The sequence below is a fragment of the Neoarius graeffei genome, chromosome 15 (genome assembly GCF_027579695.1).
Source record: "Neoarius graeffei isolate fNeoGra1 chromosome 15, fNeoGra1.pri, whole genome shotgun sequence".
Classification (NCBI taxonomy): Eukaryota; Metazoa; Chordata; class Actinopteri; order Siluriformes; family Ariidae; genus Neoarius; species Neoarius graeffei.
The window spans coordinates 3,535,823-3,594,816 of record NC_083583.1 but is presented as its reverse complement, the minus strand read 5'-3'; the positions used below and the strand labels follow the sequence as shown (position 1 = coordinate 3,594,816).

Sequence of the window (58,994 nt, the reverse complement as noted above, 5' to 3'; positions counted from 1 at the left end):
ACTGATATTGATACTGTAGGCTATATAATAAATGTTCCAAAATGTCTATAATGTGACAAATTTTATCAAAAAGTGTGAAAGAAAAATAAACTATTTCCAAAGTCACACTATTTTTAAAGCTATAGTCTTTGTCAACTTCCTGCTCATCGTCTACGTTATTTCCTTTATGATACTTGGCTACACAGTTTATCTGTGAGTCTCAAGACAAGATGAAATTGTGCGATTGTGAGTTTTAAACAAAGAAAAGCTTGCTCTTTTTTGGACAAAACATATTGACCATGTTTTCCATCTCCATATTTTTCACCTCCAAGAACAAGAATTTTAGAATTAAGAACAAGTTCCTATTAAAGTGGCCAGTGAGTGTATATTGTAGTTATCCAAGTTAATGTCCATTAGGGGAGAGTGGGGAAACTAAGGACGAGTTTTCAGCTTTTGTAGATTGTGTGACATTTTTTGCAGGTAGCATCACATTAATATTGCATTAGAGAGTATTTACTGTACACTCTTAGCACAATGTTAGTTTCTCAGCTTGTGACACATACTGGCCTTCAGGCTTCACTTTTTCTGTCATTTTTTGCAGGGAGACATGGGATATTATGTGGGGAGACATGGAACAAAAATGAAATACCTCGCTTTAATCCTACATGTTTAATTTTTATTTATGATCAAAACTTGAACCATATGAACTGTATGAACACACAATGCTGGCACAGCGATAGAAAAATGTCAGTTTACCCAAAACCTGACTCGACAAAACAGTTCCATTCTCAAGAAAGAATTAAATAAGCTTCATCCTCATGCAGGGACACGCCCATATTTTTAACAACCATTTTTAAACAATTTTATATTTGTAAACCACAAGAACAAACCTGTAACATGATGAACTGTCCCAACTCTCCCCATCTGGATATTTTGAAAAAAAAAATCCTTCAATGTTTTTTTCCCCAGAATTTAAGTTTAATAAAATCATACTATATCTGGTAACTCAAGACTAGACTTTAATTCCTAACAAATCCCCAATTCACCAGCATACATTACACCATAGAATGGAGGTGAAGGAAAAAATACTTTTAAGTTTTGGTTGATAAAATATTGAACTGCACAAACCTTACTGCAGTGTCCAGCTTCAGGTCTGAAGGAAGTCGGTTACTCTCAGGGCCAAAATCGAACTTCTGATCTAACCTAAAACCTGACTGGTCAAAATCAGTTTATGGGAATACTAACGGCCCTCGGTGTCTACTCTCCCCTACTGTTTGGTTGAAAATAAATTATGTGACGTTGAATAAATGGGATGTTATCATTAGTTCAGCTTCATGAAATACTTAAAGTCAGTATTGTGGCTAAGATTATCTTAGCTACATTTCCTTCTCTTGATTTGTTATGCGCTTTACAAATAGTTTGTTGTATCAGTTTGGAAAAAACAACAATAATATTTCTACTTTCATTGCTGATGATCATAAACTTTAAATTTGAGGTTTTTGTTTCTCTACATTGCCGGATAGATGGATGGATAGATAGATAAAGGTAAAATTACATGCAAGTAGGACAATACTAATGTACAATTAAATACATGAAACTAAACCAAGGCTAGCACAACAAAGTGTAAAATACTTATATTCATTGTGGTCCTTAGAAAAGTTTCAGAATGGTGCTATTGACTAGTTAATAACGGAATTAAGTGTATTAACAATACTAAATTCGTATAAATAGCACTGAGTAGAATTTAAAAAAAAAACTTTAACGGCACAAAAAAAACTAAATTAATGACTATGATATTATTTCCTCTTAATGCAAGACAAACACAACACTGACGCGCTAATTATACGAAATCATACTTTTATACACTAGTCATTTAATAATTAAAATTAATCACTTCCTGGTTTGATGACTTCAGCATGCGGACTTTAATTTTGAAAACCACTTCCGCTTATTCTGCAGCTTCCCGTCACTGGACTTTGGTGCTCAAACTGAATATTATTTAGATTTTAAATCCGGATGTAGGATTATATTTTATTTCGTAGAGAAGTCGATACATTAAATTCTCATGCTTATCAACTCTGATTAGCTGTCGTTTTCAAAAAAAAAAAAATATATATATATATATATATATATATATATGGTCAGTGTGTATGGGCGGACCGGAAGTAGGTGCTGGAGTAGTTCCGGTAGAGGGCCGGGTTTGAGGTGAACGATGACGGCGGCGGTGTTTTTCGGCTGTACTTTTATCGCCTTTAGTCCCGCTGTGGCCTTGTTCTTACTCACCATCGCCCGAGATCCTCTGAAGGTTATTTTCCTCATCGCGGGGTGAGTAACTTTAATAACACACCCGCTGTGAAGGTTAGCTAAGATTAGCTAAAAGTCGGGTCGGCTAGCGGCATTAGCTTGACTGATGACGCGGTGTTTGTGAAAGTGCGCGTGACACAGATTTCCGACTTCACGCTCAGTTCAGCTGACATAATTAATTAGTTAATTAACTAACTGATTCTGTGTGGTGTTTAACTGACCACCAACACATTTAGTAAAAATAAGCTTCACTGTATTTGAAATCTGAAACTATTCTGCCATCGCACTTCATACATTTCAATACAAGCTGAAAATCCCAGAGAAACATGCACTCACCAGCCACTTTATTAGGAACACTATTAGTATTTTTGTGTATATATATATATTTATATACATACAAAAATATTATGTACAATTATTTATATATATATATATATATATATATGCATAATTGTATATTATAATATGCATAATTGTATATAATATAGAAGCATAATATGCAGAATTATATGGATGTGTATAGTTATAGGTATGTGTATATGTATGTACTGTATATGTATTGTATTTGTATATATGATTTGATTTTGTCTTATACCATGTTGGTATGGGGGTTTTTTTTTGCTTTCTTTTGTGTGTGTGTGTGTGTGTGTGTGTAAATATATATATATATATATATATATATATATATATATATATATATATATATATATAAAATGAGAGAGAGAGAGTTTATGGTGGAAAGTGATGTTTGATGAGCGGTGGTATAGAGTGGCTACGTTATTGTTTGTTTATGACGATGTTTAGATGATTGCATTTTTTTTATTTTTTGTTTTTTATATTTTCTTTACTGTTTGGAATAAAGCAATCAATTAATCAAAAAAACACCCCTACATCCCCCTGCTCTTTTGTTTTCTGCAGTTGTGTAATCAGCCGATCCCTCGACAGCAGCACGATGCATCAAATCACACAGATACAAATCAGGAGCTTCAGTTAATGTTCACAATGTTCAAACATCAGAATGGGAAACATTGTGATCTCAGAGTGAAGTGTGACTTTCTCTCACTGTGGTATGGGTGTTGGTTTGAGCCAGATGGACTGGTTTGAGTATTTCAGAAACTGCTGCTCTCCTGGGGTTTTCACACACAAGTCTCTAGAGTTTACACAGAATGGTGCAGAAAAACAAAAAAGTGAGTGAGTGAGACAGTTCTGTGGGTGGAAACATAATGCCTTGTTAAGAGCGGGTCAGACAAACATGGGCAGGTTTGAGGTGGCTCGAGCTTTTTTTTTTTTTTTTTGTGCCAGGAAGGCAAATAACTCATATAATCACTCTCTACAACCGTGGTGAGCAGAAAAGCATCTCAGCATGCAACAGTAGAACAACACACTGGGTTCCATTCCTGCAGCTAAGAACAGAGATCTTAGAACCAACAATAATGTTCCTATTAAAGTGGCCAGTGAGTGTATCTGGAACATGCAGTGGTGTTTGAAAGGTTGTGAACTGTTTAGTTTTCTGGGTTTCTGCAAAAATATGATCTAAAACATCATGTAATCAAGGTAAATATTATTTTTATTGTATAATTTCCAAACATGGTGTACCTTTGTAGCAGTTTGTAAGAGGAGGTTTTAAGTTCAGTGTATTTTGCATGAACCATATGCTGGCTATCAAATCATAACTAATATCAAGATACCTTGCAGTTTTTATACAGAATAGTCAGTCATTTTCATCCCACTTCCTCCCTGCGGTGGAAATAATTTTTCTTTATTAAGATTAAAAACCACAAAGTGGTCATTATTCTTCTGTTCCTGGGGTTCAATCAAAGGCAATAAATCACTTAAACAATATCAAATGATATTGTATCAAAAGCAAAAAGGAGAGAAAAGTGCATGGTGGAAATGACGTTAAAAGTATGAGGAAATTTGGACAGGATGAGAAATGAGTACATTAGAGGGGCAGGACATGTAGGACAGCTTGACAGTGTGAGACTGAGATGGTTTGGATGCGTACAGAGGAGAGATCCAGGATATAGTGGGGAAAAGACTAGAATGCTGGAGTTGCAGGTGGAAGGAAAAGAGCAAAGATGAGATGAAGGATGGTTGGTGTGACAGAAGATGTGGAGGACAGGAGGAGGTGTTATACACTGTGGAGATCCCTAATGGGAAGAGCTGAAAGAAATTCTTCGCAAAATACTGTCCACAGTTGAGGCTCAGTTAGAGTTCCTCATGAAAATCTCCCAGTTTCAGCCAGTCTGGTTATGATCTCTCTCAGCAAGGCATTTCCATCTGTAGAATTGATGCACTGGCAGTCGTCACGCTCATCATTGACGAACATAATTCATCACTAACAAAGGGAAAATTATCATCTGTCATCACAGTGACGAATGCATGTGTCAAAATTATCATTAGTCATCTTTTATAGAAATCTCTCTGCAAATCCCTCCATTTGCTGAAATCCAACCCCAGTGAAGAGATGGCAGGAAGCCAGAGTGTAAATAATGAGCATGTGCTTATAACCAATAAAAATCAACTACATGTAATGACAAAATGAGCACAAAGCTTTTGACCGATCGCAGTGCATTTTAATCGGCCTGGTGTGGTGATGTCATTATCTCTGTGTGAACTGAACAATGGCGCAGTCTAAACTGATGAAGTTTTTGAGTGAGCTTCTTGAAGCATTGAAGATGATTTAAGGGCTGAAACAGCCATGGGGGAGGCACACTCAGAATCCCAACCATCCCCGAGCACATCAGACAGTGCTGGGAATACGGGGTCGGTTTAAAAAAAAAAAAGTGAAAGTGCCGTCAGCCAGCAAGCGACTGAAGGGGAGCTCTGTTTGGGGGCTGTGGCCCCTGGGTATTTTCACCCTCAAAAAAAAAGTAAGAGATTAATAGAAAACGACTGAGTTGGATGTCATCTGGGATTTGAATGCTGTAATATAATAACGTAGGCTAGAATTTATGGTCCTAAAGGAGAGAGATGTGAGGAATTATATATTTTTATTAAATTGATGATTAATTTTACTAGTGACATTAAGTCAGTTGACACATGCCTCAGTTTTCTGAGACATTCTGGGTGTTGATGATAAGGGGACAGAAACTGAAGTGAACAGCATGCATTTAGAAAGAGCAGAGCAGGAATCGGTGATAAAGATGTCATAATCTTTGAACGTGTGGGTGATAAATATTACATTGTAAAGTTAGATATAACCTCGCCAACAGGAAACTTGGATTCCTTCAGTGCTGTTTGTTCCCAGATTCTTCTCGACTCTGTTTAATTGTAAATCCAGTGTTGTGTTGAAGTAAAGGCTAAAGGGAGTCCAAATACCTTTTTAGAATAATTCCCTGCTAAAATAATCTTCAGGAAGCTCAAATTAAAGAGGGTTATTTTTAACTTGATGGTGCACAGGGGCCCAAAATCAGGTCTTTCTGATCAGAGTCTGGAGTGGAGCCTAAATTTCAGTCCCCCCAGGATTCCGCGGGCCTTTTTTGAGATTGTTGCGGGCTAAAATGTCTGATGTTGCAGGGTTTTTCCAAGAAATGGCGATGAAAGTTGCGGGTTTTTTTTTTTTTTTTTTTTTTTTTTTTTTTTTAGGTTTTTGTTGCGATTACATTGCGGGAGGAAGTGAAAGTTACGAGAAATTGTTGCGATTTTCTCTTTTTGTGATTAAAATTGAGTGACGTTAAATATGAAGTTATTACTGAAAAACTATTGATTTAAAAAAAAACAGACACTGAGAAATGGTCCTATAAACAACTTTACCAATATAAAAGATTACCAGGACTACAAAAATGCAGAAAAATAGGCTTTACTTATCCAAATGCACCTGTTGGTTCAAAAGTTAAAGTGCAGAGAACCTCATAGCACAACATGAAGTTACCTTAAAATATAATATAAATGCCTCAGCTTTCATGTAAGAGAAAAAAAAACTATTAATACTAGTACTGTGTAGGGATGGCGAAAACTAAAAAAAAAATCTTGACCGACCACCAAGCCTCATTAGCCGGTTAAAGTTGTTTAAACTCATAGGTTAACCAGGGATGCAAATGACACGCCTTTTGGCGGATGCCGCCTTTTTCACGGCTGAATTGTCCAGATCCGATTTTTTTTTTTTTTAGGGGGGCGTTGGAGTGTCTGAATAATTTCAACGGCATTTGCTTATTTAGTAATTTTAATACAGAATTTACTCTGAAATTATTCAGGCGCTCCAACGCCCCCCCCAAAAAAAAAAATCGGATCTGCACGATTGAGCCGTGAAAAAGTCGGCATCTGCGCCTTTAGTTTGTGTGGAGAGATATGATCTGCAATAACATGCATTGTTGGCTACAGACTGAAACATACTTTCAGAATGCACTGGCCAAGGCAGGACTAAACTCCATGTGCCTTCTAATAATAATTAAAAAAAAAAAAAAACAGAATAGTAATTTGTAAGCTAAAAAGCCTGTGTCTACACTTTTCTCTCGCCGAGTGGCAGCTGTCTTCAACTGTACATGACTGAATGGGTGTTTCTGATTTGTCAGCTGTCGTCCTTACACTGCATGGCATGCCCCAAGCGTTTACAACACAGAATTCCAGGTTCTCCGCTCCAAAATCAGCAGCTTCAAAATGATTTTTTTTTTTTACTGACAACCAAAAAAAATTAACCGGTTGACGTTGATTCGGTCAACCACCAGTCAAACGGTCATCGGTTAACATCCCTAGTACTGTGTGCAGGCAGTCTCTCTTGAAGACTAAATTAAACAATTATAAACTAATAAAATAAATGGCTCAGGCTTCATAGAAGAAGAAAAAAAACAATTTGAACAGAATCTCACAGTATGATGCTGAAGCTGCCTAAACAATGGAAAATAAAATACTGTTTTGGCAAAAATTTTGGCATCCATTAATTTCTTGTATTAAGTAAAAAAAAAATAATGTAAAGTGCACACAGTCCTTCACTGTAAACATAACACACTTTCAGTAACAGAATTTAAGCCTATATAAACACTGACTCGCACATGCTGCTTCTCTTGAACGTATACACAGAAGTAAGGCAGAAGGTAGTCAGTGTTGCCAGATTGGGCGGTTTTAAGTGCATTTTGGCGGATTTAAACATGTTTTGGGCTGGAAAACGTCAGCAGTATCTGGCAACACTGAAGGTAGTTTGTCGATGTCACCTCAAGACGACGCCAACGATTGGTCAAATTTGCGGGAAAGTTGCAGTGATTGGATATAATTGCAACACCGCCCTGAATTCACGGGGATTGGTTGAAGTTGCAAATCGCAACATCGCGAAATCCTGGAGGGTCTGAAATTTGATCTGTAATGGAGAGTCCTTGCTGTATCTGAACAAATATCTGAACTGTTCCAGTGTGGTTGGTATTAAACTTGTATTAAGTTCAGTTTGATAAGTCTAAGGGTAAAAATTACAGACTAAGAAAAAGTGAAGAATACTTTTTTGACTTTATTTTTTCAAGGAAAAAAGTGGAGAATATTTTTCAGAACCCAGGGGGAACCCTGTGATTTTTTTTTTTTTTTCTTTATTGTGCTATTGAGTGTGTGAAAATCCCACATCAGCAGCAGTTATAGTCTATAAATACAGTTTTCATACCAACACCCATGCCACGTTTAAAATCACTGCAATCACAATTGTCCTCCGTTCTGATTTTTCATGTGATCATTAACTGAAGCTGTTGACTCTCAACAGGATTTTTTTTTTTTTTTTTGGCAGGGTTTGCATTGCACTGCTGTCACATGATTAATATGTAGATGTACCTAATAAAGTGCTCAGTGAGTGGAGAAGTCATACCTGCTGTGTGTGTGCTTCTCAGAGCGTTTTTCTGGCTCGTGTCTTTGCTGCTGTCGTCGTTGGTGTGGTTCATTGCTGTACAGATCAGTAATAAGGACAGCGGCTCGCAGCAGAAAGGCCTGCTCGTGTTCGGAGTTCTGCTGTCTGTCCTGCTGCAGGAGCTCTTTAGATTTGCCTACTACAAACTCTTAAAGTGAGAATGAACTTAAACTTTTCCACACGTTTATTGCTCATGGTGGTTTAGTCTTTATAACACACACACACACGTTCTGATGTGATTTACAGGAAAGCGAATGAAGGACTGCTGGCCATCAGCCAAGAGGAAACGATGCCCATCTCAGTTCGCCAGCTGGCTTATGGTATTCAACCTCACTGAGTTTTTGTTTGGTAAACATTTTATTTAGAGAATGAGTTGCTTGTTTTGAACTGAACTAAAAAAAAATCTTAATCTCATTATTTTTCTGTGGAATTTAACTCCTGGAGTGTTAATTCTGCAGGGTTTACACAACAGCAGACGAACACTGTGGTTGTTTGTTTATTCACCATGATGCTTTAAACAAACTCCAGAAGTGAATTTTAAAACGATCCCAAATGACCACGTGGAGCAAAAGAGCAAAGAAATTTGTCCAGCTCAAAACGATGTGATAAAACATATGAAACTCTATATACACTGAACGAACATGTCCAGATGCAAAAATGATACAATTTCAGAATAAAATGTAATAAAATGTACTGAGTTATAAATCTACAGATTATTCCTGACAAAAAAATAGCTGTTCAAGAGCCAAAAAAACAACTGAGTCACATTTAATCAGGAATCATACGCATGTGTGTATGTCTTTAGAGTTTTTGAGTTGTTAATACAGTGCTGAGCGTAAGTGAGTGCACCCCCTTTGAAAAGTAACATTTTAAACAATATCTCAATGAACACACACAATTTCCAAAATGTTGACAAGACAAAGTTTAATATAACATCTGTTTAACTTATAACATGAAAGTAAGGTTAATAATATAACTTAGATTACACATTTTTCAGTTTTACTCAAATTAGGGTGGTGTGAAAATGAGTACACCCCACAACAAAAACTACTCCATCTAGTACTTTGTATGGCCTCCATGATTTTTAATGACAGCACCAAGTCTTCTAGGCATGGAATGAACAAGTTGGCGACATTTTGCAGCATCAATCTTTTTCCATTCTTCAACAACGACCTCTTTTAGTGACTGGATGCTGGATGGAGAGCGATGCTGCCGTGTTGGCGCTTTCCGGTTGAAATCACACAAAACTAATTTTCTCAAAACACATCCAATTGACGTGATTGTGATAGCAACTCAACGTATGTACTCCCAATAATGCGAAAATAGACCTAAAAAGCATTTCACTCCGGAGTTTTCCTTTAAGCTTCATCTTGTCAGCATTTTGGAACTTGTTTTAAAATGTTACTTTTCAAAGTGGGTGTACTCATTTACGCTGAGCACTGTATATATTAGACTTTTTTTTTATAAGCATATGCTGCACTGGTAGGATTGCATCCAATTTCGTTATACAGTGTGAATGTGCAATGACAGTGCGTATCCTGGACCAATTTAGTGGGGTTTTTTATATGAAAGAATGTCCCTTTACACCCTCATCCAGAAGGGTAATTTTGCACAAGGCCATCTGTCTACAGCAGAAAAAAATAAAATAACAAAACTCGTCTGGAAAAATCCCAAAGGAGTCTGGAGCCAGATTTGTGACGTCATGTGCAGATCCGCCAGCAGGCTGCGCGAGCTTACATGGGTTCAGTGCACAGCCTGTGTAGACCAAGTTTAGCAGCTAGCGATTTTGCATTGAAATATGGAATTGTCACCTGAGCTTCTAAACCCATGGATTCACGTATCAATGCTCATCTATGTATTGTTACATAAATCATATTTCTTCGAATTACTATTATGTATTTATATATGTCTTCATTTTGAAGATTACTGGCTACTGTAGGCAGGGCTTTGAACCAGAATTTTTTTCCTATCTGTTCGTTCCGAACAGAAACGGAATTTTAACGTTTCCGGTTTTGTATTCCACCATTAAATAGACGTTCCCGAACCGGTTAGAACAAAAAAATTTCGTTCCCGGAACGGTTAATTACGTTCCCGGTCAGCTGTTTAACAAATGGCTATAAAATTATGTCTCTGTCTCATCCAGTTTAAGCCAAATGTAGGCTAATTCTATTACAACCTTCATTAAATAAGACAAGAAATAATTCAAAACAATTATTTCAAATGTTGGCAATTTGGATTCTCAGTACGTCTTCCCATCTACACAAACAGAAAAAGTGCCAAAAATGAAAGATAATTCGTTTAGTGTGTTACCAAAGGCTAGTCAGGCCCTATAGAGGGCTGCCGCATGACGTCACCGCGCCGCGAGATTTTGTTAGGCGCCATATTGGAAGACCAAGTACACATCTATGCAAATACATACATAAAACAAACTACACCTGAAATGTAGCCAGGGCCGGTTCTGCCCTAATCTGGACCCGGGTGCAACATTGCGCAACCACCAGTCTAAATCAGGACAACCATCACATAACTCTAAACATTTTATATCAACTATTTTAACTAAATGGGCTATAATAAATAAGCCTGCAGGCAGCCACGGCGGGCTGCCTCAGAAAAGTAACCATTCAAAGAGACAACTGAAAGCCTGCAGCCACGGCGGGCTGCCTCCCTCAGAAAAGTAACATTTGTCCTACCTTAAAACTCGTTTTGCATTTTCTGCCTCCTTTTTTGTATTTTCGACCCTCCGTTTATTTTCTTTCCTTTTCTGAAAACCCGATTTGTGTCCAGACATTTTGTTCTGCTACCAACGAACTAACTCGTCAGGTCTCGTCTCTCGAGCCCACGATGATTCCCGTGGGAAGGGCAACAATTGATACATTTTTACAAACAGCCAATAGGGAGGTTGCAACGTTCAGGCTCTTCTTTGCTCAGACACTCAGTAATGCACTTACTCACTTATTATCACGTGGAGACGTGATAGTAGTCCACCTTCCCGCTCTCTCCATTCAGTCAGCGAACGTCACACAGGAAGTGAACCCCAGCGGGTCATAGAAACTTGCGCAGGAGAAGAATGACTATTTGTAGGCTACAGAAACTTTGAGGAACGAAATAAAAACCGGTATTAACCGGTTACCATTATTTTTAATAAGCGTTTCTGTTCCGGAACATAAATAATAAAGTTTCTGGTTTCATTTCTGTTCCATGTAAAATAGAAAAAGTTCCCGGTTTTCGTTTTCGTTCCTTGAACTGGTTCAAAGCCCTGACTGTAGGAGAAAGATTTCATAAGCTACACACATGGAATCGGCTAAGCAGGGCTGTATATACATTTAATGTGTTTGACCGGTCCCAAGATCTCAAGCCCTGACACACACATCCCTTGATACATGTGAAGTAAAATGTAAAGAAAATGTGACCTTGGGCGCTGTGAGACTGCTGCCTCTCCTGTAGGTTTTTTTAGCTCTTTAAACCTCTTTTTTTTTTTTTTTTTTTTTTTTCCCCCCCACCTTTTTACTTTTCTGCTCTTCTTACGAAGACGGTGTGTTTTTCTTCATATCCCATGGATATTTTTAACTTTAACATGCAACCAGGAGCCAGTTTTCTCGCTTATTCGAGAGAGGAGCTGCTGGCCCTGAAAACAATGGGACGAGCCGGGATACGACACCCCATCCCAGCCGAGCTGAGGAGGAAACCCAGGGGCTGCCAAGCTAAAGGCTAGGCTAGCGGACAACCGGCGGGGCTACAATCATTCCCTCTGTTATCACGGGGAATGTGAACTCGCTACCGAATAAGGTCGATGAGCTATCCGCACTGAACAACCAGCGGATTTACCGGGAGAGCAGCTTATTTTTCCGGAGACATGGCTAACGCACCTTGTACCGGATGCTAACGTGGACCTGCAGGGATTCACTGCTGTCAGAGCTGACAGACACTAAAGCATGCGGGAAAGGCAAAGGTGGGGGACTCATCATTTACGTGAACAACCGCTGGTGTAACCCGGGCCATTTCTCCGTAAAGAGGCTTATGTTGCCCAGACTTGGAGCTGCTAGCATCACCATCTGTGTTTCCATCCCTCCGAGGGAAGACGCAGCTGCTGCATGTGAGAGGATTCACTCTGTCACAGCAAGGCTGCAGACACAGCACCCTGAGGCATTTATCATCATTTCTGGGGACTTTAATCATGCTACTTTGGACTCTACTTTGGCTGCTTTTTACCAGGCTGTGGACTGTATCTTTTTAATTTCCCTGAGGGAACTCTCCCAAAGGGATCAATAAACTTCTATCTTATCTAAGTAAGTGTATTATCACCCAGCGCTTTCGTGTTTACTTTTGTGTGTGTCAGTAAATAACATTATCCGTGTACCACGCAAACACAGGAACACCTAATTTTGAGTATAGTCTCTCTCTTATTTCTTACTCTGGCAACAGTCAACTTGTGAATCACCAATTTTCTTGGTCTTTTTCTCGGCTCTGCTTGGTCCTCAGCTTCCGGGAGCCTCGCACAAAGCGCTCCCATTTCTCTCTCATTGTCTGGTCTTTTGAGAAACGATGAGTACTAATCCCACCAAGATTGGTGTTGCTACACCCTCCTACGATACATCTGGTAACCATTTTAATAATTACATGATAACGTTGAAGAAATTTGCAGAAAACTACCAGGTCATTTTCTCATAAACAAACCAGCGCTGATGTAAGATTCAGAGGGAGGCGTCCCGCACGCGACGTCACAAAAATCAATGTTTGTCGGGAAATCCAAATGGCAAGTTTTTTCAGAGGCAGACCAATTCGCTTCAAATGGCTTGATTTTTGCACAAGGTAAATAATAATAAGGTAAAAAAAAATTGCGCAAAATGTGATACATTTGACCAAAGTTTAATATAAAATAGGAGAATTACATTGATCTTGCTCCTGAATTTACCCATGATATGCACTTTTAAAGAGAGACACACTATTCTGACAGTGAATCATTTGGACTGACTCATGAGTCAAATTGAATAAAATGCATCATCTGACTCACTGAACAAACAGAATGACACACGAGTCTGATTTGAAAGAGTCGTTTAATGAAACGCTTAGATTCTCTGTCACGACTCTTTAAGCAATAAGAGTTTTGTAAATGATTCAGTTTTAAGGAGCAAAAATTCAAATAACTGAAATTTCCAGACTTTGGATGTGATCAGGAAGCAGTATGGAGAGACAGCTGAGGTCTCATATGAGTAATAATAGTTTATGGAATAACAGCTTTAAAAATGTCAGCTACACAGTAAAGCTGGGGTGCGTTTATTTTATCACAGTGTTGCAGGTTAAACAGCAGCAGGATGAGACGTGACCGTTTGAGGTTTAATTCAAATGGGAAAGTTCACATTTTGGTGTGTGTGTGTGTATTCAGTGTCTGGTCTGGGATTCGGGTTGATGAGCGGAGCGTTCTCGGTGGTGAACATCCTGTCTGACGCTGTGGGTCCGGGTACTGTGGGTATCCATGGAGATTCACAGCATTACTTCATTTCCTCAGGTGACTATCGTGTGTGTGAGAGAGGGGGAGAGAGAGAATATTATACATGCTGTTCTTCACATCTTTGTTGTTTTGTGATTGTCATTTACTTTTTTTCCTTTCCTCTCTGCAGCCTTTATGACTCTCGCCATCATCCTGCTGCACATGTTTTGGGGCATCGTCTTCTTCGAGTCGTGTGAGCGTCGGAGGTGGTGGTCGCTTGCAGCCGTAGTGTGCAGCCACCTGTTCGTGTCGTGCTTGGTAAAAAAAAAAAAACATGCGTATGCACACCAATTCAGTGTAATATCAGTGTAACAGTTCAGGATCTTCACATCACTTTTCCTCCCCAGACGTTTGTGAACCCGAAGTACGAAGGCAGTCTGATCCCCACCTACATGCTCCTGTGCGTGATGGCCGGCTGGGCGTTCTCCTGCGCTGGTGGTTCTCTGAGGAACCTCAGTCTTTGTCTCACCTGCAAGGACAAAGACTTCCTCTTGGTCAATCACAGGCCCAGATAACGGATTGTGTGTGTGTGTGTGTGTGTGTGTGTGTGTGTGTGTGTGTAAAGACTCGAGCTCACTGAATTCATGGATCTTCAAATCCTAGACTCTTAGATCCATGCTGTGGGACGGAGAGGAGTTTCTTTTGTGTATTTGGCACTTTCCTTTTCTGTCTCTGTACCTCAACTCTGTGTGAGAATTGTAAAACAGCTTTTTACTTTGTTTAAAAAAACTTTACAGTGTTGGGTTTGTGGGCATTGGGTCTGTTCTTTATGTATTTTAACAAATCCAAGATGTCCCCAGCCAGACTTGATGATAAACTGGTTCTGAAGACGTGTCTCCATCAGCAAGTCACTGATTGGCTAATACAAAAAAACTACAGCAGCCTGGAGAGGACCTCATGCTCAATCAGTCTGCTGTTCCCAACAGTTTGATTTATTTTTTTGCTTGTTGAAGGAAACCGCATTTTGGTCAAAAACATTAAAATTGTGTGCAATAATCCTTCCCCACATGGTTGAGAATGAATCCCTGCTTTAATTAATGATTATACAACCCCAGTTGGGCGGCACAGTAGTGTAGTAGTTGGCGCTGTCGCCTCACAGCAAGAAGGTCCTGGGTTCGAGCCCCGTGGCCGACGAGGGCCTTTCTGTGCGGAGTTTGCATGTTCTCCCCGTGTCCGCGTGGGTTTCCTCCGGGTGCTCCGGTTTCCCCCACAGTCCAAAGACATGCAGGTTAGGTTAACTGGTGACTCTAAATTGAGCGTAGGTGTGAATGTGAGTGTGAATGGTTGTCTGTGTCTATGTGTCAGCCCTGTGATGACCTGGCGACTTGTCCAGGGTGTACCCCGCCTTTCGCCCGTAGTCAGCTGGGATAGGCTCCAGCTTGCCTGTGACCCTGTAGAACAGGATAAAGCGGCTAGAGATGAGATGAGACAACCCCGGTTTAGCTATGTATTTATTTATAATTTGTATATACTAAATGTGTGAGCTGACCTTGTTTACACTGATCAGGTTTGAGTTTGGTCACAAATCCAACAATCACTTTGAAGAACAGATCTTCTCTAAAAACCGTCCCCTTTATCTTTTGTTGATGCTGGTTACGTTTATGGTTAAGACGGAGTTTGTGAATGTTAATTTTTGTTTGTATATTTTCAGTGAATTTCCTCTAACATGTGACTGCTTATTGAATTATGCTTTTATAGGTGATGTTTCTTCCCTTTCAGAAGATGCTCTGACTAACTTTAGCTGTGTGGCAGAAAAACAATTAATTCTGTCTTGGTGCTCATTTAGTCCCTTTGAGTCTCAAGTGTTGAAAGAAAAACAATTACAATTATAAACAATTTTCACTGCAACTCTTGAATGTCTGAATGTGATGGTTTCTACTTTTTAGCTTTACACAGATCAGCTATAACATTGATTATTTCATTACAGTGGCACCTGGGAAAGGAGTGTGGTTTATTCATCAGCAAGAACAGTCAGTCCTTGAAGTTGATGTGTTGGAAGCAGGAAAAACAGGCGAGTGTAAGGATCTGAGCGAATTTGACAAATTGTGATGGTGAGATGTCTGGGTCTGAACATCTCCAAAACGGTACATCTTGTGGGGTGTTCCCAGTATGCAGTGGTTAGTACCAAACAAAAGTGGTCCAAAGATCCAAAAGACAACTGGTGACCCGGCGACAGGGTCGTGGGTGTCGAAGGCTCATCAATTCACACGGGGCACGAAAGCTAGCCCTTGTGGTCCAATCCCCCAGAAGAGCTACTGTAGTATAAACTGATAACAGGCATGACAACAGCAAATTCTTATTTCAGCTGAAAGTGGGCTGGGGGTCTGATGTGACAAGTACATTATACATTTGATGATAATGTGGTGAAGGTTATTATAATTTTACTGAACCATCACCACTGTTATGAGACGATTAAATTTTGCATCACACCATAGTTCTATTTTACTAAAAGCAAAATGGGGTGGTTGTTGTTGCTGCTATGGAAATGTAAGCGAATTATATCAAAATACTTCACTTATGTCAACTTTCTGTAAAAGTACAAGCAAAGATTATTTGAACACGCCTTGATAATATTTGTATTTCAAAGCCTGAGTTAATATAATGTACTGTATACAGTCAAACCTCGGGTCACGAACATCCCTATTCCCGAACAAATTGGGCTCCGAACACCATTTCCGAACAAATTTCGCTTCGATTTGCGAACGCACAAACTGGCGGCTTCCACAGCACGTGAGGCGCGCGGCAGTATCAGCTGGACTCAAGGTGGCGCTGTGAACATTGTTCGGCACTGCGTTGTGTTGATGCGATTTTCTTTATTTGCATTAAATTAACCCTCATTATCGCTCCCGAGAAAGTGAAAAGTGTTAGTGTTGGTGCTCCTCCTCTCATCCACGTGTGCAAGCAACGATCAGCCACAAAGGTAAAGTGTACTGTACAATTATTGTTTTATTTTAGTATTACTGTATTTTTCTATAATTAAGGTTATCTTTAATTCCTTTCTGTATTTTTGCCACACATTATAATACATAGGGCCAAATTACTCAGTTCTGATTGGTCAATGAAGGAGGGCTTTTTTTTTTTTTTTCCCCCTTAACACGGGGCTGTATTTCTGAAATGCTATTGGCTAGTTCGAGCATTTGTACTAGCAAAATTCAAAATTTTGTACAAAGTACAAAATTCAGCTGAAAGACAATGCACAGCCAGTTGTACATGCCGCAAGAAGAGTTCCACTGGCACTCGGATAGTTTGAAAAAAGAGCTGGAGTGGATGACAGCGCTTGGTGTGATAAAGAAAATAGAAGAACCGACAGAGTGGGTCAATTCCATGGTCTGTGTGAAGAAAAAGAGTGGAGAGTTGAGGATATGCATGGATCCGAAAGACCTCAATGAAAACATCAAGCGTGAACACTATCAAATACCCAAGTGAGAGGAGATCACCAGCGAGATGGCAGGGGCCAGATACTTCTCCAAACTTGATGCGTCACAAGGTTTTTGGCAACTTGGGTTGGATGAGAGCAGTACCAAGCTGTGTACGTTCAATACGCCCTTTGGATGATATTGCTTTCAGAGGCTTCCCTTTGGAATTATATCCGCCTCTGAGATCTTTCATGGGGCAATGGAACACACAATCGAAGGTCTGGATGGAGTAAGAGCCTATGTGGATGACAATCATATGGGGGTCCACAATCCAGCAGCACAATCAGAGACTGACCAGTGTCCTGGAGCGAATACAGAAGAATGGATTAAAGCTCAACAAAAACAAATGCCAGTTTGCTGCTCAAGAGCTCGTGTTCCTGGGAGACAAGCTCTCAGCTCAGGGCATACAGCCAGATGAGGAAAAGATCAACGCCATACTGAACATGCCGAAACCCACAGACAGAGCAGGCGTCCTACGCATCATGGGAATGGTAAACTTCATCGGGAAATTCATACCCAACCTCTCAGCAAAGACAACTTACCTGCGTGAACTCCTCCACAAAGACGACAACTTCGACTGGACAGTCAACCATGAGCGCAAGTGGCAAAAGCTCAAAGATGCACTCACTGCCACACCTGTGATGACCTTCTTTGACCCAACCAAGAGAATCAAGATGTCTACAGATGCTTCGAAAGATGGAATCGGTGCAGTACTACTACAAGCTGAAGGTGAGCACTGGAAACCTGTAGCATATGCATCCAGGTCTATGACAGAGACTGAGTGCACATACGCACAAATTGAGAGAGTGTCTCGGATTAGTGTTTGGCCTTGAGAAGTTTCACAGCTACATATATGGCCTACCCACCTTCACTGTAGAGACTGACCATTGTCCACTCGTAGCAATCATGAAGAAGAACTTAAATGAAATGTCACCAAGGATACAGCGCATGATGATGAAGATGCAGAGGTATGACATTGAACTCATCTACACACCTGGCAAACACCTCATTCTCGCTGATGCATTGTCAAGAGCACCTGTAAAGGGTTGTGCGAGCACGACCGAAGAGGATGTCCAGGTGCACGTCAGCACGGTGTCTGCAACGCTTCCTGTGTCTGACACCAAGACCAGGCAGATCATCGATGAGACAGTGAGAGATCCAGAACTACAGCGCGTGATGGAGAACATGCGGAATGGATGGGCTGCAGGATCATGTCCACAGTTCTACCACGTCAGAGGTGAGCTGAGTGTAGTTCATGGACTTTTGTTAAAACAAAACAGAATAGTCATTCCAAGTACGCTCAGACAAGAGCTACTGCAGAGAATTCATGAAGGACACTTAGGTGTTGAAAAATGTAAAAGAAGGGCGAGAGAGATGGTGTTCTGGCCTGGACTTAACAAAGACATTGACAACATGATAAGCAGATGCGAGACATGCCAGAAATACAGAAACAAACAAAAGAACCAATGACTGTAACTGATGTGCCAACAGCACCGTGGCACAAAGTGGGAATGGACTTGTTCCACCTGAAAGGAAAGGACTACTTAGTCATTGACTATTTCTCAAATTACCCCGAGATGGCATTACTCTCAAGTACATCGTCCAACTGTGTCATTACACATGCCAAATCCATCTTCGCCAGACATGGCATTCCACATACAGTAATGAGTGACAATGGACCATGCTTCAGTAGCAGAGTGGCAAGACTTCGGAAAAGTGTATGATTTCAAACACGTCACATCTAGCCCTCTGTATGCACAGTCTAATGGCAAAGCTGAGAAAGGCGTTCACATCCTCAAGCAGCTGTTGAAGAAGGCTTCAGATAGTGACTCCGATCCTTACCTGGCTCTACTGAGCTACAGAGCATCACCTCTGGAGTGCGGGCTGTCACCTGCTAAGCTGCTGATGAAAAGAAAGCTCCGAACAACACTTCCAACCTGTTCAAAGCAAAAGAAACACCTTAAGCTGGAACAAAAGTTGAAACATCAGAAAATGAAACGAAAGACTTTCTATGACAGAACAGCAAAGCAGTTTCCATCACTGTCCAGGAATGACGCAGTCAGGATTGAAAGTCCTGAAGGATGGACGACGAAAGCCACTGTTCTTCAAGAGGTCGCGCCACAATCCTACACCGTGAGAACGCCAGAAGGACAGATCATCAGACGAAATTGGCGCAGTCTCCTGAAGACACCAGCGACACCAGAGACTGTTCCAGACCAAGAGCTCAGTCAAGCACAAGCTGAGTCTGAGTCCAACTCTATACATACTACACACTGCAACACACACTGAAAATCTAACCAATGCATTTATTCCAGGTGAAACGGCAACAAGAAGATCCACAAGAACAATCAAGAAACCTGAAAGACTTGACCTGTAAACAAGGGTTAATGAGACTAGACCTGTTAGAGTTAATAAGCTGTTATGTTGTGTGTTATGGTTACATTAATGTTCAAGTTAGTCACAGTAATTTGCCATTGTGATTTACAGTAGCTGAGTACTGAGAAGTGAGTTATGCAAGTTAAATGAAAAGTTATCTAAGGTAAATGGTTAAAAAAAACTGACACCTGTAATGCATTTAATTTGGTGAGTATCTACTTTAAAGAAAGGGGGATGTCATGATGTGTAATTCTACCTCCTACCACAAGGTGTGAGTAGAGTTCCTTATTAGTGAGTGGTTAACATTGTACACAGAGGAGATTTAGCTCAGACATGATTCAGTGAGGGCGGCACAGTGGTATAGTGGTTAGCGCTGTCGCCTCATAGCAAGAAGGTCCGGGTTCGAGCTCCGTGGCCGGCGAAGGCCTTTCTGTGCGGAGTTTGCATGTTCTCCCCGTGTCCGCATGGGTTTCCTCCGGGTGCTCCGGTTTCCCCCACAGTCCAAAGACATGCAGGTTAGGTTAACTGGTGACTCTAAATTGAGCGTAGGTGTGAATGTGAGTGTGAATGGTTGTCTGTGTCTATGTGTCAGCCCTGTGATGACCTGGCGACTTGTCCAGGGTGTACCCCGCCTTTCGCCCGTAGTCAGCTGGGATAGGATCCAGCTTGCCTGCGACCCTGTAGAACAGGATAAAGCGGCTAGAGATAATGAGATGAGATGATTCAGTGAAGACGCATGTAAATATGTTCCGTGTTTAATAAAATACAAAATGCTAGACAACGTTCTTTTATTTCAAAATGAAGAACAAAACAGTTGTCACCGCTACTCAGCCACAGACTTTTGGCCCCGGGACTTCATAGCACCCCTTTTCCATTTCCCATTGAAATGAATGGGTAGAACTTTGGAATGGTCATCAGGCCATTTGGAGTGAGGTCATTTTTAGCATGCTCCTCCTAGATGGTTCATCAGATTCATGTCAAACTTGGCGAACATGATGCCAAGATATTGCTGAAGTTGAATTACTAAGGGGTTTTTTATATGTTGAAATACTATAACTGTAATGGCACTCCGTTAGCTCTTCCTTGATTACTGTACCATTTCTAGAGTCGGTCGAAAAAACACTCTTTTTCCATGCGAGCGACGAGACATGACAACTTCCCTTATCTTTCTAAAATGTTTACTTAAAAACAACAAGGTAAATCACGAAGTCTGGCGCACGGTCAAAACACTGTTGCTTCCACCATGTTCTGACTCGAAACTTAAGGTATACACAGTCAGTTACCATAGTTACCACTATAGTGACGTCACATCAGAAGATTTAGAACATGGAACTCTTTTCTATTCTTTTTCTGTTCTAAACTCTTTTCTATGTTCTTAAATTATCATTCATTTTTAACTGTTTTTAACTTAAATTATTATTGCTTAACTGGCCCTGACAATAACATATAATATGCCAAGGTATTGCTGAATGTTGAACTTGATATAATATGATTCTGATGCTCTTTAGCCGTTATGGGCCTGTCTGGTATAGCGCCACCAACTGGCCAAGGAAAGAATAGGGTTTTGAATATGTGTGTTTTGACATGTGATGAATTTTAACATGCTCCTCCTAGACGGTTCATGAGATTCAGGTGAAATTTGTTATACGTGATGCCAAGATGTCGCTGATATTAAATTGCGAAGGGATTTTTGATATCTTGTAATATGTTGAAATGGCCTTATGATTTTAATATCTTTCCACATAAACAGGAAACGTGTCAGAAAGCCACAGTGCATTGACTGTATGGTCGGACACTTCTTACTTCAATAGATATTATGATTATTAGGATAACCTGACGCCCAATGAGCCTGCCTGTTATAGCGCCACCACCTGGCCAAGCAAGAAATGTGCCAGAAATTGGCAATGCCTTAACTGATTTGATCTGACACTTTACAAAATATTGTGTATTATGACTGTGATGATATTCACATGTGTAATTCAGATGCCTAGCACAGCGCCACCATCTGGCCAAGCAGGAAATGGGGAAAAATGTTCAATTAATTGATGGATTGATCTGAAACTTTACAAAATACTGAATATCGTGAGTCTGATATAATGTACAATTCTGTGCACGCTCATACACACAGTCATATGCATATTTATGCGCGCGCGCACACACACACAAGTATGCTCTCACATGCACACGCAACATCTATGAGCACACTCTCACTCACACACGCACGCACTTTTTTTCTCTCTCTCCCTCTGACAAACAGACACGCAATAATAGCGGAGCTCCAGCGGCGCACCATACCTAAGAAAAAATGGTAAACCCATCGAGTTGATTTTTTTTGTGGTTTGTACGTGTACCACCAGTCATACACCCCGCCTAGTGGCCAGTGCTAGTAATTACCAGTCATACACCCCGCCTAGTGGTCAGTGTTAGTAATTACCAGTCATACACCCCGCCTAGTGGTCAGTGTTAGTAATTACCAGTCATACACCCCGCCTAGTGGTCAGTGTTAGTAATTACCAGTCATACACACCGCCTAGTGGTCAGTGTTAGTAATTACCAGTCATACACACCGCCAAGTGGCCAGTGCTAGTAATTACCAGTCATACACACCGCCTAGTGGCCAGTGCTAGTAATTACCAGTCATACACCCCGCCTAGTGGTCAGTGTTAGTAATTACCAGTCATACACACCGCCAAGTGGCCAGTGCTAGTAATTACCAGTCATACACACCGCCTAGTGGCCAGTGCTAGTAATTACCAGTCATACACCCCGCCTAGTGGCCAGTGTTAGTAATTACCAGTCATACACCCCGCCTAGTGGTCAGTGTTAGTAATTACCAGTCATACACCCCGCCTAGAGGTCAGTGTTAGTAATTACCAGTCATACACCCCGCCTAGTGGCCAGTGTTAGTAATTACCAGTCATACACCCCGCCTAGAGGTCAGTGTTAGTAATTACCAGTCATACACCCCGCCTAGTGGCCAGTGTTAGTAATTACCAGTCATACACACCGCCTAGTGGCCAGTGTTAGTAATTACCAGTCATGCACCCCGCCTAGTGGTCAGTGTTGGTAATTACCAGTCATACACACCACCTAGAGGTCAGTGTTAGTAATTACCAGTCATACACACCGCCTAGTGGCCAGTGTTAGTAATTACCAGTCATACACACCGCCTAGTGGCCAGTGTTAGTAATTACCAGTCATACACCCCGCCTAGTGGTCAGTGTTAGTAATTACCAGTCATACACACCACCTAGAGGTCAGTGTTGGTAATTACCAGTCATACACACCGCCTAGTGGCCAGTGTTGGTCATTACCAGTCATACACACCGCCTAGTGGCCAGTGTTAGTAATTACCAGTCATACACACCGCCTAGTGGCCAGTGTTGGTAATTACCAGTCATACACACCACCTAGAGGTCAGTGTTGGTAATTACCAGTCATACACACCGCCTAGTGGCCAGTGTTGGTAATTACCAGTCATACACACCGCCTAGTGGCCAGTGTTGGTAATTACCAGTCATACACACCGCCTAGTGGCCAGTGTTAGTAATTACCAGTCATACACACCGCCTAGTGGCCAGTGTTGGTAATTACCAGTCATACACACCGCCTAGAGGCCAGTGTTGGTAATTACCAGTCATACACACCGCCTAGTGGCCAGTGTTAGTAATTACCAGTCATACACCCGCCTCGTGGCCAGTGTTAGTAATTACCAGACACACCGCCTAGTGGCCAGTGTTGGTAATTACTAGTCATACACACCTCCTAGTGGCCAGTGCTAGTAATTACCAGTCATACACCCCGCCTAGTGGTCAGTGTTAGTAATTACCAGTCATACACCCCGCCTAGAGGTCAGTGTTAGTAATTACCAGTCATACACCCCGCCTAGTGGCCAGTGTTAGTAATTACCAGTCATACACCCCGCCTCGTGGCCAGTGTTAGTAATTACCACACACACCACCTAGTGGCCAGTGTTGGTAATTACTAGTCATACACACCTCCTAGTGGCCAGTGCTAGTAATTACCAGTCATACACCCCGCCTAGTGGTCAGTGTTAGTAATTACCAGTCATACACACCACCTAGAGGTCAGTGTTAGTAATTACCAGTCATACACACCGCCTTGTGGCCAGTGTTAGTAATTACCACACCCCGCCTTGTGGCCAGTGTTAGTAATTACCAGTCATACACACGGCCTAGTGGCCAGTGTTAGTAATTACCACACCCCGCCTTGTGGCCAGTGTTAGTAATTACCAGTCATACACACGGCCTAGTGGTCAGTGTTAGTAATTACCAGTCATATACCCCGCCTCGTGGCCAGTGTTAATTACCACACACACCGCCTAGTGGCCAGTGTTAGTAATTACCAGTCATACACACGGCCTCATGGCCAGTGAGAGACTACGTTCAGACTGCACCCTGAAACAACCCATATCCAATTTTTTTGCCCATATACGACCTGTATCCGATTTGTTATTGACAATCTGAACGACACAGATCCGATTTCTTCACATGCGACCCAGGCCGCTTGGATATGTGGTCCTAAATCCGATGCATATCCGATATTTTCACATGCGACTGCAGTCTGACCGGACAGGCCGGATTCATGCGACCTACACGTCATCAACAAGAGACAAACATCACTATTCTGCGTTGGCTAATCCTGCCTCTTTGGTGGAAAACAACATTTGTACAGTTTTCAGAATTTAAATAGACTTTTATAGAATTGATCAAGCTAATGGTGGATTTGGTAGGGACCTGGATGTTGATCTGTTAGCCTGATTAAATAAAACAGTTTCTATAACTAATTTATAACTTAAACCATCCTGTATTACAAGATTATAAGATTGTTCTGGAAATTTCCAGTAATTTGACACCTTCGGTCTCATTAGTCTGCTGCCCACATTAATCAGATTATTGTGTGAGTTCCGCCGCCGCCACAAAAACCACATCGCCAGGTCTCGCCTCATCTCCATAGCAAACTGCACTGGTGTTTCTGCACCTTGAGCCAGCGCTGAGAGAAGTTGCAGAATTCAGCTGGCTATAAACAATCTCATCTTATTATCTCTAGCCGCTTTATCCTTCTACAGGGTTGCAGGCAAGCTGGAGCCTATCCCAGCTGACTACGGGCGAAAGGCGGGGTACACCCTGGACAAGTCGCCAGGTCATCACAGGGCTGACACATAGACACAGACAACCATTCACACTCACATTCACACCTACGCTCAATTTAGAGTCACCAGTTAACCTAACCTGCATGTCTTTGGACTGTGGGGGAAACCGGAGCACCCGGAGGAAACCCACGCGGACACGGGGAGAACATGCAAACTCCACACAGAAGGGCCCTCGCCGGCCCCGGGGCTCGAACCCAGGACCTTCTTGCTGTGAGGCGACAGCGCTAACCACTACACCACCGTGCCGCCCCTATAAACAATCTAAATAAATATTTATAAAAATGTAGAAAAAGTTTATTAATATGACGAAATAAATATGTGCAAATTATTAAGCCTGAATTAAGAGTTTGGTAATACAGCGGCCGTATCCCAAATGACTGCCTACTGAAGCTCGAGTGCACTATATGGAGTTTAAAAATCCATTACTTCCTAGTAACATGTAGTGCACTTATATAGAAATTAGAGAGACATTTAGGAGTCAACCCTCATTACCAGGCTACACGGTTTCATTTCAGTTCAGAAACAAAAACACACACGAGACCTCACACTTTAACACTAACCAGATAATTAAACAAACAAACAAAAAAAGAAATCATTAAACTTGAGTGCGCTTTTTTTTGTTTGTTTACATATTACATAGATGTGCTTATTACTTGTCAATTTGTGCATGCGGGACACTTTTGGGTCGTTTTCTGTTCATATTGGAGATCGCATACAAGTCTCATATAATTGGTAATGTGAACAGCCTAACAAAAAAATCGGATTTCACAACAAATCGCATATGGGTCGTTTCAGGTTGCAGTCTGAACGTAGTATTAGTAATTACCAGTTATACACACCGCCTAGGGCGGCACGGTGGTGTAGTGGTTAGCGCTGTAGCCTCACAGCAAGAAGGTCCGGGTTCGAGCCCCGTGGCCGGCGAGGGCCTTTCTGTGTGGAGTTTGCATGTTCTCCCCGTGTCCGCGTGGGTTTCCTCCGGGTGCTCCGGTTTCCCCCACAGTCCAAAGACATGCAGGTTAGGTTAACTGGTGACTCTAAATTGAGCGTAGGTGTGAATGTGAGTGTGAATGGTTGTCTGTGTCTATGTGTCAGCCCTGTGATGACCTGGCGACTTGTCCAGGGTGAACCCCGCCTTTCGCCCGTAGTCAGCTGGGATAGGCTCCAGCTTGCCTGCGACCCTGTAGAACAGGATAAAGCAGCTACAGATAATGAGATGAGACACACCGCCTAGTGGCCAGTGTTAGTAAATACCAGTCATAAACACCGCCTAGTGGCCAGTGTTAGTAATTACCAGTCATAAACACCGCCTAGTGGCCAGTGTTAGTAATTACCAGTCATACACACTGCCTAGTGGTCAGTGTTAGTAATTACCAGTCTCTCACACACCAGTGAGTGCATACCTGCCATCATTGTGCATTTTGTTGCAGACATATGAAAACTCTCCATGTACACACACTGCAGACACAGGAAAGCTAAGATGACTTAAGATCACAGCATGAGATAGAGATAAGGAGGAGACACATGTATAGTTTTGTACATATATAAATGTACACTTTCACACCACAGAAACACACATACAGTCTTTGTCTGTCTATCGCTCATGCGTCAAGCAGTCACAGCATTTGCAACATGCACATCACCTTTGAACATTTGATGAATATATGACGTGACTGTTTTGTTGGGTGGTGGAATGTCCTGGGTTGTGGAACCACACGCGCGAGGGCCCATCAAGGCCGCTTGCAGCTTTAATTATTATTATTATCGAACACAATCTACACACTGCGCTCTTTTTATTTATTTATATAAAGACTGTGTGAGACCGGCTAGGCTATCGAGCTAACACTTGGTGTAATGGGTGTGTGTTTGGGCATGAAGGAAGAGGACTCGAGATGCTACTTTCCTGTATTTATTTTCTCCCTTGCAGAAGACATCAACATAGATTATAAATCTTCTGTCTCTTCCTTCCTACACCTCTGCTCCCTCAGCAGAACACAACAGGACTGTCAGGACAGAGGGGCGGGGCTACAGAAGCCCAGGAGGAACGAAAAGGGCAGAGTGCAGGAGGGTAATTAACACAGGGAAAATTTATAAAATAATGGTAAATGAAAATAACTTGGAGATAGAATTCATAAATACTCAAAATAATCATAAAATGATAAATACAACTTACAAATACAAATTGGAAATAAATATTTAATAAAGTGCATTTTGGGGTGGCATGGTGGTGTAGTGGTTAGCACTGTTGCCTCACAGCAAGAAGGTCCTGGGTTCAAGTCCCGTGACCGGCGAGGGCCTTTCTGTGTGGAGTTTGCATGTTCTCCCCGTGTCCGCGTGGGTTTCCTCCGGGTGCTCCGGTTTCCCCCACAGTCCAAAGACATGCAGGTTAGGTTAACTGGTGACTCTAAATTGAGCGTAGGTGTGAATGTGAGTGTGAATGGTTGTCTGTGTCTATGTGTCAGCCCTGTGATGACCTGGCGACTTGTCCAGGGTGAACCCCGCCTTTCGCCCGTAGTCAGCTGGGATAGGCTCCAGCTTGCCTGCGACCCTGTAGAACAGGATAAAGCAGCTAGAGATAATGGATGGATGGAAGTGCATTTTTAACTCTGTTACACCCACCCCCACTGAATTTTATCGAATATGAGCACCACCTACACAGTCTACACCATAGAGAACACTACAAGCTCACGAATTACCACGGGCCATAAACAAGAAAACCAAAACCAAATGTATGCCTGTGGCATGAGAGCAGCGCTTATCCCTCAATCCAGCAACTGGTAACAGGGTGCCTTATACACCCCACAAGACCCCAAAACATAGTGTAGTGCAGGCTCATGATTTCTTCTGCTTGTTCGCACACAGTAATGTCCTGTTTTCTGAGGTGAGTTTTAGTCATGTCAATCCAGTCCTGGACTGAGTATTTGTCAGTGTTGTCACCTCTGAATGTCTAGAGCACTTTATCAGGTTTAACATGGACTGTCACATGTGGGAGGTCATGTCTGTTAACTTCACATGGTGTGTTCTGGGTGGCTGGGATAGTCTGGTGATCACTATTCAGGGTTTCCCGCAGAAAATCAGTTAGTCAAGGTGGTGACCAGGGGGGAGGGGGCATCGCCTGGGGGGCAGTGGCGGCGGCGGTGACAGTCGAGCAGGGTTTAACGGGCGGTGTCCTGTTTGGGCGACGTTGGTGAGAAATCTGGATCACAGGGCCAACAACTTCTTTAAGGGCAACAGCCTTCTTTTATTTACTGAACTCTTTATAAATAAACAAAACAGTTAAAGTGCAATAACAAGATAACATACAATCACACAACATGTGCAAGTATTCTAGTGTGATATAACTTCATGTAGTTGTCTGTTAACTCTGAAGGGGCACTGTTGAGTCTTGTTTGTGATTGGGGTGGAGGTAGGTGTTTACAGGATCATAAGGGAAACAACATCTTATTTACTCTTTATTATAAATAAAGAAAGCAGTAATTAAGTGCAAGGTACAGCATACAATTGCACAACGTGCAAAAACACTCCTAGTCTGACACAACTTCAGATAGTTGTGTTCAGGTAGTTGTCTGTGAAGATTCTCAGTCATCCAGGTACATAGTAATCTGTGGTTGGTAGAAGAGAGCAACTGGACTTGCTTGAAGATTCTTGAAAACGTTTCAGCTCTCATCCGAAAGGCTTCCTCAGTTCTGTCTGACTAATAGGGAGTATCAGGTATTTATCCTCTCATGGATCGTCATAGAATCAGAATTAGTCAAACAGAACTGAGGAAGCCTTTAGGATGAGAGGTGAAACGTTTTCAAGAATCTTTAAGCAAGTCCAGGTGCTCTCTTCTACCAACCACAGATGGCGCTATTCGGCCTCATCGCGATACGGCCGTATTTTAATGGTCTATGGATGCAGCAGATTTTTTTTTTTTTTCCGGGGCAAGGTAGTCAAGCCGGGGGAGGGCAGTTGTTGCCAAGGCGGCCGCCCTATCTATAAAGCGCTGCGGGAAACCCTGCTATTCATGTTAACAACACCAGCTGACATTAGCTTAGCAGCAATGGATTCACCAGTTTGAACACCTAACTGCCCTACCATGTCTGTGAGGTGGCGAATGTCATCAACATCACTGCGGGGTGTGGAAGTCAGGGGACCCTCCCTCATTATCCCACCAACAGGAGTACAACCAGGGCTCAAACCTAACCCTGATTCTGCACAACCATCAGGTGTAAACTTTGAATGTCCCACAGCTCTACTGTCAGCAACATCATTGAACCAAACACCCCTACCTTTAGGTAAAGTAGGACTACCAAACCCATCCATCGTTATCTCAGCAGCTGCTTTTAACCATTAAATGTACTTGCGTTGTGTATGTACACAGAAACAAAATGGAGTAGAAAAACAAGTTAACGGAGTACAAGAATAATATATATATCAGCAATTAAAAGTCATCAACTCACTGAGGGTAAAAAAAATAATAATAATAAAGCAGAGTGCCCTGAACCACAGTCTCTTATCAACCTGACCGCATAAAAATTTTGAAATGTAGATCAGGATAGTACAGCATCCACGGCGATGAGCATCAAGCTGATCTGAAGATCCAAAGGGTCACGGCACCAGTGTAACGGGTGTGTGGTGTTTGTGCATGAAGGAAGAGGACTTGAGATTCTGCTTTCCTGTATTTATTTTCTCCCCTGCAGAAGACATCAACACAGATTATAAATCTTCTGTCTCTTCCTTCCTACACCTCTGCTCCCTCAGCAGAACACAACAGGACTGTCAGGACAGAGGGGCGGGGCTACAGAAGCCCAGGAGGAACGAAAAGGGCAGAGTGCAGGAGGGTAATTAACACAGGGAAAATTTATAAAATAATGGTAAATGAAAATAACTTGGAGATAAAATTCATAAATACTCAAAATAATCATAAAATGATAAATACAACTTACAAATACAAATTGGAAATAAATATTTAATAAAGTGCATTTTTAACTCTGTTACATTGGCGCCAACATTATCATAATACAACCTGATAAAAACAGCAAAAAGCTACGCTAATAAACACCGGTCAAATATTCCACTCACTGAACGCGTTTCATAAATGAGGAGTTGTGGAGTTCTTCAGGTTATTTGTCGATATTCCCGCGCGAGCTTTGCTAACTAGCTAGCTGGCTAATATCAGCTGAATGTTCTTTCTCCGCGCGCTGCCTTTTTTCCCCCAGGAGCCATTTTGTCCCTGTATGTTCTCGCGCGCACCGCCAGAAAAATACAGCATTAAAAGCGGCGGAATAAAAGCTGTGAGTGTCGGTAAGAGCGCGAGACTCTCCGCACTAATCCGGTGCGAGTGTTGCGCGCGGCTCTGTTCGCTTCCGCTAAAGTGAATCACTCTTTTTGAACTTCGTTAACGGATCGAGAGAATCGGTTCTCTAAACCGACCGAATCGAGATATATCGAATTGACTGTCTAAAGAGTAGGGGTGGGCGATACTGGGAATTTGGGTATCGATCTGATACCAAGTAAATACAGGGCTAGTATCGCCGATACCGATACTTTTTACTTGAAATGTTATGATCCTTGAATAATTTTGTGACTTTTGCCTTTTTTAGTTGATTATGAGTATGATAAAACACAGGACAAAGATTTTAGGCAAATAAAAATGTTTATTAACTAACTACAACAATATAAAACAATGTAATAGTATATTAATAATAAAGTAATTCCCTTATCACCTTCTGCTACACAAAATTGTTTAAGAAAAAAGTCACTAGTGCAAAATAACAAAAAAGCAACAATGTAACAAAAATATAAATATAACAATGTCAACAACACCACAAAAAATACCTTCCATTGCACGCAAATATTTGTGAAAAATAAAGTCAGTAATAAAGTAACAAAGTCAGTAGTGCAAAATAAGTAAACAAAAGCAACAATGTTATACATATAACAATATAAACAACACAAAAAAATACCTTCCATTGCACGCAAATATGTGTGAAAAACAAAGTCAGTAGTGCAAATCAGGTGTAAACTACAAGTGGCTCGTAACCTTTGGCTCTTTGCTCACAAAGCCCTCCAAGGAAGTATCCCTCGAGGTGCCCTTTTGGCTCTGTTCCCATGTTGATAACAGATTTAAAGGTTTTTGTTCAGGAACAGTAACATGTTTACATTCTTCCCTTTTATTGCACTTCTTCTCTGAGTTATTAACTGTCCCGCCTTAGAGAAAATCCTTTCTGCAGGTACGGATGTTGCAATTACTCCCAGATGTTTTTTTGCAATCTTGCTCAGAGAAGGAAATGTAGGTTCATTCATTTTCCACCAAAGAAGTGGGTCTCCATCCCGTGGAATTGGCTTCTCTTCCGTGTACCGGCGCATTTCAATAGTCGCATCAGTGCCAGCTGTGTGATGCTGCTGCGATTCCAGGATTTGAGTGTCAAACTCTGTCCATATCCCACCTTTTGCGGCTGGGGATGGAGAAGCTCCTGCAGGGTAGTGTGAGGTAGTTGCAGGAGCCATTGCTGAGGCAGTGCTGGTGGCAGAGCTTGTGCTAGGTTGAGGATCTGATTCTGAATAGACTGAGGACTGGCTCAGTGACTGCATTTCAGCAACAAGCTTTTTTTTCACTGTGTTAACATTTGCCATGTCCCGGAACCCAAAGTTTTTAAATCTTGTGTCCAGGTAGGTGCTGGTACTGAGACCATAGTGGGTTTCAATATTCCTGAAACGGTGCTGGCACTGTGCTGACAGCACAGCAGCGAGCTTGCTGCCTTGGGCCTCATGAGATGCAGCTGATCTAAGAAGTAATGTTTTTCAGACAAGGGCAGCTGGTGCATAAGGGCGATTGGGTGACGCAGTGCCAAAACGAAAAAAAATTTTTTTTCTTTTTTTAAAACAAACTTTCACCAGCGCTGCTTGAGGCCGTTTTAATCTGTCTCTGGGTATCATTGTCCAATCAAGGTGGTCTTGCTTCTAGAGTACCGCCCCTTTTGGGGCGATTTCAGTCACGCTGAAAATCGCCCAAGAGTTCACTGATAGAGTCCCATGTTAATATATTTTGTTTCTCCTGACTGACACTTCAATGCAATCTCTATAGGTTCCGGGGGGGGGGGCTTGCCCTAACGTGCTTACGTCACTGCGAAGTGCGGCAAAGTTGCGTTCGATCCGCTCAGTTTCTGAGGTGAGATGGATGCGGAAAGCAATTCAGTGCGGTCCTTAAAAGAAGTTCCATTTAGTCAGCGATCAAATCGAGCTAAATTGGCAACAAAACAAGCTGGACCCCCCTCGACCAAATCTAAACATAAAACAAATTTCGACAAGGGGGGGAATCATATACTCGAGGTTTTACTTCAACATGGTCCCAGCACAAATCCTGGCGAGCTGGCTGCAAGGACGCCTCAGCGGTTTTCTGCTCCCCCTGCTTACTTTTCCACCCTGGAGGGGCTCCACGGACAACACTGCTTGGACGGTCATTGGAGTTTCGGACATGCATCATTTGTCGGAGAAAATAAAAAAACATGAGTCATCAAAGATTCACATGGGCAGCTGCCTGAAATTTTCGGCTTTTGGGAGAGTGAATATCGCTACACAACCGGATGAGGGCTACAGGCTAGCAGTTCGCCACCACAACGATGAGGTGAGCAAGAACAGGCACATATTAAACCGGCTCATCCAATGCATGAAATTTTGTGGAGTGTTCGAGTTAGCTCTACGAGGCAAAGACGAAACTGAGGGCTCCAGTCACTGTGGTGTTTTTCTGGGTTTGGTTGACTATTGACTTGCTACCTAGGTCAATTTACTTCAGTCCTGTGGACATTTATGGTCCGTGTAGACATAACAGGGGAAAATTGCCCCCCCTGAAAAAAAGTTCAGGAGCCGCCACTGTTTTCAGATGATATCTCCCTCGTGACTTCTATAAATGGTCTCAAGGCATCAAGGGAGAGACGAACCATGGACCAATCCTCTTCACTCAAGCACAATGAGATCTTGCCAAGAAGGCAAAGTACGGTGGTCACTGCTTCCTTTTGCTCACAAAGTCTCTCAAACATGTAAAATACAGAGTTTCAGCGTGTTTCAACTGATTGGATCAGTTTGTGCTCTGGAAACTTCAATTGTTTCTGTATTTCTTTGAGCTTCTCTGGTGCTTTGTGCTGTGATGGAAAAAAAACTACAATAGCACTGCATCTGTGTTGGATGTCGAGAAGCTCAGGGAGGGTCTTAATGGAGTCTTTCACTACCAGATTAAGGGTGTGTGCAAAACATGGATAATGTGCCCAACCTGCTCTGTGTACAGCAGCAACCACATGGGCAGCATTATCCGTGACCACAGCCTGAATTTTGGCAGTTATGCCCCATTCATCTGTGATTCTTTTTAATTCCGAGCAAATATTATCAGCACTGTGCTTTCCTGAGAAACTACTGGTTTCTAGCACATATGCTTGATTTTGCCAGTTTTCATCAATGATATGGCAAGTGACAGTTAAGAGCGACACTCTTCCTTCATTGAAGGTATTTTCCCTCCCGTGAAAAATTTCCTACTTGGAATTCTGTAGCGGGGATCAAGTGTCTTAATTAAACTCTTAAAACCCTCCTGTTCAACCACAGAGAGGGGTTGTAGGTCCTTCACGATTATCTCGGCAATGCTCTTCGTGATATCCATGGCTCTTTGTGAATTATCTAGATGACATAAAATGATTAAGATAAGTAATTCTGTAACTGTAATCTGCATGTAGCCTAAATAGGAATACTATTTTTCCTTCAACAGTTAACACAAAAGGGTTTTTATATTCAGACATATTCATATTTCAGTTTTGAGACATATATCTTTATATAAGTGTATATTTTTTTAGTTTCAGTAAAACAACTAATTTTTTTTTCATCTGGCTGAATATATGATAATAGTTTAATTAGTCTGCTGAAATTGCATCTCTGATCACCAATTACGCTGTGAAAATATTACTTTATGCTGGAGATGACCTGGATATTCCTGAGTTTTGGGTTGAAGAGTCTCTTCCAGAGACCTCTGTCTCTGTGTCGGAGGTCTGGCCTGGGTTTGGGGAGGTCTGGCCTGGGTTTGGGGAGGTCTGGCCTGGGTTTGGGGAGGTCTGGCCTGGGTTTGGGGAGGTCTGGCCTGGGTTTGGGGAGGTCTGGCCTGGGTTTGGGGATCTCCTCCTCCCTCAACTTTTTTTGCAGTTCAGTGTTCTCTCTTGGGTGAACTGCTTTAATATGTTTAAATAAATTGGTGGTGTTACCACAGTAACGAATAACTTTTCTGCACACATCACATGTGGCATTGTCTTTGTCACCTGCAGTGAATAATGTCCACACAGCGCTTCTCTTTCTGTCCGCCATCACGGCCTGCTCTCGGTCAGCGCTCTGACTCTCCGCTCTCCGACAAAGCAGGGAGGGGGAGGGGCAAGGTGTGAGCTGCAGAGAGAGAGAGAGAGGTGCGCTGTTTACACAGATTTAGAGAGAAACTACGCTCGCATGAACTCTGAGTAAATTCGAGTAATTTACTGGACGTATTGAAGAGAAACTGCGACGAAAATATCGATCTCATCACGCTAGTATCAATTCGATTCTGATACTCACCTTGGTATCAATACTCTCGATACTCCAATCGATACGCCCACCCCTACTAAAGAGCACCTCGGAACTAGAACTCATAAACTCCTGTTTCAGTCAGAATCCACAGCTCAGGGGCTCCATTAATATATGTCTGTGAAGATTCTCAGTCATCCAGGTCATAGTAAACTGTGGGTGGTGAAAGAGAGCAACTGGACTTGCTGGAAGATTCTTGAAGACGTTTCACCTCCCATCCGAAAGGCTTTTCATCCGAAAGGCTGAGAGGTGAAACGTCTTCAAGAATCTTCCAGCAAGTCCAGTTGCTCTCTTTTACCACCCACAGTTCTCTATTAACATACTTTTATTTATTATCCAGTTCAGTTAAAATGACTCTGAATATTTAATATTAATGAGATGAACTCTCCTCCTTTTTTCATGACCATCTCTGGGATATCGGCGTGACCATGTTTTCACCTCTCCGCCTGCCCAGTGACCGTCATGATGGACGAGCAGCAGGTCGAGGTCCCGGCCGAGGTGGGAGACGCGGAGATGGACGAGCAGCAGGTCAAGGTCCCGGCCGAGGTGAGAGATGCAGCAACAGAAGGAGAGGCGTCTGGGTGCGAGGGCAGAGGGACTCAGGAGGGCAGCCCCACCCCAACCCAAACTCCAACCTCACACAACTGGAGCGCAATGTGGGTTCACTACCACAACGTGGACCAGGAGAAAGCAGCGCTCTGTTTACTGTGCATGGAGAAGATCCAGCACCAGAGCAGCACCAGTTATCTCATCAGACACCTGCAGAAGAAGCACCCCACCGAGTACGCCCAGCTCAAGAAACAACTCCCCAAACACAGAAACGAGGATTCCGTCCTTGCAACTTCACCAGAAGCTGACATCATCCTGCCTCAGTTCAGCAGCAGTCTCACAGGTACACATCTCCCCGGGTTCTTTGTCTGTCTCTTCACACACAGTCATAAATTACAGTCTGACTTGCTTTAAAAATAATTTTACACCCATAATGTGATGTGATTAAATGTTTTTTACTTGGACTTTAGAAATGAAAAGCTTTTTTTTTAAATATACAGTTCTCCACTTTGAAACTTTATCAGTATTTTAACTAGGGGTCGACCGATTATCGGCCCAGTTGATAATCACAGTCAGTGTTCCGCATGTTTCCGATTATCAGAATCAGCACTCGATTCCTTGACAATAAAAGCGTTCTTTGTTATGGAAGCACTTGCGTTATTAGATTCCTTGAAATGAGGATGACGCATGGAGCAGCGGTGAGATTTGGAGCAGCAGCGGGGAGATTTGGCGCAGCAGCGGGGAGATTTGGCGCAGCAGCGGGAATATTTAGCGGAGCAGCGGTGAGATTTGGAGCAGCAGCGGGGAGATTTGGAGCAGCAGATCCAAGAGCTGGAAGCAGAACGGCGAGCGCTTCAGAACCAGAAACATGAACAGGAGGACGAACATTAGACTGAAGAGGGAAAAGGAGGAGCTGGAAACCATCAAGATGGAGCTCCAGAAGGAAAAGGAAGAACTCCAGAAGGATTAGATGAGAGAACTTTATTGATCCCTTTGGGCGGGTTCCCTCAGGGAAATTAAAATTCCAGTAGCATCATTACAGGATAAACAGAGAATAGAAATAGAGAAAAACTTCTAGATAAATTAAATTAGGTATTTACATATACAAATATTGTCATGTTGTCATGAACAGTTTTGCACTCAAGTTTCCATCAATGAAGAGTTTATAACATCAACGAAACTGACTTCATGTTAAAACTGTTAACCCTTTGGTGACTGACCCCTTGAAAATGGTTCCTCCAGGAACCATGACGTTTCAGTTGTCAAGACAACGGAAAAACTAAAATACAAATACAAGAGCATTTTGTTTTGTGCACAAGAGCATTGTGACGTATCTTTCTGTTTTTGTATTTTAGTTTTTCCGTTGTCTTGACAACTGAAACGTCATCGTTCCTGGAGGAACCATTTTCAAGGGGTCAGTCACCAAAGGGTTAATGTTATAGTCATGCTGTCTGTTTTTGCCCAAATGAGGATGGGTTCCCTTTTGAGTCTGGTTCCTCTCAAGGTTTCTTCCTCATGCCGTCTGAGGGAGTTTTTCCTTGCCACCGTCGCCACAGGCTTCATCATTGGGGATAGATTAGGGATCAAATTAGCTCATGTTTTAAGTCGCTCAAATTCTGTAAAGCTGCTTTGCGACAGTGTTTATTGTTAAAAGCGCTATACAAATAAACTTGACTTGATCAGAATTGATGTGTGATGGTTTATTACAGACGTGTTACTGTAGATTATTTTTGTTTTGTACTGAACCATTTGCTCATTAATGATCAGTTTCCATGGCCCCATCTTTTAGCAAAACAGCTGTAAACGAGCTGTAGTCGGTAAACCTAAAGTTAGATTTCACTAGAAAAATCTGAACAAAATTATGAATTGTATTTCCTGAATGTTGTTGCATCTAGGTTTTTTGTTGGCTTTTTTTGGGGGGGGCAGCACGGTTGTCCGAGAGGAACGTGTGTGTGTGTGTGGGGGGGGGGGTTTAAATTGAGTGAGATGAGATCACTCGATGTTGGAGAAATGTTTTATGTTCATAATGTGAATTAACGTTGTCTACTTTATGCATAAAATACGCAACTGATAAAGCGCCATACAATTATATCTTCAAAAAAAGAAGAGATTAAATACTTTACAATCAGCTTTGCCCTGGTAAAGTGGGCGCTGAGTATATACCAACCCAGAAACATCGGAGAGAATTTTTTTAAAAGTCAAATCGATACATTCGGCACGAATAGATCTGTGTTTGAGGGTTGAGGTCGTCTCCCAGCTCCACACTGACTGCTTTAATTTGTTTAGTGATGTGTCAAACCTGTAGATTTATCATCAGCCACAAGCCTAGATGATTCTCTGTTGCATAAATAAATCTTCATATACCCTATATGGCCAAAAGTATGTGCACCCCGACGGTCACACCCTGATGTGCTTGTTGTTGAACGTCTCGTTCCAGATTTATTCCCCTCTGCGGTTATATTAAGCTCCACTAACTTTTGGGGCGTGGCTGTGAGGATTTGTGTTCGTTCAGCTCCGAGAGCATTAGTGAGGTCAGGCACTGGTGTTGGGCGAGGAGACCTGGGGTGCAGTTAACGTTCTAGTTCATCCCAAAGAGTTGTGTTGTAGTTATGCTGGAACTGATTTGGGCCTCTTGGTTCCAGTGAAGGGAAAGTGTATAATGTGACAGCGTACAAAGATGTTCTGTACAATTGTGTGATTCCAACTTGGTGGCAACAGCTTGGGAAAGAACAACAGATATGTGGGAAGATCAGCAGTGCACATACTTTTGGCCATATAGTGCATCTTCAAGATCTTCAGCTTGCCTGGTAACCATCAGGTGAAGTTTAATAATGTTAATTTAAAGAAAATGCTGTGCGTTCTGTAACAGTATTTCAGAGATCTCTCTCTCTCGCACACACATCTTTTAACAGATTACACATTTTCATTTTTTCTCAAAATCTCATGAAACCTTGTACTGACGCAGGACTTTTTGTCAGTATTGGACTGGTGTAGAGCTACAGATGGAATTAAGTTCTCAGATTAAATTTAACCCGTTTCCTTTTAGTTTCACTGGATACACACATTATTTAATCATTCATAACATTCTGAAGTTAATGAGGAGCCAATAGTGAGAGGGTTAAACCATTTTACATTTATAATAAGTCTTCACCCAATTCTGGGGGTATTTGTTCAGTTCAAATCCATAATTGTTTTTCATTAAACTTCAGTTTTTCGCATTTATCCGTCCCAGTCCTAAATCAGTGACTCACTTGTGGATTTGTTGTAGTGTCTTTCACAGTGGAGTAGAAATTCATAAAAATGTTTTGGTTTGTTTTTGCTTTTGCTTGTTACAATAGAATCAAAATAATGACATTTATTGATGAACAAACAAAGAAACAGGTGAAACGGGAACATAATCACTTAGTTTCAGTCAGTAGCTTTATATCCAAATTGTTGGTGGACAGGGGTCACCGTGTGGGATTCTGTTCTTGGGTGAGGAGACGAGGCACCCAGTGACCGCACGCCTTCGAAAAGCCAAGTTCGTTTCTCAGGATGTTGTCACCTCACTCCTGGGACACGCCCAAACTGTCTGCTATTTGATGAGATGACAATCATTGATCCTCCATAACCATCCCAAGGATGAGGTCAGGGTTCTCGGGTGTGGTCATGGTTGATGGCTTCCCCGACCTTGGATCATCTTTGAGGCTCTCCCTGCCACGCTGGAATTCTCTGACTCAATGTTTGACCGTGGTATACGAAGAAGCATCTTGCCTTAGTGTGTTCACTGCATCCTCATGGCTATTGGTCTCCGTGATAAACTTGAGAAAGCCAATCGTTTTGGTCTTGGCTCTACTTTCAAACTGCCTTATGACTGTTCGTGTCAAGATGCTTTAGATATGGCCAATCTACAGACGCTTGAACACAGACGGTCATGCCATTCCTTGTCCTTGGTTTATCAAGCCTTAGTCTCGACCTGTGGTCCAAACTACATAAAGGAACTCTTTCAAATACAACAAAGCCGTTATAATTTAAGACGGGGTAACCTCAGAATAGCGCAACCAACATCGAACAGCAAATGGACTCTCGGATCATTTACCGATCTGGTGACTCGTACGTGGAACAATCTCCCTACAGAACTGACACATCTTGATTTTTTTAATCAAGTTTAAAAGCACTATGAAGAAAATGAATCATAACTAGTCTAGTAGCACATTGTGCAAATATAATATTTGTGATCAATAGAGTTAAATTGTATTTAGTTATAAGAAGAAAAATAAGCCTTTATTTGTCACATGCACATTCAAGCACAGTGAAATTCATCCTCTGCATTTAACCCATCTGAAGCAGTGAACACATGCACGCACACACACCCAGAGCAGTGGGCAGCAATACTACAGCGCTTGGGGAGCGGTCAGGGGTTAGGTACCTCGCTCAGGGTCGCCCCATATTAACCTAACTGCATGTCTTTGAGCACACGGAGGAAACCCACACAGACACGGGGAGAACATGCAAACTCCGCACAGAAAGGCCCCCATCTGCCGCTGGGCTCGAACCCAGAACCTTCTTGCTGTGAGGCGACAGTGTGAACCACTACACCACCGTGCTGCCTGTTATACTGATCTAACATTTACATATTTAGATTTTTTATTTTATACAACCCTGATTCCAAAAAAGTTGGGACAAAGGACAAATTGTAAATAAAAACGGAATGCAATGATGCGGAAGTTTCAAAATCCCATATTTTATTCAGAATAGAACATCGATGACATATCAAATGTTTAAACTGAGAAAATGTATCATTTAAAGAGAAAAATTAAGTGATTTTAAATTTCATGACAACACCACATCTCAAAAAAGTTGGGACAAGGCCATGTTTCCCACTGTGAGACATCCCCTTTTCTCTTTACAACAGTCTGTAAACGTCTGGGGACTGAGGAGACAAGTTGCTCAAGTTTAGGGAGAGGAATGTTAACCCATTCTTGTCTAATGTAGGATTCTAGTTGCTCAACTGTCTTAGGTCTTTTTTGTCGTATCTTCCGTTTTATGATGCGCCAAATGTTTTCTATGGGTGAAAGATCTGGACTGCAGGCTGGCCAGTTCAGTACCCGGACCCTTCTTCTACGCAGCCATGATGTTGTAATTGATGCAGTATGTGGTTTGGCATTGTCATGTTGGAAAATGCAAGGTCTTCCCTGAAAGAGACATCGTCTGGATGGGAGCATATGTTGCTCTAGAACAGAGGTGGGCAAACTACGGCCCGCGGGCCACATCCGGCCCATTGGCGTTTTTAATCTGGCCCGCGGAAGACAATCATATAAACACGATTGAGCAGATCTATAAACTATAAGCGTCAGTGTTATCACGTAGACAGGTGTTCTAGAGATCCGTCTTTCCAGTCAGTCGTTTTCACGCGAGATTACATTTGCAGAGTGGTGCAGCGCATGCCATGGAAGTCATTCTGGCGCCCGGGCCACTGATGATCTCGAGAACACAGGATAAATCTTTTGGTGGAGAGGGTGGAGACCTCGACTGGCTATTGTAGCCTGCAGGGAATCGGCCGTCAGACATTCTGTCGCATGTCCCAGACCCGGTGAAATGCAACTGAATTGTCTTGGCCAGCCCTAAGGGTCCCATGTGCATCTCATCATTGCTGAGGAGTGTGCTCCCATCACCCAATCAAGCATCCAGCCAGAGCAGGTCATGATATATTTTACCATATTAACATGCCATTGTTGTGTGTTATGCCTGATGTAAAGACTCTCGTCTCTGCGAGCCTACCACACAGATTTAATACTTGTCATTTTTAGGGCATACCTAACAACGTGTTTTCTTTCTCTGTCTCTCCCCCCCCCCAATCTGTCCCTCTGAGTTACATGTTGATCCTGGGATTGAGATGCTGGCCTCTTCTGCCCCTCGGACCTGCTTGATCCATCCTGGTGCCCTGTGTCTGGTCGGAGTTTTATCGCACTGCTCCTGTGAAGGACGGCCCCATGAGGACAGTTGAGGGTTATACCTGTTAAAACTGTTAATATTATAGTCAGGCTGTCTGTTGTTGCCCAAATGAGGATGGGTTCCCTTTTGAGTCTGGTTCCTCTCGAGGTTTCTTCCTCATGTCGTCTGAGGGAGTTTTTCCTTGCCACCGTCGCCACAGGCTTCATCATTGGGGATAGATTAGGGATAAAATTAGCTCATGTTTTAAGTCGTTCAAATTCTGTAAAGCTGCTTTGCGACAATGTTTATTGTTAAAAGCGCTATACAAATAAACTTGATTTGATTTGATAAAACTTTACAATGAGTGGTCCTAAAAAAAGAACAGTGGACAGTGAGTGCAGGGTGTTCAATAAAGAATGGACAACTAAATATTTTTTGCTGAAGTCTGATCAAAGGCTGTATGCCTTATTTGCAAAGAAACCGTTGCAGTTTTAAAGGAATATAACATCAAACGGCACTTTTCCTCCAAGCATGCTAATTATGCTAACAACCAGTCAGCGCAAGAACGGATGAATACAGCTCAGCGGTTGCTGAGTGAATGTGAGTATTAACACTCTCTTTTTAAAACTATGTTGGAGCTGTAATAAGATGGTAGTCACATGTTTACAGACATAATATAAAAAGTATAACTCTTAGTAATTTTGGTTGTCGTGGGTGGCTGCTGTAGTGCTGGTGTTTGTTTTTAAGTACAGTGTGTTTTTGGGTGTCGGCTCCGCCCCTCATTTATGTCCTTGTCTATTATGAGCAGCTGACCTTGCTTCTGCTTATATCTGTTCCTGGACTTTTGCCTGTGGAGGTTATTCTGATCTATGAGTGGCCTTTTGGAATATGAAAACCTGTTTGGAACCTGTGTTTTGATTTTTTGAGGACTGGAAATATTTCAGTGAGTGACTTTGAACCTGAAAACCAGTTTGGAGTTTTTTGCTTTCTTGAGCCATTTTGTTTGATTTTGTGGGCTGGATGGATCCAGTGCCAAACCACTGAACTGCAAACATGTTGGCATGGTGTGGTACCCAAACTGTTGAACTGCAAACATTTTGGAATGGTGTGGTACCTCTCCTACTAATGGCGGTTGATTGTACTGGCAGGCTGGAAGTGGATGGTTAAAAAAAAAAAAAACACTCAGGTGTAAATCTACGAGTTCAGTGAAATGTACAAAAATGATATGTACTGATATGTAATTTAGTTCAATTTAATGATATGCAATTTAGTTGTATGTATAAAATGATACAAATATACAAATACACTGGCATCCTACTCATCCTGGCAGCTCAAAGATGTAATTTAAGAATTAAGTGTGCTACTTTTCTTACTGTCACGTGTGTGTGTGTGTGTGTGTGTGTGTGTATTGCTTTTCTGGATGGATCCAGTGCCAATCTATTGAACTGCAAGCATTTTTCTGCTCTGCCTTTGTTGACTGAGAACTAAAATAAATGTCAATCTGATCTGCATTTGGGTCTCTGTCAGTGAAGGCCTTACAATAACACTAAAGCTTTTCCGGTTAATGTTCGATATGTATGAATTTGGTGTTGGCCCGGCCCGCCTGGCAAATTTCAAAAGTCAATGTGGCCCCTGAGCCAAAAAGTTTGCCCACCCCTGCTCTAGAACCTGGATATACCTTTCAGCATTGATGGTGTCTTTCCAGATGTGTAAGCTGCCCATGCCACACGCACTAATACAACCCCATACCATCAGAGATGCAGGCTTCTGAACTGAGCGCCGATAACAACTTGGGTCGTCCTTCTCCTCTTTAGTCCGAATGACACGGCGTCCCTGATTTCCATAAAGAACTTCAAATTTTGATTCGTCTGACCACAGAACAGTTTTCCACTTTGCCACAGTCCATTTTAAATGAGCCTTGGCCCAGAGAAGACGTCTGCGCTTCTGGATCGTGTTTAGATATGGCTTCTTCTTTGAACTATAGAGTTTTAGCTGGCAACGGCGGATGGCACGGTGAATTGTTTTCACAGATAACGTTCTCTGGAAATATTCCTGAGCCCATTTTGTGATTTCCAATACAGAAGCATGCCTGTATGTGATGCAGTGCCGTCTAAGGGCCCGAAGATCACGGGCACCCAGTATGGTTTTCCGGCCTTGACACTTACGCACAGAGATTCTTCCAGATTCTCTGAATCTTTTGATGATATTATGCACTGTAGATGATGATACGTTCAAACTCTTTGCAATTTTACACTGTCGAACTCCTTTCTGATATTGCTCCACTATTTGTCGGCGCAGAATTAGGGGGATTGGTGATCCTCTTCCCATCTTTACTTCTGAGAGCCGCTGCCACTCCAAGATGCTCTTTTTATACCCAGTCATGTTAATGACCTATTGCCAATTGACCTAATGAGTTGCAATTTGGTCCTCCAGCTGTTCCTTTTTTGTACCTTTGTTGCTGTCATGAAATTTCAAATGAGCCAATATTTGGCATGAAATTTTAAAACGTCTCACTTTCGACATTTGATATGTTGTCTATGTTCTATTGTGAATACAATATCAGTTTTTGAGATTTGTAAATTATTGCATTCCGCTTTTATTTACAGTTTGTACTTTGTCCCAACTTTTTTGGAATCGGGGTTGTACAAGATGTTCTTGATATGAATATTGACCTATTGTAGTAGTTTAAGGTTGGTTTCTTTTTTTATATATATATATAAAAATTATTTATATATATATAAAAATTATTTATATATATATTTATATATATATATTTATATATATATATATTTATATTTTATTTTTTTTTTTTTTAGAGCTTTTATTAGTTTGAATGTATTTGTTAGGAGTCTTTGACTCGTTGTATATATCAAAGATAAATAAAGCGATGGCTGAAACTTGGGTAGCACCATAATGTTATTTGGCAGATTATGTGGACTAAATTTAATTTAATAATCTCACTGTTGTCTGGGTGAGGCTCAAAACTGATCAGTCACCCCTCGATAGATTTTGTATTTTTCGACTGTATCATTTTAATACACATCCAGTCCTGCTCAGATATTAACGCTGATCATTTTTTCCCCTCAGCATAATTACATACAATAATTTTCTGCTCCCTGAAGTGAATTTTGCTCTCAAACGAGCTCTCGTGGTCATTAAGGTCAGGAAGGCCGGCCATGTTGTAGGCGTGGAACTGGACTCTCTGACAGTGGTGTTGGAGAAGAGGACACTGTCCAAAATAAAAACAAAACAACCTTAGACTGTCCTTCCCACCGTCTCCATGAGGAGCTGATCAGCCACAGGAGCACATTCAGTCAACGGCTGATTCTTCCACACTGCACAACTGAGAGACCCAGGAAATCATTCCTACCTGCTGCAGTCAAGCTGCACAATGCCACTGTAGAACTGTGCTACACCGTCTTACCATGCGTCCTTCACTCAGGGCCCTGTACTACGAAGCGGGTTTTCTGGCTTACCAGGGTAACTTCGAGAGTAACTTGATCACGTGCAGCGTAACTTCCCGATTAACCCATACTACGAAAGTTGGCTATGTTCAAACCGAGGTATGCTGCCATGGCAACTTATGCTGCATCTCAAACCTGCTCGTCTCAGGTTATGTTCTTGGTTAACCCGAGGTTTCCGATTAACCACACCCTTTTTAAACACCACCTCTCCACCGACATTTCCTCTAGAGACAATGCCAGCGTACCTGGATGACCCGTGCGATATCGGAGCGCAGATTAGAGATGGGATTTATGGCTCTTTGATGGAATCCGCATCTTTGTGATCCGTTCTTTGAAAAGAGCCGTTCAAAAGACTGGCTCATTTGGCTCTTTTTAAATATTTATTCAGTTTTAAGAAGACAGCGTCTAAAGAAGCCAGATCCCTCTGCTTAGACAGTGACATCAATATTTCTGGACATACCTTTTATATAAAGCAACCTAGACTTACATTACTGTAACCCCTAAACGCTCATAAATAACCATTAAAAAACAAACAATGAGGGCTTCAATGAATGTCCATGCAGAACAGCTTTTCTGTAAAAAAAAAAAGAACCCACTCAAGAACATAGTTACCAAGAACCCAAGAATATTTTATAGAAAAACACTTGTTTTACAAAAATATTTAAGTCTGAGATACAAAATAGATACAACTACAATAAATATAACACAAGAACTAGTTATCACACAAGAACATTTTAATAGAAAAAAACAAACTTTCTATATTAAAAATATTGAAATTAACAAAAATAGATACAACTAAACAGTCAGATAAATAGATAAAGTTATAACAAGAACAAGATTATTTTAATAGGAAAAAACAAACAATGCAAAAAATATATTATTAGAAAAATAGATACAACTAGACAAACAGATAAATAAAATACACAAAAATAGAACAAACAAAATGACGATAGAATAAATTAAATGAACGTCCATGCAAAGTAGTTTTCCCACAATATTATCATTAATATCACACAACAACATTATAAACTATATACAAAACAATTTGAACTATTAGGCAAACAGATAAAACTTGAATAAATAAAAGGCAAATGCTGTTTAGCCTACTTCTTGTCCTTGGGCAAAAGCTTTTTCATCTGAAACACAGTACAGAAAAAGAACGACACACACACACACACTTACCATTATGAATGATGTTTTTATATTTCATTTTCACCTGTTGCCAGGTGCGTTTGGCACTGCTGTTGCCTCTGAAATGTTCACAGGACATACACCAACTTAGTCACAGGGACTGAACAGTCAGTCATCCTAATTCATGTGACTCTGTGCACATATCAGCTTAAGTAGCGACTCCATGAATTTACCATACCAAATTTTATTCAGGATTTTTCGGACATTAAACAAGCTATATAAGACTGGGGCCACGTCGAAGGACCATTTTCTGTGACTTGTGATTGATCATGAAGCTTCTCTCCTCCTATACTTCTGTTCTGGAACATGTAGAAGGGAGAATGTACTTGCGCATTTACCCGATCGGCAATTCGTTGCCAACATGCTTGCCGCTCCTTATTGGCAGCCGCTGTGTTAGATTTTGCTCTTAATGTTGTTTTGAACTCCTCGTAGCTTTGCATTATGACAGCGCATTCTTCCTCCGTGAAGTACGGCGGCCGTGCCATTGTGAACAGCGGGGATTTGCGCTGATAACCTCCCCTTTAACGTGAACGCGCATTAACCCTGATTAGGTTAAACCAGGTTCAACAAATCAACCTCATAACTGGTGTCGTAGTACCGTTTAACCCCAAACAAGATAACCAGGTTTTGTCAACCCCGGTTTAGCGGGGGAACCCTGGGTTACTTCTGGGTAGGTTAACCTCCGTTCGTAGTACAGGGCCCAGGTGCAATACATGTGTTTTATTTTTTTCGCGGTCCAAACCCTGCGCTCTGATTGGCTGGCGAGCGGGTCCGTATCCTACAGTACAGACCCCGGTTACGGACCTCTGGCGACTCGCTCGTTCACAACAACAAACATAGTCGCATTTTTTGTCAACATTCATCTTTATAAGATTTATTTATAAGATTAACAAAAACCTTATAAATTTTGCCAGCATTTCTCAGGAGAATAGCATTAATTTTACAGCATGGATAGCGATAACGACAGTGTTCACAGCGAAAGCGAGTTTTACTCCCCTGAGGGAGAAGAAATAAAAGAAAACACTTCAGGAGGAAGCTAAAAACCTCTAACTTGCTAACAGTTTGATCTCATTAGTTACTGAGGCCCATTTTGGACCATGTTATCCTAATACATAATATTACGTTAGGTAAAAACTTTAAACCAGGACAATCTCTTCTTCAAAGTTTCACCAAATGGCTTTATTTATGCAATATAAAGGTCATAATACTGTAGAACTTTGGTCGCGCAAAAACACCGAGCAAAAACATGGCTGAATCCTGAATGACTCCTATTTGTATAAATAGGGGACTACATAGGCGGCAGAATGTAGTGTTTTTCCTGCCATGGAAGTGCACTTGTATACTGAAGAGGGAGCAATTTGCATTACAGCCATGAATGAGGATCCAAAATGGCGGCTCGGCTCAGTTTTCCCTTTCGGGCGCTCTCGTTTTCTGTTACAATTTGGTAAAGAAAAAAATAAATATATTATTTACCAGGGCGGCACGGTGGTGTAGTGGTTAGCACTGTCGCCTCACAGCAAGAAGGTCCTGGGTTCGAGTCCCGTGGCCGGCGAGGGCCTTTCTGTGTGGAGTTTGCATGTTCTCCCCGTGTCCGCGTGGGTTTCCCCCACAGTCCAAAGACATGCAGGTTAGGTTAACTGGTGACTCTAAATTGAGCGTAGGTGTGAATGTGAGTGTGAATGGTTGTCTGTGTCTATGTGTCAGCCCTGTGATGACCTGGCGACTTGTCCAGGGTGAACCCCGCCTTTCGCCCGTAGTCAGCTGGGATAGGCTCCAGCTTGCCTGCGACCCTGTAGAAGGATAAAGCGGCTAGAGATGATGAGATGAGATGAGATTATTTACCAGCTTAAGGTCGGTCCGTATGGTGAAATACCGTGACCTCGGCCCAGAGGGCCTCATTCAGTACTTTCAATATATATATATATGAATCACTGTATATAAAAATCACTTCATTTTGCTTTTACTTAAATTATTGAACTTTTTAAAATTTATTTTATTTTTATTCAGACTATTTTAAGACATGTTTGCTTCTTTGATTCAGGAGCTTGGTTGCAAATCTGAATTTCCCTCCGGGGATTAATAAAGTAATTCTGATTAAATTCCCACAATGCATTGCGTCGTTTGTTTTACGCGCGCCCTTTACTCCTTCGGAGGACGAGCGGGAGTTACTATAGCAACATCTTTCCAGACTTCTCCTCAGACTCCTGTGCAGAGTGCAGCTAAGAAGGTGAGTGGGATCCATTTTGGGTTTTTCCCGGCTCCGGGATGTCGGATTTTAAATAGTGTTAACTATTTTATTATAACTTCCTTGTTTTTAGTCAGTTTTCCATCTTAGCATTATCTTTCACAAAAGACAAAATTATGCTAGGTGCCAGCGCCAAATATGACAGACAGGAAGTTACGTGGATATACGTTGGGCAGCCTGTATTTATTTTTCAATTAAAACTTGCATCCACAATTGAAAAGTGACAAAAGGTTTCTTGTCTAACGTAATAAAAAGCCCAATTTAAAATTATGTATGACTTATTAGTGAGCAAGTTAACTTTTTTAAAACCATAGATCCGCCATTGCCGTTTTAATCTCTCGTACCCCCTAGCGGCAGCTCGAGTACCACCAGTGGTGCGCGGACCACAGTTTGGGAATCCCTGAGGTAGAGGATCCCTTCCTAAAACCATATTGGTGTTTGTACAGAATATCGCTTTGGTTTAAATGTTTCAAAAGATGATTTTATATTAATTTCTCGAGAATCTTAGATATGCAGGGTAGAAGTGAAATTACAGTCTGACTTGCTTTAAAAATAATTTTACACCCGTCATGTGTATGATTAAATGCTTTTTACGTGGACTTTAGAAGTGGAAAGGTGTGGGGGTTTTCCACATAATTCATTTATGGTGTGTGTGTGTGTGTGTCCCCTGCTGTTTTAAAACTCCGTAAAGACATATTTTTTGTGAATTTAAATTTTGTCTGTGTCAGTAGTTGACTGGAGGAGTGACAGGCAGAGGATCCTGGAGCAGAAAAGCGCGGAGTTGGAGAAAAAGGAGCAGTTTGAGAGAGATGCATAGAGGGTTCTCTGGACCATGTTGGAAATGTTAGTGACAACACATGTTATCCTTTGGATTTTTTTTGTCTGTGAATCCAAGAATAAATCTTTCAACATCTTTCCAGACTTCTCCTCAGACTCCTGTGCAGAGTGCATCTAAGAAGGTGAGTGGGATCCATTTTGGGTTTTCCCGGCTCCGGGATCTCATCTCATCTCATTATCTGTAGCCGCTTTATCCTGTTCTACAGGGTCGCAGGCAAGCTGGAGCCTATCCCAGCTGACTACGGGTGAAAGGCGGGGTTCACCCTGGACAAGTCACCAGGTCATCACAGGGCTGACACATAGACACAGACAACCATTCACACTCACATTCACACCTACGCTCAATTTAGAGTCACCAGTTAACCTAACCTGCATGTCTTTGGACTGTGGGGGAAACCGGAGCACCCGGAGGAAACCCACGCGGACATGGGGAGAACATGCAAACTCCACACAGAAAGGCCCTCGCCGGCCACGGGGCTCGGACCCGGACCTTCTTGCTGTGAGGCGACAGCGCTAACCACTACACCACCGTGCCGCCCCTCGGCTCCGGGATGTCGGATTTTAAATAATGTTTTCTAGAACTCTTTAAATCGTGCACTAGTGGGTGAAAATGGTGTGATTTACCACACACACTCATTTTTTTGTAAATATATTTGCCGGCGGCCATGTTTGCGTCAGAGAAATAACTTGCGGCGCTGCAGAGAGCCCACCGGCTAGGCTATCGAGTTAACGCTTGAGGCCAACATTATCATAACACAACCTGATAAAAACAGCAAAAAGCTACGCTAATAAACACCGGTCAGATATTCCACTCACTAAACGCGTTTCATAAATGAGGAGTTGTGGAGTTCTTCAGGTTATTTGTCGATATTCCCGCGCGAGCTTTGCTAACTAGCTAGCTGGCTAATATCAGCTGAATGTTCTTTCTCCGCGCGCTGCCTTTTCTCCCCCAGGCGCCATTTTGTCCCTGTATGTTCTCGCGCGCACCGCCAGAAAAATACAGCATTAAAAGCGGCGGAATAAAAGCTGAGAGTGTCGGTAAGAGCGCGAGACTCTCCGCACTAATCCGGTGCGAGTGTCTCTTCTTCTTCTTTTGGATTTCCGGCAGTTTAGATGCTTTACGTTGTATTACTGCCGCCCGCAATTAACATAACGTAACAGTCACTTCCACCTTTAAATACGGGGATATAGACCCATAGCATGCAGAAATTACAGAATTTTCTTTTCTATGAGCAGATGGTTCTCGTTTTGACCCAGAAGTGTCTTTAAAGAAAAAGAAGAAACCCCTCTATCAGCTACCTCAATAAACAATTTATTTCTTCGCTGTATTTTTTGCAGTGTCAAAGGACATGCTGTGTAGTCTCTGCACTGCCACAGTCACATAGCCCATCTTGATGTTTACCAATTATCTTTAGGCTGCTGTTTAGGCCACAGTGTCCCAGCCTTAGCCTTGTTAATTTTGAAATACCCTTTCTATCCCCACTGATATGAATACTTTTTTTCTTAACATACTTCTGAATAGAGAAGTAGCACCTTCCTTTTTTCCCCCCTCACTGTTCCATTCGTTCTGCCAAGTAAATTACTCAACTCCTCTTCTGGTCTTGTTGGTGTAGATTTTGCTATTTTATCCACCATCTCATTGCCTTTTACCCCAACATGTGCTGGCACCCATAGCAGGCCCAATTTGCAACCTATTTTCTCTATCCTATGTTAGACATTAATGCTTCGTTTATTAAATCAGGCCGTGCTTCCGATGTCCCATGCTTCAAGGCCATCAGAGCAGCAGCGGAGTCCGAGTATATTACCACGTTTTCTGGTCTCACTTCCTCTATCCACCATGGAGCCCAAATTAGAGCCATTAACTCTGTTGCGAAGACAGATATCCTATTTGAGATCTGCATTCCTTGCTGGACCTGAGCATAGGCACATAGAATCCAAACCCAGCTCTTCCACACTCAGGATCCTTGGATCCATCTGTGAAAACCTGCAGGTGCGAGTTCCATACCCACTCCAATATAGTTTTCTGCACCTTGGCTCACCTCCTCAATATCCCCCTCTCTCATTTTAAATAGTAAATTAAAATCAATGTGCGAGTGTCGCGCGCGGCTCTGTTCGCTTCCGCTAAAGTGAATCACTCATTTTGAACTTCTTAACGGATCGAGAGAATCGGTTCTCTACAGCGACCGAATGGAGATGTATCGAATCGACTGTCTAAAGAGCGCCTCGGAACTAGAACTCAAACTCCTGTTTCAGTCAGAATCCACAGCTCAGGAGCTCCATTAATATACTTATTTATTATCCAGTTCAGTTAAAATGACTCTGAATATTTAATGTTAATGGGATGAACTCTCCTCCTTTTTTCATGACCGTCTCTGGGATATCGGCGTGACCATGTTTTCACCTCTCCGCCTGCCCAGTGACCGTCGTGATAGACAAGCAGCAGGTCGAGGTCTCGGTGGGAAACAAGGAGATGGAAGGGGCGAGCCAAGGAATCCCGTGTGCCGCTGCGGGAGAAGCGCCGACAAAAGGAGCGCACAGAGGGACTCAGGACGGCATCCCCACCCAGACCCAAACTTCAACCTCTCACAAGTGGAGCGCAGCGTAGGTTCACTACCACAACGTGGACCAGGAGAAGGTGGCACTGTGTTTACTGTGCATGGAGAAGCTCTGGCACCAGGGCAGCACCACCAACCTCATTAGACACCTGCAGAACAAGCACCCTACTGAGTATGGCCAGGTCAAACAGCAGTTACAGAAACGACCCCCTAAACGCAAAAACAAGGATCTGGATTACTTCCCTGCAACTTCAAATATTCACACCATGCTGGCCAGCCAGAGCGTCTCGTCTCAGCTCAGCAGCAGTCCCACAGGTACACATCTCCCCGGGTTCTTTTTCTGTCTCTTCACACACAGTCATAGATTGTTGTTTTTTGTTTGTTTATTGGCACAAAAAACAGAAGAAATGAAATGATTTTTTTTAAAGTGCAGGAGGAGAGAAGCACAACAAGGCTTATGCTAAGCCCTCCTCCTTTAAATTAAACAAATACTAATCACAATACTAATGAATTCTCAGATGACTTAGCAGAACATAAATATAACAATCTAATGGAGCACTTGCATGTGACGTCACAGCCGATCCAGATTGTGACAGACGCCATCGTGTCGGTCAAACGCCATATTCCGCCTTCTACTTCTACTTTTACTTCTACCTTTTCTTCTGGAAAACCCTACTATATACAATTCTACTACAACGGCTGCGGCTACAAGCTCTCCCTACCTGTGCACGTTTTTTGTTTTTTGTGTGTATTTTTGCGTGGTGTTCGTCTGTACCGGACTTCAATATCCACTACAACCGTATGGACTTACTGGACATTGGTTTCCAGCAGAAAATGACGGTTTGTAGCGATTTCCATCGCATGCACAACATTCCGGACGAGAAAAAAAAAACATTCCGGACGAGATAGCGAGACCAGCGGGGTCTCCGTGGATTATCGGAAGCAAAGCGAAGGAGGCGGTGCCGGGAGCCGAAGCAAAAGCGAGGCTGCAGAGCCGGCCTGTTGACTAAGCTCAGAAAACAGCCACTCAAATCTCCACTGCCAAGCCTCTACCTCTCCAACGCCAGGTAAACAAGACGGACGATTTGGAATTACCTTATTCTATTCTATAATCGGCTGGTCAGTGCTATACTCAATACTTAAGTGACTTACCCATCCAATGAGGATTCTTGTTTACAAGATGCCACATCTGAGTCGCTGACGAATCCTGAATTTCTGTAAAGATAACTGTCCAGAGATTTATAAGCACGCAGTGCTTCACCACTGAACAGCCAGGGAAAGTTAATGAGGTAATTATACACGTCCGGGTATTCCGCTGGCAGTTCAAAATCCGGTCGTTGTGTACTTTCCGGTCACGTGACTGCAAGATCTCTATACAGTTCAATGGATTGCAGAATAAGCATATACAATTAAATCAATAACAGTGACAAAAAATGCAAGATGAAAATGCATTAACACTATAAATCAAAAACCATATGATGAAATAGAGGATTTAGAAGTGGTTGGGATTGGATAGCAGATGGTTTTTAAGGTTACGTTTGAAAGTTATCATAGAGGTAAAACTCTTTAGGGAGAGGGGAAGATCATTCCATACATTGATGCATTTGTATTTCACACTCATTTGGGCCAAGGAAGTTCTGAATAGGGGAATGTGTAATTGAGTGCTTTGGCGAATTAGATAATTGTGAAACTGAACGAAAATTTAAGAAAGTTGTCAAAAGTGTCAGGCAGATTGAGATTTGTGAATTGAGCTGTGAAAAGAGCTAGTTGAAATCTGTTAATATCCAAAATATTCAAAATTCTAAGCTTTTCAGACAGCGGTGATGAGTGAGTGTAGTATCTGAAACCGGTGGCAATACGTACAAATTTTTTCTGTAGTATTAATATAGGGTGAAGGGAAGTTCTGTAGGCACATCCCCAAACAATATTGCAATAGATGAGGTAAGGGTGGATCAAGCTGTTATATATTAAGGGTTCTCTGTGTTAGAAAGTGTCTAATTTTTCCCATAATCCCAATAGTTTTTGAAATTTTATCTACTAGCATAGCAGTGTGAGCCTTCCATGTAGAGGTCGACCGATATGGGTTTTTCTAAAGCCGATACCGATATTTAGAGGTCAGAGTCAGCCGATGGCCGATATGAGCTGCCGATTTTTTTTGGACCGATATTTAGGGCCGATATGCTATCGTGTTGTCCTTAATTGGCATGCTAAAATATTATACTAGTAAGAGGATGCACAACACTTTTAAACTTGACACGATTTATTGAAAATTGAACACTCTGAAAAAATCAACATATGAAATAAATATAAAATAAATAAATACCAGTTAAGTCAAAGGCTACTAATGAAATACTACTGAACTGAGTCTGAAATATTCAATATATAATCAACATAAAAATAAATATGAAATAAAAATTAGTGCTGCAAACACACTAGTAACACACAGACCTGCCTACCCTTACGATTTCTGCGTAAAAATTTTTTTCACCATCTGAAATACGCCAATACGAGTTGACTTAAATATATACGCAAACACGGAATATATGATGTAACCAACCTGAAAATATTTTGAGTCGATGAGAAAAAAAATTCTGATACGTAAATAATCATTATCATCATGAACTGCCACCAACTGTCTGCAGAAAACATCCAAATAATTTTTTTTAAGATACTTGTTCACGTCGTCTTTTCATTCGGATATCGGGAAGTGACGAGTTTATCAGAATGTCAACTTCTGAAATGTTAGTGACAACACATGTTATCCTTTGGATTTTTTTTGTCTGTGAATCCAAGAATAAATCTTTCAACATCTTTCCAGACTTCTCCTCAGACTCCTGTGCAGAGTGCAGCTAAGAAGGTGAGTGGGATCCATTTTGGGTTTTTCCCGGCTCCGGGATGTCGGGTTTTAAATAATGTTTTCTAGAACTCTTTAAATCGTGCACTAGTGGGTGAAAATGGTGTGATTTACCACACACACACTCATTTTTTTGTAAATATATTTCCTGGCGGCCATGTTTGCGTCAGAGAAATAACTTGCGGCGCTGCAGAGAGCCCACCGGCTAGGCTATGGAGCTAACGCTTGAGGCCAACATTATCATAACACAACCTGATAAAAACAGCAAAAAGCTACGCTAATAAACACCGGTCAGATATTCCACTCACTAAACGCGTTTCATAAATGAGGAGTTGTGGAGTTCTTCAGGTTATTTGTCGATATTCCCGCGTGAGCTTTGCTAACTAGCTAGCTGGCTAATATCAGCTGAATGTTCTTTCTCCGCGCGCTGCCTTTTTTCCCCCAGGCGCCATTTTGTCCCTGTATGTTCTCGTGCGCACCGCCAGAAAAATGCAGCATTAAAAGCGGCGGAATAAAAGATGTGAGTGTCAGTAAGAGCACGAGACTCTCCGCCCTTAGGCCAAAAAAAAAATAGTGTGTTTCAGGTAACATGAAATACTAAAACTTGGTGTGTGGTGCTCGTTCGCTTGTGTGTGTGTTGCTCGGCTTCGGACTATATTTCTAAGTTAATTTGACTACTGATTCTCGACTAGTGATTTTGGATTTCGGCCAGTGGACAGTGCCTGGTTTACGACGCTGATTTGGAACTGGACTTGCACGATAGTTGGCTAGTTTACAAACTAACTAGCCGGTGGCTAAGAAAACAGCTGCAAACAGCTGACCCGGCGTTGGGCATCGTTACCTAGCAGCAGCATGCCGCGGGAGAGGGCAATGACAGCAGAGGAGGGTGAGGAACTCAAGACGACCCTGGAGTTTTTGGCTAAGGAGATTTCTGCTGTTAAACAGCAGCAGAAAGGCATCCTGGAGCTGGTGGAGGTGAAGGCTCTCCGGATCCAGAACGCCGAGAAAGACCGGCGTCTGGCGGAACTGGAGAACAGAGTGGCGGATCTGGAGCAGTACTCAAGGATCAAGGATGTGATCATCACCGGGCTCCGCATTAAACCCCGGTCATATGCCCAGGCAGTGACCACTGACAACGGGGTGGAGCCCGGTGAGCAGGATGACCGATCGACAGAGCAACAGGTGGCTGCTTTCCTCCACTCAAAGGGCTTTGAAGTGGATTTAAACACCGTGGAGGCATGCCATACTTTGCCCCGGAGAAATGACAGAAATACACCGGCCGTAATCATGAGATTCATAAACAGAAAATACAAGACTGCATTGCTGAAACTGGGAAGGAAATTGAAAGGGACAGACGTCTTCATAAATGAGCATCTTATAAAACGAACCTCTGACATTGCAAGAAAGGCACGCAACTTGAAAAGACAGGGAAAGATTCAAAGCACATGGACCAATAATTGTAAAATGTTAATTAAGCTTAACGGAACGCCAGAGCAAGCCAAGGTTGTGGTCATCAAGACCATGGAGGAGCTGGACAGGTACCAATAATCACCATAAACCGGACTGTAAGGAGTATGATGAATTATTTGCAACACACAACTATGACATCGTCGGAAATAACTCCTTCACCTGCATCTGGAGTTAATGATGGTACATCTCAAAGGATTCCTGATCATAACAATATGGAGCTAAAAACCTTTCAATATTCCGATTATAATTTACTGGATATAGAAAACGATATAGATCCGGACAACAACTTCTTTTTCAATATTAATGACAACTGCTATTATTACACAAACAAACAACACAATCATATGGAATAAATTGTGCCAAAATGTTCATACAATACTTTTGAAATATCAAACAAAAATGACAAATCAAAATACAAGTCAATTTTTTGAGACTGGCAAACAAATTATTCATGTAATCGTGCAAAATATCAGTCTATTACTCTTCAGAAACCTTTTTTTGTTCCGCGTCTTTCTCAGTTTTGTTTGACGTAATTTATTTTGGTTGCGATTCCAGCTTTCTCGTTTGCGCTCCCTGACTTTTTGCTTGCAGTTTTGGCACAAACTTCACGTGTGGGTGGGCTGTCCAGGAATGCATTCCCATTGGCTAACTTGTGTTTGACTGACAGCTACGCTCAGCGATTCCCCCGGAGGCTGTTGTGGCCATTTCCTACTCGGATTCTGGCGGACTGTTTGACGAGTGACTGATCCATTGACGGTAAACAAGGATCGAGTGGACTTCAGTGGCGACTATGATATTGAATTAATTCAACAAAGTGTAAGTGCGGGACAGATGTGTTGTATGTGTTGCAGTAGTGCACATTATGCAGGTGTTTCGTGGCAAGTCAAATGTTAGACTCAGCTCCACTACCCAATATAATAGCTGTTTTGCTGACGTTAAACACACCTGCATAATGTGCACTACTGCAACGTCCTCAATCGGTCAAGTTACCGGAAACATTTTTTTTTTTTTGGCCTAATCCGGTGCGGGTGTTGCACGCGGCTCTGTTCGCTTCCACTGAAGTGAATCACTCATTTTGCACTTCGTTAACGGATCGAGAGAATCGGTTCTCTAAACCAGGGGTTTTCAAAGTGTGGGAGAGTCAGCCCCCCCTCGGAGAGCAAATAAACAACAGCGCCCCCCCTTACAATTTTTGTTGTTGCTATACTTAGGCCGAATCCCATTTCACCCCTTGGACCTACCCCTTGGCCCTTCCCCTCCATTTTGCGCGTTCACGTGAAGGGGTAGGGGTATCCCAATCCCAGTTAACGCGGAGGGGTAGGGGAAGGGGTAGGGCTTCTGTACCCCTCCAAACGGAGATTTTCCTGGAGCTGACTCCGAACGAAGGGGTTTGAGTGATTTCCCACAATGCCATGCGGATTTCAGCGAGATTTCATGCGGATTTCAGAAAGATGGCGGTTCCCGCGGCAAAAGATTGTCATAAATGTAAGTATTTTCTCCATTATTTACGTAAGTTGTTATAACCGTTCTATTACTACGTCAATAGTGTTAACTAGCCTATTAACGTTAACGTACTATAACATTAACGTTGTGTGATCGGTTGATGCAATGAAAATTGTGAACAAAGTTGTTATTTAGCAGTTAGCTCAAGTAATTACAAACAACAGAGGATCTGCTTTTCTGTTGTCGTTACGTTAACCAGCTTCCCATCCCTGTGTACTTGAACTAGGGAATCCAGAGGAAACACGCCGCTTGATTCGCTTTCGAGCTGAGAATGAGCAGCGATTTCTGAAATCCAAAGCTGCTGCTAAAAAGCTTTGGGAGTGAGTATTGTTTTCGGTTGCTTGACTGCATACATTTTGTTCTGTTATTCTCGCTTTTATTGTTTACATGAGTGTTCTGACACCTCATTCTGTCGGATGTGGTGCACGAAGCGCCAAAGATATCCCATTCAGTGGTGTTAGTTAACAAATCACACCCTACATTAGCTTGCTCTTCAGTGTTTACATCACTCCTCATATTTATGATACAGGACGCTGATCAAGGAGCTTGGCCTGGAGGGAAAGGTGACCTCCCAGCAAGCATCAAAAAAGTGGGAGAACTTGAAAAAGAAGTATAAGGTATGTGGGCAGCAATGTCGTTCTAGTAGTTGGATGAATGTATTATTCAAATGATTTTCAGTTAGCAATGCAAGGATGTTTTCATAAATACAAATTTCTATTTGCTTACTGCAGGAGCTGAAAAATCCACTCTCTGGGAGTGGGACAGATGAGGGCCAAACAACTGCGTGCACATGGCAGTTTTTTGAGGACATGCACGAGGTGTTGGGATCCAGGCCATCCATTGACCCTCCAGTGGTAGTGGAATCATTTTGTCCTGATGCTGATCCCACACTTCTTCTGATGGTAAAGATGCTGCCATGGATTATTTTTTGGTGGTCTTTGTAAAGACTGATAATGTGTATGGTTTAACGTTGTGGAATGCAAACCAGTATGTTATTCTTTTTGTTTTCAAAAACTATATTTCAGCTTACTTGAATTGTACACACCAACCAATTCTGGACTAAAATACCTTCACATTTTTTTCTCGCTTTGGAAAAAAGCATCTACTAAATGTAATATTTTCTTCATTTCAGGAAATCGCCGGGCCCTCCTCAGACACCTTTTTTCCCATGGCAGCCAGCACCTCTGATGCTGACACATCTACTACCTCTAGCCCTGCTCCTATTCCCCCAACCCTGTCCCCAAAGAAGAGGAGGAAGTTAGACTTGATAAATTTCCTTGCACAGGAGAGTGAGAAGGCGCAGAAGCGCCATGAGGAGACCGAGGAGAAGACGGAGCGCTTTTTGGGTCTTTTTGAAAAATTGGTAGAAAAACTTTGAGTTCATTTTGTCTTCTTGTTAAATCAAGTAAACTTTCTTATATTTGAGACATGTAAAGTTTGTCTTTACCTGACATGTTTGGACTGTGTAGTTTCCGTCTTCCTCGGAGGGTCACACTGGTGTTGGCGTGTGACATGCTTTAATCAGCACGTCACACCCCAACACCAGTGTGACCCTCTGAGGGAGACGGAAGCTACACCGTACAAACATGTCAGGTAAAGAAACTTTACATGTCTCAAATATAAGAAAGTTGACTCGATTTAAAACTTTTTTGTTTCAGTACAGTTCTTCCCATTTTTATTTATTTCTCTTTTTCATTTGAAGTTCTTAATGTGTATTGTGTGCAATGTTTACATGTTTGACTGACTTTTTGCACTTCAACACTGACTGATGTGAAGGGATAAGCAGCTGGTTTTTTTTTTTTTTACTTTACTAAAATACTTTTCTATTTTTCATATTATATATATATATATATATATATATATATAAAAAAAAATTTTTTGCGCTATCACCACTGCTGTTCTGCATAGGCCTGAACCCCCTCAGTCAGATCATCACGAAGAGCGGCTACGGGTACCGATTCCGTAGTGGGGCAACAATCAGCCACCTGCTCTACATGGATGACATCAAGCTGTATGCCAGGAATGAGCGAGAAATAGACTCGCTGATCCACACCACCCGGATCTACAGCGATGACATAGGGATGTCATTCGGATTGGACAAGTGTGGCCGGATGGTCTCAAAGAGAGGCAAGATGATCCGGACTGAAGGGATTGACCTACCAGAGGGCAACATAGGTGATATCCAAGACAGCTACAAGTACCTTGGCATCCCACAGGCTAATGGAAACCATGAAGAGGCCACAAGGAAGTCAACCACAGCCAAATACCTCCAGAGAGTAAGGCAGG

The 58,994-nt window shown here is 42.0% G+C and overlaps 1 protein-coding gene and 1 long non-coding RNA gene across 13 annotated transcripts; both read left to right on the top strand.

The window, feature by feature from the left end:
- Positions 1–2,159: 2,159 nt before the first annotated feature.
- LOC132899112 (gamma-secretase subunit Aph-1b) lies at positions 2,160–14,598 on the top strand. Its single transcript, XM_060940765.1, has 6 exons — positions 2,160–2,304; positions 8,088–8,258; positions 8,351–8,424; positions 13,488–13,610; positions 13,723–13,850; positions 13,940–14,598. Exons 1-6 carry the CDS (start codon positions 2,192–2,194, stop codon positions 14,105–14,107), a joined length of 777 nt encoding a protein of 258 aa, XP_060796748.1. The 5' UTR covers positions 2,160–2,191; the 3' UTR covers positions 14,108–14,598.
- A 32,027-nt stretch (positions 14,599–46,625) lies between these two features.
- LOC132899110 (uncharacterized) lies at positions 46,626–58,080 on the top strand. Of its 12 annotated transcripts, none has more exons than XR_009656640.1 (9): positions 46,626–47,471; positions 48,221–48,332; positions 48,410–48,448; positions 50,744–51,196; positions 53,700–53,738; positions 56,935–57,028; positions 57,238–57,325; positions 57,440–57,610; positions 57,841–58,080. It is a non-coding gene; the product is annotated as an uncharacterized LOC132899110 (long non-coding RNA). The 12 variants fall into 12 exon arrangements; XR_009656639.1 differs by having other exon boundaries at positions 50,744–51,948; XR_009656637.1 differs by having other exon boundaries at positions 50,744–52,170.
- Positions 58,081–58,994: the final 914 nt, after the last annotated feature.

Coding starts and splice junctions, on each gene's coding strand:
- LOC132899112 (XM_060940765.1), top strand. CDS start 2,192: ATGACGGCGGCGGTGTTTTTCGGCTGTACTTTTATCGCCTTTAGTCCC. Junction 2,305..8,087: donor GTTATTTTCCTCATCGCGGG/GTGAGTAACTTT, acceptor TGTGCTTCTCAG/AGCGTTTTTCTGGCTCGTGT. Junction 13,611..13,722: donor GCATTACTTCATTTCCTCAG/GTGACTATCGTG, acceptor TCCTCTCTGCAG/CCTTTATGACTCTCGCCATC.